The sequence below is a fragment of the Papaver somniferum genome, chromosome 7, assembly GCF_003573695.1.
Source record: "Papaver somniferum cultivar HN1 chromosome 7, ASM357369v1, whole genome shotgun sequence".
Classification (NCBI taxonomy): Eukaryota; Viridiplantae; Streptophyta; class Magnoliopsida; order Ranunculales; family Papaveraceae; genus Papaver; species Papaver somniferum.
In genome coordinates this window covers 13,510,881-13,582,969 of record NC_039364.1, presented here as the reverse complement: position 1 = coordinate 13,582,969, position 72,089 = coordinate 13,510,881, and the positions used below count along the sequence as shown (strand labels likewise).

Sequence of the window (72,089 nt, the reverse complement as noted above, 5' to 3'; positions counted from 1 at the left end):
GTCCAAGGATCCATTGACATAAGAGCATTATATAATTCTTTCTCATTTGGAATGATAATTAAGTCCTCATTGTCCTGCTGACTGATACATGAAGGAATATGCTGAAGATAATGAAAACTATCCACTGGATTGTCTGAAGAACTGATATTCTTGAAATGATTAACTAATAGTTTCTCAATAGTGACATGATCTCTAATTGGGTCCAAGATGCCAATTTTCAACACCAGCTGCAACAACATCAGGCTTAACTCTTGAGGCCCTTCCAAGATGTCGTTTGGTATCTTTTCGAATGGATTGAAAGATCTTCAGGGTGGAATGTGATAAATAGCGTCAAAGTTGAATTGGAAAAGAAGAAAAATATTAATCGAGCTTTATAACTCAATACTGGAAACATTAACCAAGTCAGGCACAATACGACTTATACAATGAGGCCTGCTCGGTTATTTCAAGAATTAGAAAAAGGCATCGAAGGACGAACAAATTTTTTAGCTCGAGTCTTGAAGTAATCTTAAGGTTAATTAGTCCCATATTGTCTCAAGGTTGCAATACTAGTCGCCAATTGGCAATGGATTGGAATACTTATTCTAATATATCCCTACATGGGATATCAGCCATTAGCGAAATCCTTATATCTCACAAGTTGCCATCAATCATTAGCGAAAGCATATTATATCTCACCATGAAAACTTGACTTACTGTGTTTGGAATTTTATGGAAGTCCAAATTCAATTCGAAAGACAAGTACCTACCATATTAAGACTTTTTTTTTCCAAACTAATACATAAAGGGAAGAAAAAGAAAAAATAAATCTACATATCCTACTCACAGGTTGACATCATCCATTAGCGAAAGCATATTATATCTCACCGGGAAAACTTGACTTACTGTGTTTGAAATTTTACGGAAGTCCAAATTCAATTCGGAAGACAAGTACCTACCATAATAAGACTTTTTTCCCCCAAATTAATACATAAAGGAAAGAATAAGAAAGGAAAAAAATGTACATATCTCACAGGTCGCCATCAGCCATTAGCGAAAGCATATTATATCTCGCCAGGAAAACTTGACTTACTGTGCTTGGAATTTTATGAAAGTCCAAATTCAATTCGAAAGACAAGTACATGTTAAGACTTTTTTTCCACCAAATTAATACATAAAGGAAAGAAAAAGAAAGAAAAAAATCTACATATTTATGCAAAAATAAAAGTAAAAAAATAAATAAAATTCACACATATTTTTAATCTTTTCTCAACCTATTTAATGCATCGATACGGGATGAAGAAACACTAATTCGAAAATGCATCACCACGGAACGGGGCACACACCAAATCAAAAATATTGTTATAATAAAATAATGCCTAATGCTACGAGTAGATAATAACTCACTGTCTCACACTACTGCCAATCGGCATGTGCATGCAGTCTGGGAACTCAGATAGTCCTACATGGGATATCAGCAACCTCAAAACTCCGTGGAAAAAAAATATATCGAGGCTCTCCAGGCATTGTTGATTGGTTTTGGTATTCATTTCATTCTCATATAAGTTACTGGAATTGATATTTTACTCGAAAAAAGGTAAAACCAAAATCCAATTATAGTCAGATCTTAATTAGTTTTAGTTTTAATAAGTGCAATTCAGACATGCTTCAAAAATTCCGACAATATGATATATCCTGAACCAAGTATACTCAGTGAGTAGCTAGCTTGTTAGTATGTTCTGTAAGACCTCTGCAAAATACTCCAGTTAGCCTGAATAACACCACCGAAATTTATCTTGTGAAATCCTGTTGGAGCTGTATTTTTAGGGAAATTCCTGTGGAAATGGCCAAATAAAATCTTTTGTTGAGTCCGATGGATGGCCAAACACGTTTTTCCACTATGGAAAAAGAAGTGAGCGATTGATCATCAAGCGATCAAGCGCAAGGACGAATAACATACCCCGCGTGTGAAGGTTACACGCGGTGTTTGATCGAGAACCGCGGGCGTGAGATGCAAAAACGCTAAAGTTTAAATACCCAACTGTTCTTCTGCCAACAACTATTACTTTTAAACCTATAAATTCCTTCATCTAAATTCATCTTCATTCACACCACTACGATCTCTCCTTCTAAAATTCTTCTAAACAAAATTTAAATGGCACTTACTTCTTCCTAAACTAAGACATGATACAAAATGACCGAGTTGATAAAAAAACCGTCAATACTTTGAGGCACAAAAAAGATCGAAGACATGAACCGCTAACGCAGCCTTCCACAAATGTAGAATATACTCAAAATCGGAAAGCAGACGTTGCTTCCCCGAGTGTCGTTGCTGCTCCATAATTAGTCCAAGGTCATGTGTCGGGGCATCAAGAGCGGTCTGAGATTTATTATTGAATGAGAGTTGGATTTCAAGACTAAAAGGTTGTTTATGAAGGTCTACTCCCTGCGGTCCGATAAAAGGTTTGACAGATATCCCTGGCGTGCGCTTTATATGGTGAATCCTAGAAAAACAACAACAAAATTGCGAGAGTATTGGTAGAAAGGTGGTGGCCGACGACACATGCCTTACATTTTATGGATTTTGAAATTGTTAATTTCTTTAACTTCACTTAAAATTTATTTTTAAAATAATTATTAAATTATCAAAAAAATTAATTATAGTTGATATTATTCTTGTAATAGAAGTTATGCCCTTTGAATTATATTTCATTTGTGGGATTCCAAATGGAGTGGGAGATCTTGTACCATTCAACCAAAACGAATGAATGTCAAATAACCTTTGGCAAACGCTTCTTCCCTCGTTTATGGAAGCACATGTACGTGAAGATCATATAGATTTTAAAGGAAATGGACTATTATGTTCAGTGTTGAAGCTTTTTCTTAACCAAAATAGAAACTCAACGAATGTAGATGACTATTCTGAACTCGAAAGGGTGTTTATCTTATGGTTACTGGGTCAGACGCTCATATTGGTTAGCTTGAAGCGTTAGAAGATCTTAACAAAGCACCACATTATGATTCGGTCTCTGCAATTTTAGCAGAAATGTATTGTAGGCCGGATCAAGCGTCTATAGGTATAACTAACTTCACTGGTCTCCGGGGCATCATAGAGGTAAGTATCCAAATTATTATTTTTAAATTTCAAGAATTTTATGAACAATTGTAGATTAAGTCAAAATACTAAATTATGGAGTAATTTGCAGTGTTGGTGGTATACCTACTTCCGTGCAGGTAAACCAATTCTTAAAAACAACAACCATAGATTTCCAATCATGGACATGTACTTCAATGCCAACTTGGTGAAGGACACTGGCAGCCATGTCTCAGTTTCCAGTTTTGTTCAGAGGTATCTACAGATGATTCAGACCCATATGAATGTTGTTCTTCACCTTTTACATTTTTTTTCTTGAGTATCGCTGTAATGATGTAGGACGTATTCTTGATTACTCACTATGTAGAGTTGTTTTTTAGACTCCATAAATGGATAGATGGGTTTGGCACTTCGGAGAAAGACCGACGTACCAGTTATGCGGGATTTATGCAATTGCAATCAACCCGCCACCATAGATGCAACCCTGTGCATCAGATTTTGATCGACTGAGAATATTTCCATGGGAGAGGTATGAAATAAACACATTGAGGGATATTGATGAAGGGAAGCATGTCAGCTGGTACAAGTCGATTGAGAAGCCTGTAATTGGTACAAACAACATGCACATCTATAGGCTTGATTTACAAGGGTTTTCACGCCTGGATCATGATGCAAATATCTTTCCTAGCCAGCCTCCTCCGGAAGATCCATGTTTTATGACTTACCTTATCATGGGTGCAAGTTCTTCATCATATTCGTCAGATTTGCCCGAAATCCATTGGGAGATGCCAAGTATTACTTCACAAGGTGAGACAACACGATCCACTTTGTTTCCCAAGCTGTGGAACGTGATTATACTTACTACAATGTGGATGCCAGTAACGAAGAGTTTAAGAGACAAGTTAACGATATATTGGCAGAATCAGCAAATGGGGACTACACACTTGAATGTGTGTCGCAAATGGCAGAAAAATACAATGTTTGGATTGAGCCCAACTGTAAATGATGATGGGGATTCACAGTCTTCCGATCCTTCCAGGAGCAACAGATCATGGCATGAGAATGATATAGTGGTGGGAAAAACACAAGTACGTTACAATACTTTACCATAAACTGTGCCTATAACTCAACCTCAAGTAATTCACCCATATGCTAGGCGCATTTCATCATCATTCTCGCCCTTCAATCCAGATAATCCCTACTACACTGTTACACCGCCACCACTAGAACAAACATCTTATATGTTTGGAGGACCGAGTGCTTTCCAATCGCCTAGTATTCTTCAACTAGTTTTTTCCCCTTATACAAATTTATCAATTATGTTGGCAAATGGAGATATCCCAGGTTTTGAAGAATGGCCGACTCCAGGCCGAGCGAGATAACAATGAACGATGTTAGAGCAATTATAATTTTTAATTCTGTTACATTTGTAATTTTAGTTTTAATCTATTAAAAGTACGACGGATTATTTAAATGAAATTACATATGTTTACCAAGCGCGTGTGTTCTACGACCGTACTCAACAAACCATCAAATTTATTGGTTTTCCCATCAATTTTTTAAGTTTGTTAAGTTTATACTGGGAGAAAAATGAACACATATTTGATCTGTACATTCCATAGGAACTCCCCTAACGTAACTTGGTCCTCGGAGCTGTATTTTTATGTAACTGGTATCTGTTGTTGCATCCTCAGCAAGGTATTAGGTTGCAGATCAAGAAAAGTCCGAGATCCAAGATTAACCACCTTGGTCACATTTAGTTTAAATTCAGCGTCTCTGCCATATACACACTACAAGAAAAGTTGGATTAAGCGACCAGGAATTTTTGGTTGGAAAAGCCCATATTGAGTCGCTTTAACCCTTAAAGCGACTTAATTTGGCTCTCGCTCTCGAGTTGCAAAAGGTGGGATTTCTACAAGTCTAGAGCATCTAGGCAATCGCTTTAGTAATCAAGCAACTATCATGTAGCGTCTTTTTTCTTAATTGCTTCATGGCTAAACCGACCTCCCTAGAGCAAGAAAAATAGTGATCGCTTTAAAGCTAGACCAACCAAAATACAGCAGGTAAAACGTTGATCACTTCATAGATAGACCAACCATAATAGAGCAAGTGAAATACCTGAAGTTGGTTGCTTACATTTTTGAGCTACCAAATGTTTTGCCCTGAAGTTGGTTGCTTGCGTTTTTGAGCTACCGAAGTTGGTTGCTTACATTTTTGAGCTACCAAACTCTTTTCCCTAAAGTTGGTTGCTTACATTTTTGAGCTATCAAACTTTTTGCCCCCTACATCTGTTGTTCTGGTGTCGAAAGTATCGGGCCTATTTCGATTTAGATAATCCTAAATTGAAATTACAATTAAAATTGATACTAAAACAAATTATGAACCAAATTAAAAACTGAATCATGTTTTATTATATCACATATATCAATTTACATCATTTCTTAAAAAAAGACAATCTTTAGAGGAACAAAAAGATCAAAAATACAAACTAATCATTTCTTTAAAAAATGCTGATTACAATTTCCTTAATTTTGAAACTAAAGATGAACACTCCTTCGACTTCGTAGCACCAAGCTCATAATAAGAGATTCATACTGCCATCATTCTTGTGTTTAAGTTCCTATCTGATCATTCATCATTCAAGTGTAAAGAAACCAGCAAATCCTGAATCTCCACAACTTGTAGTCTGCTTTTTGCCACAATGTTACTAATTCAGATTATACAAATAGGTCATGAAGTAATTTCTACTAGTCATATAGGTTATGAAGTAATTTATACTATTCATTATAGATAAATATGAAGATCAGTTTGGATTTGAACTTCAAATTTGGTATAACGGCATAGAAACTATGAACCACGAAGCTCCGGGAGGGCTCTGGCTTCAAACTTAGCATGATAAATCATATTTATCGATAAATATGAAGCTCAGTGTCGATTCGAACTTCAAATTCGTTATAACGACAACGAAACTATGAACAACGAAGCTTCATCGTTTTTGCTAACTTTCAGACTTATAGTAGTCCGCTCCTGGCCTAGTTTCCATCTCGAAGCGAGTTTCTTTCTCGAAGTTGACGATTTGGTATGTGTTTAAGGTTTATGAGAATATTCCCATGAAATCTTACCCATAAATGGTTGGATTCATCGTTTTTGCGAACTCTCAGACTTATAGTAATCCGCTCCTGGCCAGGTTTCAATCTCAGAGTCAATTTCTTTCTCGAAGTTGATGAATTTGTGTGTGTTTAAGGTTTCGGAGAATATTACAGTGGAATACTACCCGTAAATTGTTCGATTCATCGTTTTTTGGAACTGTCAGATTTATAGTAGTCCGCTCCTGGTCAGGTTTCAATCTCGGAGCGAGTTTCTCTCTCGAAGTTGACGAATATATGTGTGTTTAAGGTTACTGAGAATATTCCTGAGGAATATTACCAGTAAATGGTTGGATTCATCGATTTTGATGATGTATCCTGCTAAATTTGAAGTCAGAACCCTCCCGGAGCTTTTTGGTTCATAGTTTGTATGTCGTTATACCACTTCTGAAGTTCGAATCGACACTGAGCTTCATATTTATCGATTCCGTGATGTATCATGCTAAGTTTGATGTCAGGACCCTCCCGGAGCTTCTTGGTTCTTAATTTGTTTGTCGTTATACCACATTTGCAGTTCAAATCGACACTGAGCTTTATATTTGTCGATTTCGATGATGTATCCTCATAAGTTTGAAGTCCGAACCCTCCTAGAGCTTCTTGGTTCATAGCTTGTATGCCGTTACACCACATTTGAAGTTCATGACCAGTATGACTACTCAAAATTTCTTCATGACCTATGTGATTAGTCGAAATTCAAATCTGAAGCACAAACTCACAAAGAGAAAGCACAAAGGAAAATCACTTTCTTATTTTCCTGCTTCATTCCCATATATTTTTCGGAATTTTTTTATAACTGAATGTCGATAACAATATCCTAAATTTATTGATACATTTTTTTATTTTTTCCGTATCAAAAGTTGATAATAAAATCGAATACACGAGTTTGAACTAGCACAAAGAGAAACACACAAGCTTTCCAATTTGTATGAGCATGCTAAAAAGAATCTACACCGTCCGTTAATTTTTGTAATCCGTATGATACTAATCCGACCAATAGAAAAGTAGAATAACAATCATGATCCGTATGCCATTAATCGGACCAATAGGAAACTAGGATAACAATTATGATCCCTATGACATTAATATAACCAATAGGAAACTAAAATGTATAATCCACGGATATTAATCCAAAAGGAAACCTCATACGGATTGCCAACTTTATCCGACGACCACAAGTTCATTTTGAATTAGAAAACTTTCTGGGCAGCAAAATTTAATTGTTTTGAATTAAAGGGGACTTTCTGGCGGCAAAATTCCACCACTTTTTGTAAAGAAGTTATTCCAGCTAAGAGCCACTAGTATTTCGGTCCCAATAAAAACTTAGTAGTTGACTGTTTTTATATCCTTCACGTGTTAGCTTGAAAAAATTGTTTGCTGAACTGGGACCAAATGGTACAACGGCAAGGTAACACCTAACAGACAACAACATTTCAATGGGATGATATCCTTATTTTAGAAAATTTACCATTCATTTTCTCTGGATCGGCTTTACTACCATTCATTTTTCTTTTTTGGAACATCATCGAGAGGTACAAATCATTTTCTAGCTTGGGATGCATGTATCCTTAATTAAGATAAATCTTACTCACCAACAAACTAATTCTTTTTATTAGTTACATGAACGTATTTAGAATGGCCAAAAGAAAAAGCTTAGTAAATAAATCACCAATTGTATGATATGACTTCTCTTTGATAGAGTGGTGGCTGAGACTATTGGTAGCTGAGATAGGATTATACCAACCAAATATTTTTTGAATTGCTGCCCTATGATGGCTCAAAGAAAGTAGCGACTCAAGTATATTTGTAGTTGTTGTGGATAACTTGAAAAAGTGATGTAGCAATCATACACCTTTATTGGTCGTTTGAAAACAGTGGAAATAAATTTACAGCGAGTAAACTATCTGTTGGTTGCAAACTTGGTTGCTTAACCATTAAAGTGACCAAAACTTCGGGCTCTTGCTAAGATTTTGGTCGCTTAAGCCATGTTTTCTTGTAGTGACAGACAATTTACTAGTGTAGAGTAAAATATTTCAACTTAAAAGATGGCAGCCGATCGAGCTGCATTTATTTTATATAAACACATTCTGCATATGTATACACATCCTTTACAGGTGTGTTTAATTAAACAAAAAATAAAATAAAACAACTGGAAATAGTTCAACTACAAGAATCGCTTAATTTGATCGGCAGCAAGGTAAATCAATTCGCATTAACAGAGTTACATCTGAGTCGAATCTGTCCATCAGTACCGGTGAGTACACCTATGCCACCCAAATTTACCATGGATTTTCCAAAAAGATTAAGAAATCTAAATCCATCATTAGCCAGTGTGGCAACAGCGTCCGTTGTAGACGGATCCAGTGCTAACTTTTGATCAATTTCTAGGATACCTCTGCTTGAACGTATCGCTTGGTAAAATGAATTATCAACAATATTGGAACTTGAAGGGCTTTGGTCCAAGTTAACTGTAACACTTTCGTCATTTGTACCCTCTGGACACTGAAGTTTCAGAGTCTCGACTAGTGCAGGATCCATTGATGGATCTGCACTTCCGGTGTTATCAAAATTCCAAAGACGATCTTGGAAAAAATTACAATGTGCAATTCCAACTGTGTGACCACCTAAAACATCCAAGAAAAAGAATCAATGTATTTGATAAATGGTTTAGAAATATTTTACAAAGCATTTTACTAAGCATTGATCGAATGGTTGCATGCCTATTGCATTCATATAGTTGATAATACTATTGTCGACCCGCGATGAGTCTATTCTATTTTGTAATCAATATACCCTTAGTTCCTTACCAAGTAGTACAACCATGTCAGTGGAAGTAAGTCCCTTGTTGACAAACTGATTGATAGCACTGGAGACTGAAATACCAGGGCCTGGAAGATCGACATCAGTAGATCTAGAGATAATACCATCCCTCCTTCCTGTTTCTACTTCATATCGTGCAGCAGATCCTCCGCTCTATATAAACATATAATCTATTAATTTGTACGCATAGCTTACGGAGAAAACGGAGTTAGGAAAATTACTTACCAAGGCAACAGCATCCCTAGTCGCCATGATAATAATATCCGAACAAGAGACGATTCCTGGACAAGCTTGTTCAACTGCAGTCTTTGCTTCGTCGATTAGGTTATAACCTCTTACATTAAGGTTCGCGCCAGCCTTTTTTTCGCTTGAATCTCCATCAAGAAGCAACGATGCATCACATCCCTTAAACCAGCATAAACAAGAGGTGTTTTTTTTTTTAATTCACAACGTATAGGTAAATATGAAAAACACAAAAGTGATCATCTTGTTAGAAAGAAGATGTTACCGTGTATAAATAGAAAGCAGTACTAGCTAGGTAATCAAGATCATTGAGATAAATTAATTAAACACGTACAGTAACAAAGCAGTCATGGAATTGCATGCGAAGAAGTGCAGCCGCAATCGATCGCTCAGTAGGGAAACTTCCCGTCACAACACTGTTGACTATAGATTCAACATCTTGATTTCCACATTTTCCATCGTAAAATCCTATTTTTAGTTGAGCATAACAGGCCTCGAAGTTGAGTATTGAAACTAGCCCTACTATTACCACTAACAAAACATTATTATTCATTTCTACTCTGAATATGAACTAAACTTTAGTGCTAAATGGAAATTGAATAGAGCACAAACAAGGTAAAAAAATGAAATGAACTTTGTTTGAATGATGAAGGTTTTCAGCATCTCTTCTAATTTATAGCACTCCAGACATCGTTATACTCCTGTGAAGTGGACAAAGTAAACCTAATACGAGGTAGTAACGCGTTTGAGCGTAAAGTTGAATCTAATTGAATTTGCTATTATATTACCCATCAAAATTGATTAAAGGGTCTTTTATTTTTATTTAAATGTTTGGTGCGGAGTTGTTAGAAATCATGTTTTGAAGTTTTCCTCCCTATTAAAAATATTACTCAACTAGCAATCCATTCACTACCAAATCCGTCGCAAACTGGAGATCTTTCTGATCTTAAAATATACACCTATATATGTATCCTTGCTGTTAAGGGGAAATGGTCTTGAAAAGTCGGAATATTTTTTATGTTATACAATTATGAGTAGTGACTCAACTGAGCAGTTCATTCCCAATTTGATCTTGAGGCAAGTTAACTTGTTAGTCTGCCATAGTTTGCGTGTTAGTGTGTGCTTTAAAAGCGCTGACGAAGCTCCATCAGGCTGTTGTTTCCACCACCTTAGCAACTAAAATTGGTTTTTTGAGATTCCACTAGTAGTCTGGCCTTCTCGGATATATATATGTGTATAACTCGGCAGCTGTTCCTGTGCAATCCTAACAAAGATAAAAGTGCAACTACGAAACATCCACACCTGCCACAATCAGTAAATGTGAAAGGACAAAATTGGATGCCAATCGGAAGAATTGGGATAAAGGTAATGCTAGGTGTCCAGCACCCAATTCAAGAGTACAATATTTTGACCATAATTAGTGAGTACTATAATTCCTACTCCATGGCTGCAATAGATAGTATTAGTAGTCTATGTTATGAAACTCTTTACGGGTTCGTATGGTATGAATTGGTACCTGAACTGGGATTTGTATGATGGATTTGAATAGTAACAACTTGCAAATTTGTGTAACGTAAGAAACAAAAGATGGTTGAAAATTAACTTTTTTATCATGTCAGTTGTTAATTATCATCTACGATTTTAGGTTTTGCTACACATACATACCATCTGCTTTCAAGTACTAATTCACTGTACTGCACTTGTTACAAATTGCTAAAGCCCCTTAAAGTTTTCAGCTTCAAAAACTACATTTCTTTGTAATTTCGTTCACTCCTAAAGTAATTAGTCCCACAAAGGACGACTCAATTCGGATATTTTATGTATGGCGTATTAGGTTTGCAATCCTAATCGCCAATTGGCAATGGATTGGATGCTCATTTGAATAGTCTTACATAGGCTATCAGCAAAACCAAAACCTATTTGGAAAAAGAAAAAGAAAGAAAGAGGTGGCCGTCATAAACGGTATTATAGTCCTACAGGGGCTATCAGCACCCCCATAACTGTGGAAAAAAAAATATCCAGAGCCTTTCCATTCATTGCTGATTGGTTTTAATTTTTCTTAAGACATCTATATATTTAGCCACTCCATCCGGTGCCAGCACTATTGGTTTTCTACGCGAACAAGGGCAAGCCAAATCAAGTTGCTTGTTTGGTCAACTATAGCCAAATCTCAGTTCACTGCGTCATGTGACACAAATTAAAAACTGAAGGTTTGAGTTTTTTTTTTTTTTTTTTGCTTTGATTCTTCCTCCCAATTAACTTCTGAATGATTTCCCATCACATTTTGAGTTTCGGTTGTTTGCATTGGTAAGAAATGTGGATGTAATTTGATTTCCTGTATAAGTAGAGCTTGACTGGAAAACATACAAGGAAATCACCAAAACAGTCCTACAATTAGGATCCGGTTCGCAAAATGGTCATACAGTTACAAACCATTTGCAAATCAGTCACACTTCGTTATTTCTTTGATTAAGTCAGTATGTCCCACCGAGTCAGAGTTAAATGACCAGGTATAATTATCAGTCTGTCCTTAACCTAACTACACCGAAATCGCAAGCAGATCCTTATAAGATTGCATAGTTAGTGTGTATGGTTTGTTAATTCTCGTACGGTGATTTTGTGAAGATTTTGGAGCTAAGAATAGCATCTGATTGTTGAATACGGTGGTTTTCTTACAAGAGATTAACACAATGTTCGCAGACGAAGTTGGTAATCACATTGTCAATTTCATATTATTTTCACAAACTCTAATTTTACGATTTTGGGGATTTTTTATAAACCCTAATTAGAGAAAATTGGGATTTTCCTGTACGGTTGATGCTTGTGTTTTACTAATTGATTATCTAATTATGTTATGAATTACAGGAATTCGATGAATGGGTTGGAACTGGAAGTTGGGGTTTTGAAGCTTTATGTGGAGAAAGTGCAGAGAAACAATGGGTCTGGTGGTATCTGTGATGGAGATGGAGTTGTGCTATAATCGTGCTCACATCGGCACAGCCTCATACTTCATCTGTATGTCTGTATATAAAAAGAGATATGGCCTCCACCCATATCACCGTATTAGAGTTGCATAAAATGCCTTTTGAGACATCAAGAGATTGATTGAAAACAAAATGATCCTCATCACACCAATGTTGTTTAATTGATTAGTACGCATTATCACTCAAGATATTCCGGGAACTAAGTAAATAAAACAGAAATGCTTCAGCCTTCGTCAACTTCACACTAACAACTTGACCACATTATTTCTCTCACCTCCGGATTTTGTGGGATGATATGAATACAAATCAGTTTGTAGTCCCTGTGTATAGGCGGACATGTATTTTCAATGTGAATACTTACTTATATATCCTTATTAAAAAATATGGTATTCAAAAATTTAGTTAATGTCTTTGATAATTCCCAAGACCAATTATATTTTTTATATATTTTACTCCCTCCGTCTCCAATATAAAGGCGGAGAAGTAAAATACTTTAGTCCCTATAGATAGGCATAAAAACAATTCCAATATGATTTTTTCTATATTTACCCTTATTAAAGAGCATGATGTTAACAAAATTAGCTAATGTTTTTAGTAATTCCCAAGTACAATTCCACTTTTCAATATTTTAGTGGGATAAAAACTCTTAATAAATTAAAATTTTCCATATTTTCTAGATAGATGTATTGGAATTGATGAGGGTAAATTAGGAAACATTAGGAAAATTTATAAAAACAAAAAAATTTCTTATTTTAAGAGAATTCCACTTTTCCGCCTATATATATACAGGAGACGGAGGGAGTAGTGGATAAAAACTTTTAATAAATTAATATTTTTCATATTTCCTAGACAAATGTATTGGAATTGGTGAGGATAAATCAGGTACAATTAGGAAAATTTATGAAAACTAAAAAATTTCTTATTCTAAAAGAATTTCACTTTTCCGCCTATATATAGGGGACGGAGGGAGTAAAATCTTATGTGGACGCCACGTAACATTGGGAGCAGTGGGAGTAAAGAATTTGGGAGTCACAAATCATTTTCGATATTAAAATCATGCACAGACGGTTTACAATTCCATCTGGTTTCAGTTCCTAAATTTTAGAATTGTAATTGTAAGCGTTAATTTTTTTTATGCATGGGAAAGCCGCTGGATGTGACAGATGCATCCAAAGTAGATACAGTCTGAGGCCCTATTTTTGTCAATGAACTGAAACCACTTGAACGACGTCAGGCACAATGTATACGGACAATATACATTATAGACGTCAAACAACATAAAACACGTTAGGCACAATGTATACGGATTGAGGCCTGCTGGTTGACTTGAAGAAGTAGAACATGTCAATACGGTCTAAAAACGAACGTGATTTTCAGCTTAAGTTAAGTGTAAATATATTTAATTAGACCCACATTGGACGACCCGATTCCAAGTATCTTGCACATATTTTCTTAGGTTTGTACTATTAATCGCCAATTGGCAGTGGATTGGATGTTCCTTCTAATAATCCTACGTGGGCTATCAGCAATTTGCGAAAGCATAATATCTCACAAGGTTGTGTGAAAGATAGCTAGCTGGCTGAGCCTTTCCATCCATTGTTGATTGGTTTTATAGCTAGCTTCAAGGACAAAAGTGCATGCAACCACGACTGTGATATGGAGAAAGGTATGGGACGTGAGCCGGAAGAATTATGTCTGCGTATGGCTTGGGAAAGCTCTATTGACTTTCTTGGCTAGTAGATCATCTCATCTGTAATGAAAGTGGTGGTCCTCTTCTATTCTGATGCTGTTTAATTTGTTTTCAAATCTGGGCATATAATATTTGCAATTTGGCATATTATTTGAATTTTAGTAACCGAGTTGAAAAAACATCAACATTAATATTAACTTGATATAGGCTTCATCTTAAAGCACAAACTTATCAAATCAGCCGTGGCAAATGAGAATACCTGTGACACCACTTTTTGTGTATGGTATCCTTGTTTTTATTCTCAATAAAAAATTTACCCCGGAAAAGTTACTCATAAGGGTATCAATCTGTTTGGGAGTGTACCAGATTTGTTTGGCAGTGTACATCATATGCATGGTAGCAGCTGCAGCTCGCGGTTTTAAAGAGTGTTGTAAGTTTTAATCTTAACCCTTTTGTACTCGAACATCTCTGCACCTGCTTCCGTACATCCTACATACATTGTGCACAGGTAGTAAGCATGCATCTAAGTAGACAAAGCCAATTAGTGTTTAAACCAGTAAGACCATGAATCTTACGTATAACAAAGCACTCTTTCACTGGGACGAAAGATCCTTCTTTTTTTTTTTTACTTAAAAACCACAGGAATTTCACCCCCGAAAAAGAAGATTTACACATGGTTACCATGGAAGACTAATAATCAAAATGAGGTTGGGCTTAAATGTTAAATGGAGTACCTCTCATCTTCCACCAGATGGCTCTGTTGCATCTTGGTTATGTATTGAATCTTCTCCCCAATCAAATCTTCTTTGAAATCTATCCCACTCCTCTTGACGATTAACCTCGACTTGTTGCCATTCTTCCCACCTTTCAGCTAAGCCATCACCTTCTGGCATTCATATAGGTCGTTCCTCTCGCAATCCTTGGGTACAAAGCAATGCTACTCGAATCACATCATTTCAACCTCTTCACTGACTGAATCTCTATACAAGTTATGGTGAACAATGGCACTTGTCGTTACTCTCTTTCAAGTTACTTTTCCTATACAAGCAGAATAAATAAATGCTTCAGAATTAGAGAAGGAGAGATAACACAGTATAATCAGAAGGATTTCAAAAATTAAATGAGGAACAAGAAGTTAAAACCAAACAATTCCATAGATTAGGGAGATAAATAATCTTACCATTGGAGTGTGTATTGAGATGGATTGTGATCTATATATATCCCAAAGTGGATCGTTTATATTGAAAGTGGTGTTCCTTTCACCAATATTGCAATGCTGTTTTCGCTTTCAGCATTTAATATCGGAAAATTTGATAACATGCAGGAGTTACAAATACAAGATGTTAAGTCAGATCTCAACTTTAGTTTCTCTTTTCGACTGAATTCTAGGTATAAGATCAGTGCAACAGTGAATATCTCACTTCAATGTCTCTCCGATCCTCCTCATTATTCTCTTTTACGGGTTCTTGTGTCATGAATCAGTTGGTCTGTGAACCGGGACAAGTCTGTGTAATGTAAGAAACCATATAGTACATGGTTTGGTATTAACTTCGTCATCATGCATGTATTCATGTTAACTGTTATCATCTACGATTCTATGTAGTTCTATAAAAATATAGAATGGTCTTTTATGTTAGACATATAGCAACCGTGACTGACTAAGTCACGATGGTTTGTGTATCTTTCCTATTATACGGATATATATCCTACTAATTGAATATCTAGGAAATCTGTGTAATCTAGGAAAGATACACAAACCATTACCAAAGGTAACTTATCCATGGCCGACTACATCCAATCAGTTCGTAACAACGTTGATTCTCTTGCAGCTAGTGGTCATGAGATTTCTAGCACTGAGTTTTGCCATTATGTTCTCAAAGGACTTGATTCAACCTATGAGAGTATTGTCAGTTCTCTAATTACAACTATGAGTTTGATTACTACTGATCAGTTTGAATCCATACTTTTATCTTATGATCTTCGTGTTACTGCTCAAAACAAACTGCTTTCTGCATCACATGAGGCGAATATTGTGCGTACCCATCGTCCCAGTGATGTGCCTCTCACGAAGAACGGCACACCAGCTATTATTTGTCAGATCTGCTTACAACCCTATCATGATGGACGGAACTGTTGGAAGCATTACGATCAGAACTACTATCCTCCGCGCCGTCCACCACCAAAGCATGGCTCCGCAAGAGGTGGTAAAAGTCACTCCTCATCGTCTGGACATCGTGCTGCCTATACTGCCACTCACACTCCTATCAACATTCATGATTGGCTTCCTGACAGTGGTGCCACCAATCACATGACAAATAATCTTGGTAATCTTCAAACTCATTATGAGTATACAGGTCCTGATCAGATTAAGACTGCTAGTGGTGCAAATCTCTCTATCTCTCATACCGGTAATGCTGTTCTACAAACACATACTCGTAAGTTTGTGTTGTCTAATGTACTACATGTTCCGCATTTGTCCCACAATCTGCTCTCGGTATCTCAATTCTGTCGTGACAATGATGTAGTTTTTGAATTTTGTGATGATTTTTGCCTTGTTAAGGATCGACTTACGAGGGAGGTAGCACTTCGGGGTCAGCTTCGTGATGGGTTATACACTTTTCAGCATGTCTCTCCTAAAGCTCTCGTTGGTGAACGTGCTTCCATTCAAACCTGGCATCACCGTTTGGGCCATCCAATGCTCCATACCGTTCAATCAGTTGTTCGTCATCATCATCTTCCAGTTTCCAATTCTAAGTTTTCACTTTGTTCTTCTTGTTTAGAGAATAAGAGTCATAAATTACCTTTTAAATCCAGTACTATGGTTTATGATCATCCTTTAGATTTGATTGTGTCAGATGTTTGGGGACCTTCCCCTATTTTATCCAATGAAGGTTATCGTTATTATATATTGTTTGTTGATGCTTTTAGTCGATACACTTGGATATTCCCCATGCATGCTAAATCTGATGCGTTACAAATCTTCATTACATTCTCTAAACATGTCGAAAATATTTTTAACACTAAGATCAAAGTTTTTCAGTCTGACAATGGTGGTGAGTATCAAAAATTCACTAAAGTTTTGCAACCTAATGGCAGTCATCATCGTTTCTCTTGTCCTCACACTTCCGCGCAAAATGGCTTAGTAGAACGTCGCCATCGTCATGTTGTTGAAAGTGGTCTTACTCTCTTGTCTCTAGCGTCTGTTCCATCATCCTTCTGGTATGATGCTTTCTTTATAGCTACTTTTCTTATGAACCGAGTGTTTTCTACTCCAACTGGTTCAAAATCTCCCTATGAACTTCTGTTTAATCGTGCACCTGACTATCTCTCATTGCGCACCTTTGGCTGTCTTTGCTTTCCACATCTTCGACCTTATGGTAGAACAAAATTGGATTCTCGTTCCTCTCCTTGTGTTTTTCTTGGTTACAGCGATCATCGCAAAGGGTATAAGTGCCTTCATCTACCTACGACTCGTGTTTACTGGTCTCGTGATGTTGTCTTTGTTGAAGACAAGTTTCCCTTTGCTGCTGCCCCTGATAAGCTACCTCCGTCACCGTCGTCCTTACAGGTATTTTCTTCACCATCTTCCTCCTCTATTTTTCCTACCGTACTGTCTCAGTTGAACTCTACTGCTAATATGTGGCTTCATGGAACTGAGTTACCTAGCGGATCCACTCCAGCTGCACCTATTACGTCTGCTCAGCCACATTCCACTGTTACAGCTTCAGAACCTGCCCCTGTCGTTCCTCAACAAACGTCTCTGCAAGTTCCTGCATCCGCACCTTCGCTACAAGCTGACGCTACCGTCTCTGCACTACCACAGACATCGATCATTCCTCAGTCTATTGCTTCCATTCTACATGCTGTTGCCTCTCCTGATCAGTCCCCAGTTGTGACTGCACCCACTGTTACGCCTACAGCAACTGATTCCCATGCAGTACATATTACGCCTGTAGCTTCACCTGATGGTATTGGCACTCATCATACCTCGTCATCGTCAGCAACTGTGCCGCTTTCTCGTACTATTTCTGTCAACGATTCACTACAGCCGACTGTTACTAACTCTCACTCAATGATAACACGAGGCAAAGATGGTATTTTCAGGAAGAAAGCTCTCCTCGCTTCTGCGCACACTAAGCTCACTGATGACTTGTTTGAACCAACTTGCTATTCTCAGGCAAAAACTGACCCCAAATGGATTCCTCCGATGGACCTAGAAATTGATGCGCTTCGGAAGAATGGGACTTGGTCTCTGGTTCGGCCTCCTCTGCACCAGAACATTATTGGTTGCAAATGGGTGTATCATGTTAAGAGGAAACCTGATGGCACTATTGAACGTCGCAAAGCTCGGTTAGTTGCCAAGGGGTTTAATCAACAGGAAGGTATTGATTACGGTGAGACTTTTAGTCCAGTTATTAAACCATGCACTATTCGTATTATCTTGACGTTGGCTTTGTCTTATCATTGGCCTATTCGCCAACTTGATGTTCAAAATGCTTTTCTTAATGGCATTCTACATGAAGAGGTCTACATGAAACATCCCCCTGGCTATAAAGATCCTCAGTTTCCTGATTATGTTTGCAAGCTCCATCGATCTATCTATGGCCTCAAACAGGCTCCTCGTGCATGGTATACTCGTCTCAGCTCTTTTCTTCAAAAACTTGGTTTTGTTACTTCGGTCTCTGATACCTCTTTGTTCATTCGTCGTTCCGCTGAGAGTGTGATATTTCTTTTGGTATACGTTGATGATATCATCTTAACGGGGTCTTCTATGACGTGTATTCAATCTCTTATGACTGATCTTCATAACGAATTTGCTCTTAAGGATCTAGGCTCGCTGTCATACTTTCTTGGCATAGAAGTCACCCAACTTTCTAATGGATTGTTTCTTTCGCAACGTCGTTACATTGAGGATCTTCTTGTTCGTGCCAATATGCAAGGAGCTAAACCGGTAACCACTCCCTTCAGCACGTCCACTGACTTGCATCCGGTTGATGGTCCCTTGCTGTCTGATGTTACCATGTACAGGAGTTTGGTTGGTGGTCTTCAGTATCTCTCCATGACAAGACCGGATATTTCCTTTGCAGTTAATAAGGTATGTCAGTTTATGCATAAACCCACGGAAGCTCATTTGATTCTCGTCAAGCGTATCCTTCGCTATTTGCAACATACATCTACCTTTGGTCTTTTTCTACGTCCTGAACGAGATTTGCATCTTAGTTTCTCCGCATATACTGATGCTGATTGGGCAGGTGACCATCTTGATCGTCGTTCTACAAGTGGATATTGTGTTTATCTTGGTTCCAATTTTATTTCTTGGAGTTCTCGTAAACAGCGGACAGTTTCCAGATCCAGTACGGAATCTGAGTATCGTGGTTTAGCCATTGCAACGGCTGAATTGATGTGGGTTGAATCTCTTCTTCGTGAACTACAAGCTTCTATTCGTTTTCCTCCTACTCTTTGGTGTGACAATTTGGGAGCTACTTATCTCACAATGAATCCGATATTTCATGTTCGAACAAAACATATAGAAATTGATTATCATTTTGTCCGCGAGCGAGTTCAGGAAGGACAACTTATTGTTCGGTTTGTTTCATCTACGGGTCAAATTGCAGATATCTTTACTAAAGCTACTCCAAAGGATCATTTTTGCAGACTCCGCTCTAAGCTCAATGTCATTGACAACCCGCTCAGATCGAGGGGGAGTGTTAGACATATAGCAACCGTGACTGACTAAGTCACGATGGTTTGTGTATCTTTCCTATTATACGGATATATATCCTACTAATTGAATATCTAGGAAATCTGTGTAATCTAGGAAAGCTTTGTATATTCTATATCCTACTAATTGAATATCTAGGAAATCTGTGTAATCTAGGAAATTTTTGTATATCCTATATTCTGTGTATCCTTTGTAATCTTGATAATATAAATACACAAACCTCTTAGTGTTTCTCTATCATTGAGAACACGTTAAAAATCAGTTCCAACTTTTTACAAGTACTAATTAATTTAACTGGAATTAGTAACACTTACACAAGTCCATGACTTTTTCATGCATGTGGGAACAACTGGATCCGAAGAAAAAGAAAGTAGTCATTTCGGCCCCGTTTTGGTGTTATGCAGAGAGTCAATTTTTATCCTGAAATTTGTTTCGTGTACTTTTGTTTGAACATTAAAGTTGTACCTAGTATTAAAAATATGCTGGATAAGGAACCGAAATAACTTGGGAGTCGATGCACTAAATATCGTGATACTTGAACTGGAACTGAATGCAACGTGTATTATAGATTAGTCAGTTTTTGCCAGTATAAAACACTTCAGGCGAAGGATTCTAGAGTAGGCAAGGGAGCTAAGAATTAGTAGACCCCGCAACAAGACTAAATCCATTCTCATCTTTTGCAACTGCTGTTGGCTGTTGGGTAGGCATTTCCGAGGAATCCAAATTAATCTTCACTACCTGTTCAGCTTCTCTGCAGTAGCTATTGTAGCAGTAGAGACCTTCTCTAATGGTTCCCTGAATGTTAACTGCGGTCTTCTCGGTTATCAGCTTATTGCGTGCTTACCAGATAGCCCACCACATAAGAAACTGGCACCAGCGTCATAATTTTCCAGCCAAAAGGTGCAACAAGCAGTAACAGAGGCTTCAGTTAAGCAGCTGTTTCTGAAATTCATTGGTGAAGCGAAGAGTATATAGCTCGAGTTAACACTGGTCTTAAAAATAATTGTTCCCACATTGAACACGGCGGTTCCGGTGACCTTGTATATTTTATATTCGGGTTGTACAACTGATCGCGAATTGGCAATGGATTGATGCTCAATAATTGTCCTACATGGGGCTATCAGCAAAACCCGGCACCATAAGTACAAAATACTTAAGAGGTTTGAGGAGCCATCCATTGCTGATTGGTTTTTGCTGATCTGATATCAGGTTTTCCGTGTTCATCCTTCCTCCTCAGCTTTGTTTCTGTAGAATTGTTTGACGTCGTACTTAATATGTTTGCCAACCCTTCGAAATTTTAATACGTACTGAGATGGATTCTATGGCCTACGCAAACTCCATTGACTTTCTTAGCTAGTAGATCACCTGTATTGAAAGTGGTGGTCCTCTGCCATTAAGATGCTGTTTTTGTTTTCAAATTAACCATTTAATATTTGCAATTTGGCATACACTTTGGATTTTAATATCTGAAGTTGACAAAACATCAACATTATATTAACTTGTTTTAGGCTCCATCTTTGAGAGATGATCAATGGACCCTCTTATTTAGATACTAGTTCAGATGATTTGTACCAATTTTTCTTTGGAACTCAAATGATAACATTTTGAAGAAACATCCATCTTCTAAAACTTTTACTGTTAAAAATAAGCGCGATCCAAAATGCCAACCAGTCGCCGAAAAATCAAGTTCCACCACGTCACCAATGAGTCCCAGGTGAAACATTATCACCGCTTTTTGTTTATCTTCATCTTCGTTGTTTCTCTCGGTCAAAATAACCCGAATCGGGCAAAACATCACCATAATATTGACTTGTTTAGGCTTCGTCTTAGAGGGAGGATGGATTCATGAACACTCTTATCTGGATACTATTTTACATGGTATAAATTCTACGTTTCCAATAAAATAAGCACATCACGAGATGCCAAAACTGTCACCAAAGGCTACAAAAAGACCAACATGTCACCAATGAGTCCTGGGTAATGGGGATAGTATCACCAATTTTTGTTTATATTACTTATATCTCTGTTGTTTTTCTCAATTAAAATAAATTTACCATAATTCTTACATTTGTTGTCTTGTGCCGGCACCAAGAGGTCCGAGAATACACTTCTTTGGCCCTTACAAGTTGCCCCCTTTTGCACCATGCTCACACCCTTGGTCATACACCCACGTTGTCGCATCCACATGGAAGTTTCCTCGTATTTTTCCAAATTCGTTGATTCCAAACATCAACTCTGTCTCTCTTTTTAAAACTCACAACTCCAAGAATCTTAAAAGAAGCATTAATATTGGTAACTGTCCATGAATGTTGGAACAAGCAGGTAAAAATATTTCTTTCTTTTTTTACCAGTTTCTTTCCACATTCATTCTTCTTCCTCAGATCCATTTTTTACCAACATCATCCCCAAAATCCCAACACACACAGAACCCCACACTTCAATAGATCTCTCACTGTCTCATTGAGAATGAGGTTAGAGCTGATTCAGCTGATGCTACTTCAATTGGTTGCTTGCAATTGTCTCCTCTATACCTAAATTCCTAACTCCATCTGCTTTGTATCCAATTGTATGCCCCACATTCCATCATCTTTTCTACTGATAGAAAGCGACTTAACCCTTTCCTCTTTTAATTAGATCTTGGGTTTGATTCATAATCAATACCCATGTCATAAAAATCCAATCTTTATCACCAATTTTGCAATTTTTGGTGATTTCTGTGTCTTCTGTTCAAGAAATTGTGGTTGAAATGGGTTTAATTTCTGAATGGGGGTTGTCTAGGAGGTGAAATTTGATATCTTTTTGGAAATTTTGATCTGGGTATTCTTTATGATTTCGATCTACTCTTGAAATTGATATACCACATTTGATTGGAAATGGGGTTAGAAGAAGGTAAAGATTCATCTATTAAACTGACACAATCTAGGGTTTTGCCATTAAGATTACTGCAATTCTTTGTAGTTTTTATGATTTTAGGTGTTGGGTTTTCGATTTTAAGTATGAATATGTCAGGACAATTTGGAATTCAGAATGTAGTTTACAACAGTAGATTTCAGTGTGAGGAAGAATCACCGAATCTTGGCCGGTGGATTAAACCTCCGTCGAAGCTGATGCATAGAATGAGTGATGAACAGTTGTTCTGGAGGGCTTCATTTGTTCCTAGAGTGAAGGAATTTCCATTTAAGAGAGTTCCTAAGATTGCTTTTATGTTCTTGACAAGAGGTCCTTTGCCATTATCACCTCTGTGGGAGAAGTTTTTGAAAGGTCATGAAGGGCTTTATTCGATTTTCGTTCATTCGTTGCCGTCTTATCGGGATGATTTCAGGCTTGATTCACCATTTTATGGAAGGCAGATACCTAGCAAGGTATGCAATTTCAGTCTGTTTATTAGATCAATTTGTGTTCAATTTCATGTCCTGTTGGTTTGTTTTTGTATGTATCCATTTTAAGCATGCTTAGGCCGAAAGATTTCAATCTATTAGTATGTTGCTGGAATCACATTGTGATTAGACATGTATCTTCTCCTGTGTTGCTAAGTAGTTGTGACTTTCAATGAATGACGCGAGATTGTTATCAGTAATCAGGCGGTTAGAAGTTTGAGTTCTCGAAGAACGCCAGATTGTAGTTTAGTCCAATGCCCGAATTGAGTCCCCTATCGCAATGGTTATTATTGACTTTCATTATGCTGCCATTCATTAGCTTTTTAGTTTTACAGGTTCGTGGTTGCAGATATAGATACTTATTCAGTTATTCTTCACTCAAGTGTTCGACAATATTGTTTTACTTTGTCCTGTAACCAAAATCTGATTCTTAATCTAGTTTCAAATGTCAGTAAATAGTAATACAACTGAATTGAATCTCAAGACGTTCTCTAAGTGGTCATTTTTCTTTCATTTTTGTGCAGATTCTTCATTGTTGTTGTATCTCTAGTCGGATTCTTATATTGGCTTCTATGTACTGTTTATGTATTCCTTACCCTTTCTTTTTCCATTCAAAATTTTCTATTTGTGCCTCCCAAAATATCTTTCCTGGATAATAGGGTAATAGCAAAATGAGCTCAACTGTGTTGGCTCCTTAGGTAGAAACACAGACATTTGCAGATGTTGATATTTTTGACTTTTCTAGGTATATTAATTTGGTTTCTCAGTTGGGCTGCGTGGTATGTTTAATGACTTCTTGGTTAGGTGTCTGGGGTCGGTATTACCATATCCAAGAACTTGTGGTAACATGAATCTAACTTTTATCTTGGATCATGACATCAATGTTCTTCTAGGGATTTTTTTCTCCCCTGCAAAATTGCTCTGTTATGTTGCGAGACTCGCAACCCATGACTCGAGTTTTCATACCCGATACCTTTATGAATCACTCTCATAAATGCATAAAGAAGACTGCAAAATGTGGAGGTCGATAGCTCCCTGTTGATTTCGAGCATGAAATATGTTATGTTCCGTTGGTGTTTCACAATTTTGATGCTCTGAGGCGTTGTGTAGATTCACGCAGTTTTTCGTTGCGCTTGTGTTGTCCTCTTCTTCCAATGCTACGCTGTTTAGTCTTTCCTTATCATAGATAGTTTTAAAGTGATATTGAAACCACTTAAAAGTTTCAAGTTTAGCACATTGTTACTGCTCCATTGTCATGGTTTCTTCACTCTCTGCAGCTTACAGAATGGGGTACGATAAGCTTATGTGATGCTGAAAGACGTCTTCTCGCAAATGCATTACTTGACATGTACAACGAAAGATTTGTCCTTGTATCTGAATCGTGCATTCCTATCCACAACTTCACCGTTGTATACCAGTACTTGATGGAATCGAAATACAGCTTTATACAAATAGTTGACGATCCAGGTCAATACGGAAGAGGACGTTACAATGCGAGTATGGCACCTGATATTACTCTAGACCAGTGGCGTAAAGGATCTCAGTGGTTTGAAGTTAACCGTCAACTTGCAATCAACATAGTTGAAGACGTTACATTCTACCCTTTGTTCAATGAGTTCTGTAAACCAGACTGTTACGTGGATGAACACTATTTCCCAACTATGCTGCAAGTTCAAGTACCACATCTCCTGGCAAATAGGTCAGTTACTTGGGTTGACTGGTCTAGGGGCGGGGCTCATCCAGCTCGATTTGGACAATCTGACATTACAGAAGACTTCTTGAAGAGAATGCTAGACAGTAGCTGCTTTTACAATGACCAGCCATCAAATGTCTGTCAACTTTTTGCGAGGAAATTTGCGCCCAATGCTTTGGAACCTTTGTTAAAGCTAGCGCCGAAGATTCTTGGGTTTTGATCAAAACTATTGAACAGACAGACTACTTTTGAACTGCAGCAGTTCTCAAGACTAATACGCTGATTTACAACCGACTTTGACAGGTTTCGGATTCGACCCTTTTGATTCAAAGAACACTCTCATTTTTGATTGCCATTCTTCTTATACTTCATTGATTAGATTCATTAGTTTCTAGAATTACTGTATAAGCATTTTTGAGGGAATTATACAAAAGAACAAAGACTAGCACAGGAGCTGCTAGACCACCATTCTTGTATCAGAGTTTATGACTTCAATTACATCTGAGTTTATCAATAAATCTATACATATGTGCTTTCTGACTATCCTTGTTTATTCGGCTATTGCGTAAATCGTGGCGGCGATTAGAAGCGAATCTATGGAAATGAGGATTTAAAACTTGATTAATATGCAACAACAGACACTACTCATGGTGATACTCAATTAGTATTAAACAGTATAGTCTGTACAGAGTCTACAGACCATGATGATACAGTGAGATTTCAAGATGGATAGATGACAGAATGTAAAGTTTGCTTGTAATGAGTACCATGTGATGTTTGTTGGGTTAGGTCTAATCACTGAATAATCAAATCACATAAGGGTGCAAATTCATTAATCAATATACAACGACAAATAACCAAGAGATATATTTCAAGATTTTTGCAATTGGAAAAACTGGCCGTTAAGTGTAATTATTGGATCAACTAGAGCATAAATTTCACCGCCAATCAAAAACCACTTACGCAAAAACCTTGTAATTGTTAATATGCCAGAGCATAACTTTCACGACCAATTTAAAATCAGATATTCACAAATCTTCCAACTGTTGGATGTGCCATTTTAAAACCAATGACCCACAGACACCTAGTTGGCTGTGTTAATCTGTAAAGCTTCCATTATAGGCTGCCCAATTCGATAAACTATATTTTTGCTTGAACTTCGATTTCCTCTTTTTGTTCCAAAACAGTATAAATACTTCATATTCTCTAATTTCATTTCTCACACAAAATCAAGAATTCAGTTGAGCATAGGATTTTCTCTTCTTGTTATCTAGTAGTATCGCCTGCTTAATCAAGAAATGGAGGGTTTTAGTTACAAAGCTTCATTGGTTGTTGCAATGTCTATTCTGTTCACAATCATTGGTGAAGCTCATGCAGCTGAAGCTCCAGCTCCTGGACCTAGTTCGAATGCTGGTGCCATCTCTCCGTCGTTCTCTGCCGGTTCATTTGTTTCATTTTTCGTGTTTTGTTTTGGTCTTCTATTCGATTAATTTGTAACGCTTCACAGATGATTAACCACAGTTTGGAGACATATCCGTGGGTTATTATAATCATAAAATTGGTTAAAAAAGACCAAAATCAACAATTCCTGGGTGAAAAGGACATATAGATTTTAATACTGTTTAAATGGACAAAAATGTAAAAATAGCCGGGATGTAAACAGTATTATCCTACCCATTTTCAAATAATTTTTTCTATTTTTAATTTACATCAGGATGCATCCAGTTTCATCCTTACTATTGTTTAAGTTTAAGTCCGGATGAATCCAGTTTCATCCTTGCTATTTTTTTGGTGTCCATATCACCCATAGTAATTTTTACTCGTCCATTTGAACCATGTTTTAAAAATATTTGGACAAATAACCCATTTTCCGTATTATGATCATGGGTTCGTTGATTTTTTTCCTGTACGAATGAAGTTACGTATCTTAATTGAAGAGAAGTGATTTTAGTTTTGTTGGAGAAACAGATTGTTGGAGTTAATCAAGGATTTTTTTCGCTTTTTAGACAATTAATTTCACCCTTCTGAATAAGTTCGTGAGTACAAAGTAATGGCCCTTAAAAACATACGAATTAAACTAATTTAATCTCTTAATTCCACCAACATATACAATTGCTGATTTTTAAACTAATTTTGATGACGCCAAGGGAAAAAAATACATAAAACATTGTTATCCTATAGGAAATTAAAGCCCATTGGGAATGGCCATTGGTCTCCAATAAAAATCTTGGTTTTTATTGCGAAACAAATTTATGATCTAAGCCGCTGTAACACCATCTCCAACAGAGGGTGAAAGTTTTATTTTTTAATGACACATAGGATTTTAGATCCCTCGTTTATATTAAATTCATCTTTAACAGTGGATTAAGTAGGAAGGGTGTCAAAATAAATATGAAGGTCTTGGAGAAATTCTTATTTAGACCTTGGGAATGACCTTCAGTCCTCCACATCATCTTTTTAACCATATTTTAAATTTTTACTTTTAAATAATTTATTCTAACCAATAGGAAAAAAGGAATCAATTTTATCATTATCCAAAAAAACAAATCCTCGAAATAAGACCCACACTGTTGGAAATAGTTCATGAACAAACATTATTATTTTTACCACATACATATGACCCCATAAATAAGGATCTAAATAAAAAAAACTCCACGTAGGATTTTTAACACCCACTGTTAGAGATTTTTAACACCCACTCTAAGTATCTAATACCGATAATTAATAATCTGTTGTCCAAATAATATGATTGTAATACTGCTTCAATTTTTTTCACCAAGACTTAATAACCCAACATTACTATAATGATTGTTGAAACGTCCCTTGGTGATATTCTCACACCTACGTAACTGTCACACCTTCAAATGCTCCAAGAAATTTTTTGCCAAAGTATAACCCGGTAATATAGTGGTTCGGTGATCTTTTATCACCCACTCGTATTTCACCTTTACAAGTTTGCACCTATGCAAACAACCAACTCTATCTTAAGTATGCAACGGAAGCCAACAAACTCTCTTTTATTAGCTTAAGGGGAAGATCAAAACTTGTCCAACCAATGGACTTACAAGCTTATTCTCTAAGCATAACACAGAATTCACTCTCTACTACAATGTGGTTCCTCAACACGTGAACTCTTGAACAACTCTCATCTGCAAGAGTTCTCTGGCTATTTATAATGCCAAGAACCAGAACCAATCCGTATACAACTCTGTTGCACGCCCTATAAACAACCATTTGTCCATAGACAGTTCCCCTAACTGTTAGACTTAATTTTTATCTGCTAACCTAGTTATCTGATGCATTTTGTTTTTCAATTTCCTCGAACATCTTAATAACACATGTTTTCTTGATTGTTCCTTTTTTTTTCCTTCCAAAAACTTTATTCAAGATATTTTTACAAAGTTCCATATCTATGTATATACCGCTATCGAAGAAACAAAAAATGATACAAAATGAATCATTAGCGATTTCCTCTCATTTTTATTGTGAATGGGCAACATAATTGTTTACTTTTCGATTTTCTTTGTAAAAAATACACTCGAAAAAGAAAAACATGAGAAGTACATTTTCAATTCCTCAATCTTTAGTTCTTTGTTATAGATGTTGTTACATTTCCTTTGATGGATCACAAAAGGTGCACTTAAAGCAGGTTTCTAGTGACATTTTGCAGCTTAATGCCACAGCAGAAAGTCATGCAATTGATTTGCAATCCAATAGATACATATGACAATTTATCACATTTTTTTGTACCGTTTGTGATTAATTCTCTTTGGCGTTTTGCTAATTTCCCGGCACACCAAACCAGAACTAGAATATTTCACGCATTATGAACTCTTGCCAACAAGTTACATGAAATCTGTCTTCTTGACTTATTAACTATGGGTTTGTTTGCCAAATTTACCATTTCCAAAAATTTATAATTTCATAGGGTTATAAATTCTGGGATTCATATAAATCCCTTGTATGTTTGGTAACTCAGTTAAGATTTTTAGGATTCATAGAATTCTCTTATTTTAGAGACTATGTACTGTTTGGCATTATCCTCAGATCTTAAAATTGCATATATATGGGATTTAGAGTTAAAAGAAATGGATCTTTAAATCCCTTAATAAGTTTCCTAGCAAATCTTTGGGAGGAGGGGTCAGACTCTGTATAGAGGATTTGCTAGAAAAGTGATTCCCGAAACAAACGTGATTCTAGGAATTTTGGTAATCACGTGCCGAGAAAAACGTAATTCCACCAAATCCCCTAGACCATAAATCCCAAGATTAACAGCGTGTTCGTTTCGGGTTATCAGAATCCTGGGAATTGGATTACGAGGGAATAGGCTTAATTCCCCTAAACCGAACAGTCAAAATATTTAGAGAATCGGATTCCAAGGAAATCCATTTCCCTCCAAATCCTCTTTTTCCATTACATTGATACAGCGACGGAATAGAATCCAATTCCTGGGTAATGAAAACACAGAGTAATGGAAATGACTAATGTAGCCTCAAAACAAAATTAAATCTAGTTTCTTATATTTTCTTCGTTTTTGAGATCGGAGAAACAGAGAGAACGAGAGAAAAAAAAACTAGATTCATGGAGATCGACAAAAGTTAAGAAATGATTACGGTTAATCGATCATTCTTCTTCTACTTTAGCTTATTGTTCGACGGGAAATCATAACAGTGATTCGATAGATTTGGATATTTGAGTAATTTGATAAATTTGGATTACAATACAATCCAATTATTCCAACCAAACAGATTTTCTTTTACCAAAAAATCCATTTTTTGGAATCCAATTCTAGGAATTGGATTACCCTATAATCCAATTCATGAGGTTTCAGAATCTTGAAACGAACGGGCTGTAAGTTCATTAGCTTACGAAGCAATAACCCCTAATGAATGATGACCCACCCTGCTAGCCGGGGGTTGTTGAGATGCAAAACGTGGGTAAAGACTAAAAGACGAGAAAACATAATTCTCCGATTAGTTGACCAGACACTTGCCAAACTTAGGCCGCCGGCAGCTTAGGGCTCTTGAAAATATCCTTGAAAGGCTCCTCTATGATTACGCGTATGGATAGGGAATGTCAATGTCGCCCTTTCAATTAAAATTTAACCATAATACTTCGTTCTCTTAAAATTTATTCCTAGATAAAAAAAAACAACAAGAAAATTAGATTTATTTATTTTGATCGGTTAAGAATTTGATGCTGTCGAGTTTCGAACTTATTCCTAGATAAAAAAAAAAGACAAGAAAATTAAATTTAGATTTATTTATTTTGATCGGTAAAGAATTTGATGCTGGCGAGTTTCGAACTCAGGTTACTGATATCATCACCCAGCGGTTTTACCACTGTACCACGATGACTTTACCACTTCAAAATCTAAAATTATAACCCCAGTCGTGTCATGTTCTTCTTTCCCCGAGAACCACCTACACGTAGGTTGAAAAACATTTCCTAGCTATAAGTTTTACATTTCAGTACCTACAACCGTAACTTGGATGAAGAATTTATATGGCTAGGAATTTTCTTCACAAACATAACAGTAGCTAAGAATTTTGTTGGTTGAAAATTTAGCACAATCTTCTGGCCGTAAATATTGCTTCCCATCTATAGACCCGGCTAAATGTGATTTATCACAGAGGTCAACATCCACATTTAACCAGCGAACCTACTTAATTACTATATAAAAAAATATTTCTATTAACTAGAGCGACCCATTTTTATATATAAAAAAATTATTATAATATTAAGTGGGACCCGTTTACAATGCAGAAGTGATTTATGATACCCCTATATATTTCTTTTAACATCCCAATTAAAAACAAGTCACTGATAATTCATTTTTGTATCATCCTTCTTTACCCACTGTAGACTATTCACTATGGTGCTCCATAAATACATACACCATATATCTTTGGAAGATCAGCAAACGACAGTTATTTTGAAGAAGAAAAAATGCAAACGGGAAATTGCATATTGCACACTTTCGAATTAAATGTGTAATTAAGTGATTACGATGTTGGAGAAAACTGAAACCAGTTTATTTTATAAATCGTTGGAATGATAATGGTAGTTGATCATCGTCGCCACTTCCAAGTCGGTTTTTCATTCGTTACGATGTGATGCTTAGACGACTTAACAGGAGACTAATATCCATTCTTTCTTTTCTGCATGTGAGGAACCTTTAAATTACAATGTGAAGCTTACGGAAATGTCACAATAAAACATGCACAAACAATTATTTTTAAGAATTCCAAATTCTTATGCAGTAAGCTTCTAAATAGGACCCTAATACTTAACCCAAACAAAAATCAAGTATTTTTATTTTACAATATTTTCTTTTAAAAAATAAATAATAATAATTTTACAGATATTATAATTTGAATTTTCACAACAACTTCCTCTGTAAAAGCTATCTTCACTGTTGATGATTTTTTATTCCACATATGTACTCTAGCTAATAAGGTTATTCATCCGTTAACTTGGATAGGTGAATGATTAAAATTACAAAATGACGTTATGAGAACTATCAAGTGGCTTGATGGTTCTCAAGCTTCCTCTCATAGGGTAGGTTGGGGATCAAACCCTTGTATCGGCATAAATCCTAAGCTAACCTGCTTGGGTGTAGTTTTAGGGACAACTTTTCTAATCTATAAAAACCAAAAAAGAATCTATAAAAAGTAGAACGTAATAAAGAAAAAAAGAAAAACACGTTTATCGGTGAAGTTGTGACCCACCCCCTTCAGATGGGGTAAAAGATTGGTGATCACGGAGGATCACCCTATCACGACCATAATTCAAAGGAAAACATTTTACTTTTGAATAGCCTTTGAATACATTCATTCCTGTTTTCCAAATAAGAAACGGGCTGGGGTCTCCGACACCTAGTTGTTAACAATGACGTCTAATCTATAATGCCCCGTTATAGGCCTTTTTCGGATGATTAACTATAGTTAGCGTTGAATTTGTATGATCCCGTGTTCATTGATTTTCTCTTGTATGAGAAGAGATGTTCGTTTTGTAATAATAAGAACAGATTACTAATATTCTCTCCGTCCTTGGTTAGTCGTAGGCTTATGATTTATTTTTAGTATGGAAACAAATAATGGTTTCATAATTTTTTCCAAATGCTCCCTGATTCGTCCATACACTGAAACCAGATACTAAAAATAGTCTTTTTTGAATTTCAAATCATGTTGTATTATGAAATTTAAACTATTTTAAGAGTTAAGGTTGAAGATTAAATGTTGTTCGATTGTTGTCGATTGTAGGTGATGAGATGAAGCAGTTGTTGTTGTTATCGTAGGTGAAGAGAACTGAGGAACTAGGAACAAGAAGAACTGAGGAACTATGAAGAAGAAGAATTGAGGAGGCGCCGAACAGAGAGGAAGAGTCGAATAGACTAGTACCACTAGGGAAAGAGGGTTATCTATCTTATCTACTAGTACCACTAGGGTTTTGATAACAGACGACTAGGATTAGTTTTGTCGATGGTGTATATTTAGCGGGTTTTTTTCGGGTGGGTTTGGAAGGGTATTAGCTAAAATCAATCTCGCACCCACAAACAGTGGGTTTTTATTTTCATATCCAACTCCGCATCCATGTTGGGCGGGTTCGGAGGGTTCGGATAAGTTGGGCGGGTCTTGTGCAGTTCTAATTGTGGATTAACTTATGATGTTATATATTGTGGACTAGTTTATGATGTTTGGAAAAATACTGCATATAGTGTTTTTTTTATAAGAGAAAAAGGAAAGGAAAAGTGAGATATTGTAGAGTAGATGCGTTATTCAGATATTGGAGAAAACTAAGGCGGGATTGTTCGAAAGATCATCCAGATGTCCATAGAAGTTCAACATCATTCCCTGTTCCAAGTCATTTTCTGATAGACTATCATTACATACTCAGATGACTCGACTGCAAACCAATGGCCCTTGTCATGTTTTTCAGATATAAATTCATGTAAAAAATACCATATAATCATGGTTGATATAAACTAACTCTTTTTTTTTTATCAATAGGAAAGAAGATATATTATATCAATAATTTATAAACTAACTCTTACCACCGATTATTAAATTGCTTTTGAATAATTTGACCAACTCCATCGCTTTAGGCTGAGTGTAGTGGAGGAGGGAAGGCAGTACCGCCACGTCGTGGAGAGGTAAGGTCTTAGTGTAGTGGTGAGGGAGGTAATTAGGATATGGGCGAGAAAACAAATCTCTCCTAAAAGTGTTTTATTTATATGAGGTGGGTCCAAAATATGATATTAATATATTTTTATAGTATTTTTATTATAACAAAAGACTAAGCGAGGATTTGATCCTCGTTTTCTCCTTTTTCTGGCGAGGTTTTCATCCTCATTTATTTTGAAATCCCCTCCCACCTTACCTGCTTTCGAGCAGAGACAAAAGGGGATTAAAAAATTTTAAACTTTAGGTCACGGTTTCCCATCACTATCAACCCCATCTTTTAATCCACTACACTCAGCCTAACAAGGCAACTTGCTAAATTTTCCATTGAGTGACCCTTGACAACAAAATTTCCTTTTTTTTCTTTTGAGGTAAAAGGTTAGAGCTTAATTAAAATGAAAATGTGAATACAAGATTGACCAGCCCAATTACCATGTCCAACTAATTAGTTACACTCTAAATTGCATCCCAATTAAGTATACAATCTTCAAACAAGATATTATCAAACCATTTTGGGAGTTATCCCCATTTATTTTTTTTTATCTAAAAACTTAGGCCAAAAAGAGCCTAATACAGGTACATAAGGTTGGAAAGGATGCCGCTACTAGTCTCGCCAACATTGTTCTTACAAGAAAGTGCGATATTAAAATCATTTCACCGTAAATGATCTCTCTAGAATAGTTCTCTTCCTATATAAACTAACATTTTCACCATTTCAATTTAATTTTTTTGCTTCAGAAACACGGATAAATTTTTTGATTTCCCAGCAGATCAAGATTTCAAAGATCATAGACAGATTTATCAAGAGTTCAAATGACGATGGAGAAACCACTCTTATCAGTGACATAACCTTTTTCCATCCACCTGTTTTCAACCCGTTTCTCTTTCTCAAACTAAAATTCTCTCTATACCTCGGATCTCTTCGAATCCTAACAAGTATACTATGCATACGGTCATCAAAAATTATCCAGAATCGCCAAGCAAGAACATACTATGAGTTTTAATTTCTGAAAAGATGTTTATAAAACGATAAGAGAAAGGATTTTGTCTCTCTTAATTTATGAATTTGTTAATTTGGTGGAAGGAGGAATAAGAGTTGATAAGAGATTCAACTATTATTTTAAGAGAATAAAGATCAAGAGTTGGTATGAGTTTATAGTGACCCAAAAGGTTCAATCAGAATGGCGATGAAAGAATCGTTGATGGTGGTGCAGGCTGTAGTGTGAATTGTGAAGAAGAAGCTGTAAAGGGCTTAATCAAAATAACTTATGGTCAGTCAAAAATTAGGCTAAACATATTGGTTAAGGGCTTGGGATGAGTTTTTTCTTTCTTTCTTTTACACGAGGAAAATAATTAATGGGGTTTACATTTTTGTTTTCTTTGTGATAATCAAGCAAAATGCTTTCAGTATTACTCAAAATTGCATTATATCTGAAAATTAATGATTCTAGCACGCGCATTCTTGTTTTATTAGAAAAAGGGGATGCACAGAGGAACAAACTCTACCAGAGGTAGATAGAAAAGGAAAGAAAAAATTACATGAATAAAACATCCCAGTTGTTGAGAACTGAACTTGTAAAGTTCAGGTGTACTATCCTACCAGCAGCACTGGCCCATGTTAGAATTGCAGACTTTCACTTCAACACCTAAGTCCAGATCAGTTTTGAAGCTGTGATTTCTCTCAAAAATTCGATAGTTTCTTTTTTTTCCATAAAGTAGAAGCGCCAGCAGCCGGAATGAGACTCCAAAGGAAGTTTCCTGAATTTGAGAAAATGTTTATGATGCCAAATGTCAGGTAACATTTTCATAGTTCGCGGCACAACCCAGGACCAGTAAGTACTTGGTAAAACCATAGACCAAACCCCGTGAGCTACTTTGCAATGAAGGAATAAATGTTCCTGTGTTTCACTCCCATCATCACCACATAAGGCGCATGAATTGTAAATTGTGATACCCTTCCTATTCAAGTTATCAATGGTGTTAAGCTTATCATGTATTAAGCACCAGACTAAGAAGTTGATCTTAGGAGGGATAGCAGGTTTCCAAATGAATGTATGAGGAAAATCAGAAACACCAAAGTTTGACACCAATTTAGAGAATAAGGACTTGCCTGTAAAGGTACAAGAGTTGTGTAGAGACCATCTTCTTGTATCCGGTAAGTTATCAAGAGCTGGAGGAGTGTCACCAATGAGAAGTAATAATTCAGCAAACAAATTTGTCTCAATACCGGTAAGCGTTCTCTTGAAATTAAACTTCCAACTTCCATCTAGAGTGACCATATCTGAAAGCTTAGAATTTTTCTCTCTGGATAACTTATGAAGATCAGGAAAAGTGGAGGCGAGGGAGGCATTTCCGATCCAATTGTCATTCCAAAATGCAATTTTAGTACCAGAGTGAACAAACAGAGTCGAGTTGGTACTCACCAGATGAGCTGTATCTGAGATAGTCTTCCAACAAGACACACCATGAGAATATGTTGGCTTGCCTTGCCTGGAACCCAACAAGAAAAAGCATCAGCATGTTTATCAGTAATAATTTTGTACCATAACTAAAAAGCATCACCATCACCATGAGACCTAAAATAGCTTGAAAATGAAAAGAAACCTACTAAATTTCGAAAATGAGTAAACACTTCGTATTCTCAGTTTTATTTCTCAATTCTCACACAAAATCAAAAACTCAATCAAATTGTATAGTTTCAAACTTCTCTCCCCATAAATAGTTGAAGTTACCAAATTTATCCGCTCAACAGAACAGAAAATTATTGAAGGATTATAAGAGCTACCTAGAGGTGTAAATGGATTTACAGAAGAATACTGATAAAATATGAAGAGATATCCCGATCATAAGTACTTGAGAAACTCACATGAACTCTACTCAAGTTAGATCATAAGTGCTTAAGAAACTCATATAAACTTTACTCAAGTTAGAGTCATTGCTCATCTATCCTTCCACCATATCATACTAGAGGGTTTGGTGTTATTTGGTGCGTAGTGTACATAAATCAAAGTATGTAAGAATTTTATCATGAAAATGATTACACCGCGGCCTTGCATAATTATTTGCATAAATTCTAACACCAAACTGAAGCTTTATTCAACTACTTATCGATAAACATCATATATATATACTTTAAAATCCTCTTGCGTTTTCTTTTTGCTTAATTTTTTTTTTTTCGTAAACTAATTTCCTGAAAATTTTAGGAATATAAATCTACATCCATATAACGGTATATATATATAGACTATAGAGAGAGGAATCTAAAGATGTCATCCATGGTTTCTTATGATTTACTCCTTAATGCAGCAAGCCAGCACCACAAAGTCATGTAATATCTTTCTGCGATCTAAACTTTCCGAACACAACCCAAAACTAGGATAACTTTTGTCTATCCCGTTCTGTAAATGAACTGCTTTGAAAATGATCTTGGGCTTGGGCTTGAGGAAAAAGGTCTGGCATAAACTTCAAAGTGGTCTCCCGGCGATTGACCTTTGACAGAGGAATAGTCGGTCGCCTAAATGGGATCCTTGTTTAGTTCAGTGGAGTTGGGGGCGGGATATGTGCTTGATGTATGAGATGCTGAAGCTACAAGATACAAAACCATAGCGAAAGTATGTACTAAAAAAAATACAAAGGAGAACAGAATTTCTTTTGGATATGTTTATGAACGGGATTATCTGAGAAAAGAGGATTACAAACCAGAGATAAAAATTTGTGTATGTCATACATATAATCGAATGTGAAAAATATTAAAGTTTTAACTACACGTATTCAAGATAATTGATTGTTCAAATCAAATCAAAACTATCTTATAAATTATAAATGTTATCAGTTTGGCATTTGTTTGTTGCCCTTTAATGACTCCCACAAAGATTGATTAATTGGATTTCGTTGAAGTTAATGTTCTGATGTCTTCTGAAGTATTGTAAAACTTATACCATAAGAATACGATCTTGCAATGGCAACAATACCCGGGGTGGATAACAATTTTGCAATATTAACTTAGCCATTTCTTACTCAACTAATTATTTATCTAATGAACAATATCTTCTCAATTTCCTACAACATCTTACTTACACTAGTATTTTCTATTGTCTTTAACTCTTTCATTCATTTTCTCATCCAAAAATTCATTTGGCTAAATTTTTACAAAAATATATCTGAATTTCTTTAGTGATATCGAAGAAATAAAATAAAAATTGATACAAAATAGATAAATCATTTATGACTTGCTTTAAATAGTACCTTTTATTCATGCACTTGATATTGAAGTTAAACTTTTTACTTTAAGTAGTACTCCACCTTTTTACTTTTTACCTGCTTTAATGACTATCACTGACAATGAGTATGAGCAATTAAACAAATCAGTTCATTCATCTCATTCTCATTTGTAAGCAGAACTAGTCAAAGAAGAGTAGAATAATATAAAAATGAAATGACGGAGGAAACCCTTATGAGCAATTTTGAAACCTTAGGTTCTGGTCCATATAAACACAGTAGAAAAGATAAAGAAAATAAAATTACATGTTGTTGAAAAGGAAGATACGGCTAGGCCTGCACACGGTTCGGTTCGGTGCGGTTATAGCTAAAATCGTTCACCTAACTGTGTTCAGTGCGGTTATCAAAATTAAAACTGCAGCCGAACTGTTTAGTATTCGGTTCGGTTTTTAACCGCACCGATACTATTCGGTTACGGTTCGGTTCGGTTTTCACCTATACCCTGCACCTGTACATAAATACATTCTGAATTTCTGAATTTCTAATAAACTGATACTACATTCCATACTTAAGTCTTGACAAGATAACCATAGTCTACAGATTAAAAACAGAGTTGAAGTTCACAAACAAGTTGACCAAAGTCTCAAGTCTAAAGACCAGTAAAAGAAAAAGAGTCATCCATTTGATCTTCATTTCTCAAGTAGCAGACCAGTAAAAGATTGCAGTCCATCCATCTTTCAAGCCAATCATCCCCTTAATCTTCATCCTTTCCCAAAATGTCTGCAACAAGAATGCAAAGAAGAAATATTCAAATATATTCAATGAAGTCTAATGATAAAAGGTATAAAAACTAACAGATAAAAGAAGATAACATTCATTCAAATTTCAAGTCAAAAGAGAAGAGATTCTATTACCATCTTCAATGTTGGAATTGTCATCTGGTACATAGTCACACAGAAAATCAAGAGAGATAGGTTTCTGCAACCAGCTTTGCGTATAGAGAAGTGCTTCAACTGTCCTGGCAGATAGCGAGCTTCTCCATGGGGTAAGAATGCGCTTTCCGGTACTGAATGCAGATTCTGATGCAACAGAAGACACTGGTATTTCCAAAATATCCTTCGCCATAAGTGATAGAACCTTGTACTTGGTACTATTAGCCTGCCACCATGCCAGAATATCAAACTCCCTGGTAGACGCTTCACAGTCATCAAGCAAATACCTTTCAAGTTCTGACTTTGGATGAGTACTATGAACATTCATTCTTCGCCTTTTCTTCCTTGATTCAAGCATATCCTCAATGTTCTCTTCTTGCACAGAAACAACCATGTCATCAACACCAGCAGCAGCTGTTGACCCAGTACCTAAGACATCAAAACAATCAATAGTAAGTAATGATGATAACAATCTTTATGATAAAAAGCAGATAAGCAATATTAAGTAATGAACTAATGATGATCAATAGTAAGTAATGATTTCACCTTCCTCTGCATTGGCATTTGAATACATGCTGGTGTACTCATCATAAAGTCTTCCCATATCTTGTTTCACAGCCTTCACAACAGTTGTAACCCTGAAATCATCTTGCTCATACAAACATTCCAGATCAAATTTCAAACCAGATTCTTTCTCCCGAGGATCAAGCAACTTAGCAAAATACATAACAGAGTTCATATCTTCATAATCCCCCCAATATGCGTTATACTTACGAAACATTATTTCTGCCATCCTAGAATATGAGGATCTCGGTTTCCTATAGCTCTAAGACGAACCAACTGTTAATGGATCAATGCCAACTGCCATAGAAATTCATGTGAAGTAACCTGAACTGAAGCCGAGAACTTAACAGTAACATCAAAGAATATTTTTAAACACTTAACAAGACACCTAGCATATGACCAGTCTGCAGCATAGGGAGCATGATGACGGGGCTCGTTCTTTTTCTTAATATTCTTCTTTCTAGATACATCTCCCTCACATTCAGATTCACTAGATGAACTAAGATAATAATCTTCATTATCAATTACAAAAGTATCATCATCGGTATTAGGTAAAGCTTCACTTTCAGATTCTTTGAAAATATACTTAGAACGAAAGCTCTTGTCCTCCCTTTCTAACCTCTTAAATACCTTTTCGTATGGAATGGCAGCTTGAAGCATCAGATACGTAGTATTCCACCTGGTCTTCACATCAAGGAAAACCATCTTCTTACAATCAATCTTCTCGAGAGAAGCACATTCTTTAAATTTGGCCAACCTAGAGGGAGAACCGGTAACAAACTTGATAACTGATCTGATCCTTCCAACTGACTTGTGTTACAACAACACAACATCTTTGACAACAAGCGCAAGAACATGCGCAACACACCTTACCTGATAAGAATGGAACAAGGAAATATCATCAAAAAATCAGTAACAAGCACAAAGAAATATCATAAAGCATGTCATTTCATGTACCTTGATCAACCTACACTAAAATGTAACTTAAACAACCTACTAGAATCAGTTTTCATATTGAGTCAGTTTCAAGTTTCATATTGAATATATATGCCATCAACCTACTAGAAGTATATAATAAACATAGCAATAGAGCTAAGAAAAGTAATTATACCTGCATGTATTGAGCTCTCACTACTGCTCCTGTCCAATTGATGACACTGGTTTGAAGATACTCAATTGCGACACTATTTGCACTGACCAAAAAGATCTTCTAGACCCCAATCCAGCAAACATTTCTCAAGCATTTTCCCAATCTCCTCTCCAGTATGACCCTTGATCAAGCAAAACAGGATGATCCTCTTTTGAAGTTTCCAATGGATATCAATAAAGTGCACTGTCACACACATATAATTGAAGTTGTTTGGAGAGGTCCATGTATCAGTTGTAAGAGAGACTCTTTGTTTACTTTCCTTGAAGTATTTCTTCAGCTTCTCTTTCTCATCTTTGTACATAATTAAAAGATCTCTGTAAATGGTCATCCTGCTTGGCACCTTGAATCTAGGTTCAAGCTGTTCACTATATCTTCTAAACCCTTCTCCTTCTACAATTTTAAATGGCAGTTCATCTATGACGACAAACTCAGTCAATCTTCTTCTACACATATCCTTGTCATAACTTACAGCAACCAGCTGTGATGACTGTCCAGGCCTTGGTGGTGGAAACACCAAACTCTTTTGTCCCTTGAGCTTCTTGTTGGGATTCTCTGGACATGTGCCTAAATGTGTCTTCATGCTGGAAGTTCCATTTCCTCTACTATGTGCTTGCAATTTCTTGTGACAATGCTTACACTGTGCTTTTTCTTCGCTGATCCTTGTAAAGTCATTCCAAAATTTTGATCTAGTTTTCCCATACTTCTTCGGTACAACTTCAGGTGCAGGGTCCTGTGTAGCCTGCTGTGTAGCTTGTGTTTCTTGAGTAGCATCAACTTGAGGTGTTATAGATAATGTCAAATCAGTAGAACCAGCTGCAGTGGATGGAAAGCGAGATGCATTTGCCATCTTGCAGCTTGATAATGAAGCTGAACTTGATCCAATCATTGCCCTGCCAAAGGTAAACAAGTTAGTTCTTACTTCTTAATACAAGCACACATATTTCTTAAAACAATCAAGTTAGTTCTGATTCTGAACTTGATAATGAAACATCACTTCATGTGAGTGACATTGCCTGCCATGATGCCATCTAACTCAATTTTAATTAAAACCAAACAACAAAAGTTGGAAATGGCTAGCACCTACAAAGTTATTAATACAACAAAATTTGAAAAAATAATTTGGATATGATTTTCATCACATCAAACATGATAAATCTCCACCAAAATCCAAACTATTCATTCAATTTCAGGCACATACCATTAATATCTCAATTACACAAGCAAAATCCAAACTGCTCTTTCAATTTAAGAGTGAACCTGACTAATTCAACACCCATTAAAACCCTTTTTCACACAGTCACAGATCATAAATCACTTCATTAATCAATAAACCTTTTTCAAAACATTTTACATCAACAAACCCTAAGTTCAAAACCAGAACAAGTCAAAATGAAGATTGGACTAGTTAGTAGTTACCTGTAATCAGACTCCTTCCCTCCCTTAACTTAAACTGAATGATAATAGCTTTCAGACTCGTTCCTTGAGTTCCTCCCCTTAACTCAACCAAAACCTAAAATAAAAAACCCATGACTGTAATCAGAAAAATAAGATTTGACAAAATAAATTGATTGATAAACACAAAACAACAAGCAAACGATTTCGATAAAAGAAACCCTAAGTCCTAACAGAAGAATAATTAAAAAAAAAAACCCTAGAAATTGAAAAACAAACAAATCAATCGAAACGAGAATGAGAAATAGAACATGATATCTATTTACTTACTAGATAGATCCATAGAGGTGGTGGTGCTCTTGATGGAGGTGGTGGTGGTCTGCTGTCTACTGGTGGTGGAGGCGACTGAGGTGATTCAGGTGAAGGCTGAAGGGAAAATGAAGAGTGAGAGGAAGAGAAACGAAGAAGAGAAAATGACGAAGAGATTAGGGTTGCAAAATATATATGGTGGAGGCTTTAATCTAGACGGCTAGGATTAATCAGGATAAAAACTAATCGACGGTCCCTATTAATCGGTTGTTCGGTGCGGTTAGTGTGCGATTATGGGTAGAACCGTTCACCGAACCGTAGATCTAACAATTATTAAAATGAAAACCGTGACCGACCGTTGGATCATCGGTTCGGTGCGGTTTCGGTGCGATTAGTGCGGTCTCGGTGCGGTTAGTGTGCAGCCCTAGATACGGCTACCTGGACGCCAAATGAAAAAGGTATTTTCTCTGTGAAATATCTATATAACAAGACTAATAAATATGGAAATACAGATCAGAACTGGAATAGGATATGGAGCATGGATACAACTCCCTCTGTCAAAAAATTTATTTGGAAAGATGCTCATGCAATTCTCCCCAATAGTATGAGAGGTATAAACACAACTTGTAACCTCTGTAACGAGGGACAAGAGACTCTAATACACCTTTTCTTGGACTGCAACTATGCTACACAGGTTTGGATGCATTTTAATTTTGATAAAAAATTTGTTACAAATGGAACTACAACATTTCTTGAATGGTTAAACGACTGTTTTGAGAACCCTGATAGAGGGGACTATAGAATATATTGGCATGTAATGTGCGGTATTATCATTTGGCATATTTGGAATGAAAGGTGTAACATTACTTTCAATAATAAACCTCAAAATAGTGCAGTTACGGCGAACATCATAATCAAGTTCATTAGTTCTTATATGACAGTTCATAAACAAGGTTACAACATAATGCAGTCACTCTATTATAACCCAAACAATGATGAGGCTCTTCAGATTATTACTCAACAAAAAGAAGACCAAAATAAGAACCTGTGTATGAAAGTAAATATTGCCTTGACTATGATGGACTCCACTGCAAAAGCAGCTGTTGGACTAACTCTTTGTGACTATGCAGGTAACACCAGAGAAGCCAGAGGTTTGTACGATGATTGTTCAACCAGAGAAGAACTAGAGGAAGTGGGAGCTGAAGCAGCTTTCAGATGGGCAACAGAATGGAGTGGACATATCATTTCGTTTAGGAGCGATTCCTAACCGACTCTATTAATGCTTATTGGAAAGTATGCAAAAGGAAGACAACAACGATATAAGATCATTACAGACTTTAGAAATAATACTAACTTTGAGATAAATTTTCTAGTTCAGGACTTTAATTTAGTTACGAGAACTAGTATCATCTGGGCAGCAAAAATAGATGTATTTTGTGACAAGTATGCAATTAAACATGTATAGAATGATAGTAACTTATGGGCTATCCTAACTTATCTAAACATTCAAAACTGGAATGAAGATGTAATGATATATCGTAACTCTCCATATAGAGAGTACGGTTCTTTTCTATCAATATATCGAGCGAAATCTCCTTTTCTAAAAAAGAAAAGAAAAAAAAAAGGTTGTGGTCCATATTTCAAGAACGAATGAGAATCCAAACAAATGGAAAGATTATGAACCAGTTGACCGGATATCTATGAGAAAAGCCAAATTTGACGAGACTTTTTATGTACAATCCTGCGATCTGTTGTTTTATGATTCACAAAGCCCGCAATCTTCCATCATTTCTAGCAATACGATCAAAATTTCCCAAAATGAGTGAAGTAATTTAATTAGATTAATTCATATGGTCTTCTAATGTAGCATTTAGATTGGAAGCTAGATTAACCTCTTCAGGTCTTATGACAATTTTAATCTATCATCTAGATGCGCTTAAGCATTTTCAGCGGCCATGCTGAACAACGCAATCATCTCAGCCGTTGGATCAAAAAATAAATCAATCTGCGTTGAATTGAACAGCAAAAAGTTGATTTTCTCCGCACTCAATTATTCAGCGAAACTATCTCGCTAGTAGTTGGAATGCGAGATATCTATTCTATTATATAAAGGGAACACCCTTTGTTGAAGCTGCAAATTTATATACCCATTTTACCCCTTCTTTTAAATTCATCACACACATTTTGTATAATTTGACGGGGGCATAAAAGTAATTAAATTAGTAAGTTATTTTCATTGTTATGTTTCCCCGGTGCATACATTTACAATAGGGGCATAACAACAAGTTAAGTTATTGGATCAGGCGAGTCGTGGAAACTAGTTCTCCTCCACTCTCTTTAATTAATGGCTCTGTAGTTTAATCGGTTGATCTCCAAATATCATCTGTAAAACCAACAAAAATTAGTACTTATTCCCTTCAATTGTTTAAATCAAACTTCAATTGTTTAAATCAAACACTGTATTAAAAAAAACTCAATTTCACTACATATATGTGATTGTTGGGGGTACTTATTCGACTATGAGAAGATGATGATGATGTTGTGATTCAAGGAATCACTGTCGTTGCTGTGGAAGGAAAACTAGAAGAAGTAAATGAAGATATTGATTTTGGGGTGGGGTGGGGTGGGATGATGCAGGTGTTGTAGTTAGTGGCCTATCAATGGAGAAGAAATTGTTTTGGGTTTATACCTAGGGTGAGTTGCTAAGATCAATGGGTAAATAATTTTATAAGATGATGGCTAGGATTAAATTGAGAATACGGGTCTGTTTTGAATTAGGTCGGCATGGCCAGGAGTAACAGCACGCGCAAAAGCGCGTACCAGCCATTCTTGTATTTGGAACGAGAAGTAGTGTTAAAGAATTAGGTAATATTTTTTGTGTAATCTGCAACGCTTTTGTATAATCTGGCAGCCAAATTTAACCCATAGGTCTTAGCCTGAAAGATTATTTCACCATACGAAATTTGGGGCTGGACTTGGTTATGTGGGCTTGTCCTTGGGCTTGGGAACTATTTTTTAAGCTTATGTTTCAAAATCCAGAAGGATTTGACTAGAAACTATTTTCAATTAATAATCTTACATAATTATACGTACTTTATTTTCAATTAACACCCCTGCTGAAACACTAGACATGTACATTAATTTACTGTAGGGGCTTGTTTATTTAAATATTAGTATTAGTTTCTTATTAATTGGTGTTAATGATTTATTAATTTTTCATTTCTCTTAATCAACCTAATAAACACATAATTGCATTAATAAATAATTTTAACAAAAAATACATAAAAAGACATTATTAATGGCAGTGGATCAGGTAAAAGCGGTGCGGGTGTTAGTAAGTGGTGGATGCGGTTGAGTAGTGGAGGAGGTAATAATATTAGTGCTGGTGGAAGAAAAAATGGCGATGAGTGGGTTTTATGGTGGTGAGTATCCGTGAGTAGTTGTAGACAATATTAGTTTTGTGTCTATACAACCCGAATAACATTGTATTGTGAAAGATATAGTTTGTTGCTTTTAGCACGATTCACAAAGGTAGATATAAAATGTCTCAAGGATGATAACATATCATATAGGAAAAAGTAATGATGACCGTTGGATTACCCAAACGATACATGCATGCTATCTTCAATACACGATTATATAAATCCTGTTTTTTTACTATTAAAGTAAGGAATTTAAAAAAAAATGCCACACTTCCAATTTCTGGTTTAAGAAAGTGTCATTATTTTTTTTAGAATTTATAAAATACCACAACCGTTAAATATTCCGTCAAGACCCACCAAAACGGTCTATAATCATTGAACAAGTCAAGCAAATGTTCATCTTCTCCCATTTATCCTTCGTATCCAGTTTCTTCTTTTTTATTCACTCACTTCACTCACAGCGGCAGCCATGAATTAATCCATGATCTCATCTCCATCAGAACCACCATAATCACCACCTCTTTTTCCTTCTTCTAATCTTCTTCTTCTCCCTATAGAGATAAAGTTATGCTTTTTATTTCAGAGTTAGCACTACACCATATGGCCCGATTTGAGACATATCGACTTTTGGGTTTGAGACACATATATATGTCTTAAGTGCTTCCACTCATATAAGAGTCTCAAATCAAAAATATGAGTAACTTTAATTCTAATTTTTCAACTACTCTTACAAGTGTCTTAAAATGTGTCTCTTCAAAATTTAATAGCTTTAATATATATCTCATTTATCATTTCTTTTTCATTATAATTCCATTTTATCTCCCATTCAAAACTCCAAATTACTTCCCTCCAAAATTCCCTCCCTTTCAAATTTTCTAAATCTCTCACATTATTTTCCCTCTTAAATTTCCCCCCAACATTTTTTTCTCCTCAAATTTCCCCTCCAAATCTTTGTCTCACACCAAATTATTTGAAACATGATTTTCATTTATTCCCACCATTTATTTTTGTTCCCACCTTTATTTTGGGTTGTTTTGAAATTCAGACAATATTTAATACTCCCTCCGTCCCTATATAAAAGGCGGAGAAATGTAAATCTGTAGTACCTATATATAGGCAGAAATCTACTCCCGATGTGAATTCTTCTATGTTTACCCTTATTTATGCTTACGGGTATCAGCAAAGCTAGTTATTTCTAACGGTGATTCCCTAGAATAATCAAAACATTCCCATTCAATGCTAACAGTGATTCCCTAGGAGCATTACTGATACAAAACATTCCCATCAATATGGTTTCTTCCATGAATCTCTTCATATTTCTTTTTTCTTTTTATTATGTGGAATTTCTTAACTTCTCTTCAAACACAATGAGTGAGAAAATTGAGAAGATGGATAGTGAGATTGATGAGATGATAGATCGTGAGATTGCTGAGATGATGGATCGTGAGTTTGCTGAGATAATGGATAGTGAGTTTTCTGAGATGATGGAACTTGAGAAGATGGAACGTGAGTTTGCTGAGATGATGGATCGTGAGTTTGCTGAGATGATGGAACGTAACAAAACTGAGATGATGGAACGTCAATCGGTCATTTATGATATGGTGAAGATATATTTGCCAAAGTTTTTTGATTAAAAACCATCACCGGGTATGCTCTATGTTAAGATTTATCTAGGGTTTCATGGCTAGTTTATTTTGGTTTCATTAGTTTCTGTTCGATGGAGTCAATTAAAAAGGTTTTCTTTGGAAAACTTATCTACTGTAAGTTTAATCATCTCTATCAATGAAAAAAAATTGTCTTAACAAATTCTTTATTTTTTCTTTTTGATTACATATTCTTGTGTACTGGTATATGTGTTGTATGCCAGATGAGATTATATATTACATATTCTTTCATGTTTTATGTGTGCTTATTTGTTCTTCCATCTTTTATAAACAGTGATGATAAAATGAAAAATGATCTCATCCTTATCGATTTGTACAAGGTCAATTGTATGGATCCAAAATGTGGTCCATGGTTGATAATTCACTGTGTTTAGATAGATAGGCTATAGCTGTACGGCCGTGTAAAACATAAGTAGGCATACCAGCAGCCAAAAAAAAAACACCAACTAGGTTAATATTGTTTTTAGAAATGTAGCAGGTTCTTAGGGAAGAACTCATGCTCTATATCATGCACAACTGCAGCTATATGTTGGATTTGTAGGCAATATTACCTTCAAAAAGTTACAGTAACATGGGCTGGCATAAAACATTTTCGCGTGCTATCTTTTTTCTTTTTGATCTATAGTCTTTAAACCATTATTGTTTGCATTGGTTGTGTATATATGTCTATTGATATTTTAGGACTTGCAGAAAACTAAATCCTTCACAAGAAAGGAATAAAAAAACGAAAACTAACATACAGTAGAAACGAAAGTTAACCAAATCTAAAAACTCCAATACTGACAAACTGAAAAGAAAACTAATCCATACACTCCAATACTGAAAACTAAAAAGAAAACTAACCTAAAGACTCCAATACTGATAAACTGAAATGAAAACTAATCTAAAAACGCCAATACTGACGAACTAAAATGAAAAAAAATCTAAATAATCCAATACTATAAAGACAAATGTGAAGATCATTCATGTGGTGTTTCATTTTCTTGTTGATATAGTTGATGTTGTAGAGCCTCAAGCGCTTCTTTTGCTGCGGTTATGACTTCACTGTCACACTGAATGCAAGTTGGTAATTCACCAATTCTAATCAAATGATCTTTCTTCATATGTGGGATATAATAATCATTATCTCCTTTCTTCTTTAATATTTCATTCATGCACGTTTGTAACGTTAGAAATACTTTGTTTATCAGGTAACTTGGATACTCTCGAAAAGACTTTTCCACGCCCGCAACCAATTCAGGCACGGTATTTGGAGCCTCGGAGTGTTGATGTTCATCTATAGATCTAAAATATCCAAGCTCATTGACATTTAAATCTGGACTATTTGGAGGTTGAAAACATATGCGCGCATCCAATCCAAATTCTCGAACAGTTTCACAAAATTGTTCATCACCAATAGCAATGTGTGGCCTTGCATTATCTTGTTGAATGAAGATTGTACGACCGTCATGTGGCCATTTTTGTATGATAGCAGGGAGTAGTTTGTTGATCAAAAACTCGCGAGTAACCTTTTGTGTGATTGACTTAATCGGTTTCATCTCAAGAGTACCTGCAACTCGATTTTTTCTTTTCCTCTTTGCGGCCTCCATAAAAATGAACGCCCACATTCCAATTTTCCCGTCGAATGGAGTATTTACGTATTCATCATATCGGGGACGAGCTAATGCCGACAAAAACATAACTTTTGGAATAAAATTCTTACTGGTACATCTACGTACCGGCGGCGCTTCCATTGGATGAAGATAATACTTTTGAGTCGTCTTAGACATATAGAACCACTTTTCATCAATGTGAATACGGTCGTACATACCAGAAAATACTGCTGGGGATACACTCTCATCTAGCATCTCGAGACAATGCTTAAGTCTTGCTATTCTTGTTTTGAGTGAGAAGCCTGGTTTAATAGCATTTGAGTGTGCTTTAATACTTCCATCTTTGATTCTTCTCCAAACAGTGGTCTTTGACATCCCCAAAGCCTTTGCTGTTGATCTTATATTTGTTCTCCGACGGAAAGGAATCAAGCTCATCATCTCCAGATCAATCTGTATTTTTTTTTGCGACCAATCTTTTTGGGCATTCTTGAGGAAACATTAGCAGGACTTCCATTTTGAATACTGTTTTTTTGCAGCACGCCAAAGTCTTTCAACGGATCTTTTCCCTACAAAAAAATGATTAGCAACCTTTAACAACACACCTCTTGGTAACTTATCATGAATAGTTTCATTAAAAAGCATTTGTATGATTAGTCTATTTTATCAATAGTGAGATTTTTTCTCTTGTTACACTGTATGTTGGTAGGAAAAATCGGCTCTTCTTCTGCGGGTAGATTCAAATCAGGAGGATTAGGAGGGGGTGGGGGAGGGGGAGGTGGAGGTAAATTAAAGTTATCATTATTTTCTGGCAATTGATTCAAATCAATTTCCATCTCTCTTTGTTTGGTAACAAAAGATTTCTAACACCATATTTATAGAAACAGTACATATCTTTAGCTTTAAATTTGGAAATAATTTTGGCTCCAAAAAAGAAATTTCAAACCAATTAAGCAATTCTGAAAATTTCAAATTTTGAAATTTACTCAGAAAAATTTGATTGATTTTGAGCTCCTGTAGGTTGTGATTAACATTTGGAAACTTGAAATTTCAAAATTTTGGTTTAAAATTTTGGCTCCAATGTTTTGCCTCCAATATATCTTGGTTTATGGGTAAAATTTTGGTTTATGAAGAGAGAACAGAAGAATTGTTGATCATCAATGGGATTGAACTAAAAACTAGGGGAGGAGGTGGAAGACGAAGAGAATGGTTCGAGTTTTTTTTTCTTCACGGAGTATATAGGCTCTTTTAAGTAACAGAATATTAGAGAATATTTGATATGGGTAACCTTCCAATGAACACACAGTTTTCTTATTTGAAGAGATATTCATTAATTACCATAACAGTAAATATAGGCAAATCAGGTAGTATTAGGAAAATTTAGGAAAACTAAATTTTTTCTTATTTGACGAGATTTACACTTCTCCGCCTTTTATACAGGGACGGAGGGAGTATTAAATAAAAATCTGGTCCTTAAAAAAAACTCGTCCAACTCTGTCTCTCTCACTTGTCTCTTCTCGAACTCAACTCTTCTCCGCTCAAAAAAACCAGAGAAAAAAATGAGTGAAATTGGGTTAGACAATTCGAGAGAAACCTAAATCAAACCGAAATGAGAAATTAAACCAAAATCTTCTACTGATTTATGATTTTCTAAGCCTAAAAACTCATATGAAAAACCCTTTTAGGAATCAAAATCTTTGATTTTGTAAACTTATTTTTTCTCTTAGATTGAAACTCTCAGAAGCAGATTCAATTGAAGAAGTAGAAACCCTAGGAATCTCTATCCTCAGGTAAGAAAGATCTTTTTTACAGAAATCGAAATTTGGTTGATAAACCCTAAAATTTGATTTCTAATTTTGTTTTTGAAATTCGCAGAAGAAGATTGAAGTAAAATCCTTGAAGATTCAGGTATTACCTCTAAGCATATTTTGAAAGTTGTATGTTTGATTTATGTTTTTATGAACTGATTTCCTTTTGAGGGTTATGTACTTGATATTCAGTGTTTTTGCAGTTGTAGAAGTGTTGAGTGTTGAGTTAGAGAATAAAGTTCTGTGAGTTTTGCTTGATATTTAGTAGAAATGATTTCCATTTCACTGTGGATCTGTGAGTTTTGGTTGTTATTATAAAGTGTTTGATATTTATTTTAGAGAATAAGGTTCATGAGTATGATAGAGGTGTTTAGTCTTTAACATGTTCTTGCAGTTGGGAAGTGTTGAGTGTACTTGTTTTTCTGTCAGTATATTAAAATGAATATTAATGCAAGTCTGTGAGATGCTTCTTCTAGGCACAGCTTCATCAGGTCTTTGCCATGTTTTAGGTGGTTTTTAATTCATGTTATTAAAGCTAATGGTATATTCTTCATATGATTTTGTTTTTGAATCACATAGAAATTAAACACTTTCTTAAACTTGGGTGTTTATCGAATTTCAGTTTAAGTTGTAGAACTTTAAATTCAGATTCATCATTATTTCTCAAGGTTAATAAATTACAATCATAAATGTTGAATCTTTTTGTTTGTAGTTGATGTAGAGACCATATATCTTGGTTTGTCTTGTTTTAGTAATGTATTAAAAAAGAACCCTTCTGTTACAATTTTAGTTTCTGTTGGTGTTGATGCTTGTGTGAAGATTGTTAACTATTGTGTTTCGTCCTTGATTAACATACTATGTCATGTTGTTGTAGAATGGTGTCAGTAGGGTAGAAAGGTTGGATGAATGAAGAAGATAGGTTTAGTGATGTCTATAGAAAAGGGGTGTCTGATTTTATCGATTTTGACTGGGTGAAGGTGGAAAGAAAGAGTCTTGGGTGTAAACTCTGCCCAGATTCAAACCTGGTGGTGGTAAACTTGAATAGGTTCAAGAGCATAGACAAATACATTGATGAAACTGCTATAATGGACTTTGAGGCCAAGCAAGTTTTTTATTCGCAAGATTTGAAGAATCCTGATTGGTCCGTTGTGATTCACTCACCAATGGCATGACAACACATGTGGACGACTTAATAAAGACTAATTTCGAAGAAATTCAGTCTGTAACTGTGGATGAGCCCAACTTGGCTGTGTTATTGGTTCAACGGGTGTAATTTGCTTCTGATGGTGTTGTAGGAAAATTAGTCTTTGTGTTTTGGCTCATTTTAGAACAACCTGTTAACCAACTGAAGTTTTACTTTATGTTTCATTCTTTGAATATGGTCTGTTGGTATTGTTCTATAGCTTTAATGTAGAGCAGTTTAATATATTTTTGAATGTGGTTGTTCTGGCATGTATTGTTTATTGTGACTAATATGAGCATTTTTCTCTTTGAATGGGTTATTGTATTACTTGATTGTGTTATCATTTAACTGAAATTTCACTTTTTTTTTTGCAGTAGAATGTCTTCCAATCGAAGCAGTTCTGGTCCGTCTACATCAGCTACCACATCATCGCAGCAAAATGTATCCAGCTCGTCAGCAAAACCGAAGCTGATTGTTGAAGTCCATATTGCTGGCAAGATCGAAGGAGATGCGGCAGCGAGATTCTCTACTAGGGTAGGAGAGCTCATAAGGACTCATATTCCTAAATCATACAAGGAGTGGAGGTTGGTCCCTGTCAATTTTAAAGACGACGTGTGGAATGCTCTGATGGTATTCTTACTAACTTATATTTCTTTTCTTGTATTAATATGTTATACGTGTAAGTCAAATTAGATCCTATTATTGATTATCAATCTTAATGTGTATATTAGGGTGAATTTTCATTGACTGTTGACCCAGCAGTCTGCCGTGAAATCATTGAAGTGTCATTTCCACCGTATTATAGGCGATTCAAATACGAAGTAAGGCAGACATTAAAACGGATAGTAAAAGCTCTTAGACAAGCAGAAAAAGCATCTCTTAGAGTAGAACAAGCAATAAAGGAGGGAGTTGAAATACCTGAGGCTGAGGAGGAAGATGAAGATGAAGCACTTCCAGAACTCACTCCAGAAATCTGGGAAAGTGTAAGAGCAGATGTTCCACCTGGGATTAATGGTATTAATCCAAATATCTGGGAGGAATTTGTTGATATGGAGAAAAATCCTGAAAAGATAGCAAAGAATAAGGTGAATGCAGAGAGCAAAGCAAAGAACACTATCCACCATACACTTGGGAGGTGCACATACCACAACAAGAAGCATAAGTTAGTAAGTATTCATGTTCCTGATCTTCTTTTTGATCTTCAGATACTAGTAACAACCTATTAACCAACCATTTATGTTTGTATTTGTAGGACGAAATGAGCGAAAAAGTGGTACCCCCGTCGACTATAGAGAAGTGGTTATACGGACATTTAAGACGTGATGGGACTGTCCATCCTAGTGCACTTGAAGTGCATGTAAGTTATTTCTATTTGTAACAAGTAACTTTTATATATTGCAGCTACATTTTTTCTACCAGCACCTACTATTTTATGTCTTTCTAATCTCATTGGTAAATAGTACTTACTGCAGCTAAATTTTCTCATTCTAAATGCAGGGCAAAGTATCAGGGGCTGTAGAGAGGAACAAAGGGAAAGGAGATCAGTCAAGTTCTAGTAATGTGGTTTCAGCTGAACTAGAGGAGGTGTTTGGAAGAAAACGAAGTGGTGGGATTCGTGGCTACTCATCCCATATGTCGAAGAAGCAAGTTGGAATGGCAGCAATTGCACATTATGCCCTTCAACAAAGAGATAATGAGAATGCTCTTAAATTAAACAAAATCGAAGCCGATGTGGGGTTTATGGGCGGTAAACTGATTGGTATTGAAGGTGAATATGGGTCCCTGGGCAGCGCACTGAAGGTAAGTTTTAAGTTCTGACTTGTCGTAATGTAGGAAATATGTTCAGGTTTAATAGTTAATAGACAATGATTTTATCTATTCTTGTTCTTAGGAGATGTTGAACTGCATGAAACGCAAGACGCCTACATCACCATCTCGCGTAGGCACTCCTAGCCCAGAGAAAGGGTCCAATTCTCACTTAGGTCATCAACTTGATCAAAGCTTGGATCATGCTGACAGTGTAACCAATGAACCTCCTTCCTTGCATGTTCAACTACTAGATAATAGAAGAAGAGTTGTTGCATCAGGATGTATTATTGCTGGCGATTATGTTCATTGTAGAAAGGTTAAGCCATTAGAGAAGAAGGTCTATGTCAAGGAAGTTCATGATCAGTCTGCGTTAGTATGCGATGGTCCACAAGGAGATGACGTTAACTTTTTTAAGGATCTGGAACTATCTACTTTTTTGATCTGGTCTGAAGATAGGTTGCGGTTCGTGCCGGTAAAGGTGTAATATCTTCCTAGTTTGTGATCTTTTTGTGTTCTTTTGCGCAACGATGATAGGTTCAACACAAGCATAGCAACCAGTTAGCATTGAGCATTAGTATATTCTTGTTTTTTGGTCTTTTGTTTTGTTATTTCATCCTTAGCTGAGATCTTTTGTGCAGCAAGGACAGGTTCGACACTAGCACATGGCAAATTCAACTTGTTGCATCTAAGAATTTGCTTGTTAGTGTCCTTTTTTTGTTGTTCCAGCCTTAGTAGTGTTGTCTAGCACAGTGAGGTTAGGTTTTTTTTTTGGATCTGTAAATGCCTATATTTACCTAATATAATGATCTTATTAATTTGGTGTTCACCAAACCTTTTAAACTCCGCCAATGCTTGCGTTGCCGGTCCCAAGACCGGATAAAGGAGGAGGGAGAATGATTGATTTATCCTCTCAATATCAACTACTAATCCTGTATCCTTTCTTATCTTCAGCTGGTTGGTGTACATGAAGGAGAGCTACCCATACATGGTACTTTTCAGGTCCAATTCTATTCTATACAAGTGTACAACCAGGACATAATGATCTCCCACAAGTAAGTCAAAATTTTCACACTTACTACCCTATAAATGAATTCATGACCATATGAGAGGTAGACTATGTATGATAGAGGCGGTAAATATACATATGAGAATTGGTTTAAATAGTAGGTATAATATTTTAAGACTGAATGACTTGGGAACCACCATTATCTTGTGCATTTATGTAATTGGGTATTGCTGTAACTGCAAGAAGAAGTGTGGACATAGCTACTTTTTGTATCTTTTGAACATATTTTGCCATTTATATCCGTTTGTGCTATGTAGGGTTTCTGATATTCATTATGATGATTTTCAAACTTGTGTTTTGATTTGCTTGTTTGAACTTCAGTTGAGGCTAAAGAAAAAGAACAAGTAGATGCAATCCTGAAATGTTGGTGGGTGCAGATCCGGAGAATTTGTTTTCTAGCATCTTAATTGGTACTTTTACTTCCAAACAATTAAAATTGTGTGTTTTACTCAAGAACATCTTATTTGAAATTTGTGTAACAGGTCTGATTTTGGAATTTGTTACTGGTCTTTCCAGCCAGGTAAAATTCTTGAAATCATCTATTCATATATGATGTTCTTGATAAGGATCCTGATTAGGAAATTTCTTTGTTTGTAGGTGTAAAGGCTAAGCCTTTGAAGCAACCCAAGGCACAACAGAAAGTATATGATGAGGTATGACTATATACTTTCTTTGTCTTGAAGTTAGTACAATAATTGTTTTAAGTACAATAATTTTTTTAGAAGCTTGAGCATTCTGTTACCACTTACCATTAAACAACCCATCCACATATAACTAATCCATTCTATGCGCTTCAACCACTGAAATTCGAAATATTTGAATATGAACACAGATTTTAACATACCTATTTCACATCATTGGGTATAGCTTTCCTGTGTGTTTCCACAACTGAAAACTGTATATAGTACCAGGTACCTAACATGTTTCATTAATCCTGTTGTCTCTCTTTGCAGACTGACTTGGAAAAATCTTCAGAAGACGAAAAGGGAAGCTTTATGTTAGGTGGTGTTGGACTAAAGAAAAGTGGAAATATCGGAACAAGATGCTCCAGTAAAGGTATATGTCTGCAAATTGTTCCCATTTGATATTGTCATGTTTTAGTTCTGGTCCTTTGGTATGTAAACTAACTCTTAGAGATGTTCCATTTACATCAGGTGCCACTATAAGGAAATCAAGAAGACAGTTGGATAACTAACTCCTAGAGATGTTCCATTTATATCAGGTTCCATTTACTCCTAGAAATGTTCCATTTGAGTGAACAAGTTATAGGTAATTTCTTATTTCTCAAGTTCTTGTAGAAAATGTATCCACTGCCTATGCCCGCATGATGAGGTCCGGTTGATTGAACAAGAAACCCAAAACATGCTCAATTTTGATCCCAAATTGTAGAGACAGACTTGTTATCTATAGTTTATTTTGTTAAATTTCAGTCATCTTACATCTGTAATTGTATCGATTGATTGTATGGATGGATCCATATGTAATGCTGCAATTCCATATGTGATATAATAGAATGGATTGAATAGTGGTTTCATATATGATTTGGAATGGAGTGGCTAGATACCTGTATTCTGGTGCAGGAAACCAAATGTGCAGATGCAGGAAATTTTGAAATAATTTTTTTTTAAATCGGATTTTAATTTGAGACGTATATAAGAGTCACTCATTTTTTTTTTGCGTCTCTTAAAATGGAAATTTGGTTCACTTACCAAACCGTGGGTAAACAATTATGAGACACATACAAACGTCTCAAAGTTTAGTTAAGAGACGTTTATAAGCATCTTTAAATTCGTCTCAAAGCATTCCCTATGCCAAAATGAGACACTTGTGTGTGTCTCAAAAAATCATGCCAACATTTATATATGTCTCAAAACCGTCGATTTGGTGTAGTGTAGGGTTAGGGGATCAATTCGTGAAGAACTTTGGGGAGAAATCGAGAAAATGAAGCCGTTTTAAGGAGAAAACGAGAGTTTATGAAGAATTACTCAATGGGTTTGCTTCTGAGTTAGGTTAGGGATTGTTACTAGTGGTTGAGAGCAGATCGATAAGACGTCTAGGGTGGATTCAGTTTCGAACAAGGAAGATTGGGATTATGAAATTAGGGTTTGTGTGATATGATTGAGTTAGGGTTTGAACTGGTTTGAGGTGTAGGTGACGCAGAAGCTACTGAAGAGGTGAAAATGGATCTGAAATTCAAGGTTGAGGAAATCTGTTAAAATTAATTGATAAAAGGAAAGATACAGATGAATGGGGTTCATGTTAATGGAAAGGTGCAGATATCTAGTTCAGTGGTTGAATTGAATGGAAAATTTCAAGAATTTTGATTTAATTCTTCGGTAGTAATACCATTTGGGTCATCTATGTTCTTATTGTGAGCTTCTGCCTGCTATATTATTTTGATTTTGTTTGAAATTGATTTACAAATTGAGCTATTGGTGAGTCTAAGATCGAATTCGAGGTACAGGAACTCCTGCAGTTAGCTTGTGTTGGTGTTGTGCTTTGAACTAAAGTTGAGATGCAAGTATGATGTTGATGGTGTTGCAACTGAATGATGCTATCATTGGATGTATTGAACTGTTTCTATGAATGTCTAGGGCAGGTACAAATTACAGGTGAAGAGATTTTTAAAGGGTTATGGTTATTGCAGTGTATACTGATGCTGCTATGTGTTGTAATTATATTGCAATGAGAATTAAGTGCTGGTATCCAGGGGATAGTTGTAGATGGATGCTATTTTGAGCAGTGGGTGGTGATGGATCAAATGATTTTAGAAAGAGAATAATGGATCTTGAAGCTGAGAAGATAAAGGTATTGCAGATGAAGTCCAGGCTATGGATTGAGGTGGTGTTGAGTAGGGGTTGTGTTTTTTTGTTGCAATGAGAATGGTTGGGGTTGTGCTCTATTGTTGCGGTGACTCATGACTTAACTCGGTAATGACTCGCTATGATAACTTGATTTAACTTAGTATAGTGAGATGATTCCAAGGCATGTATGTCTTTTACTAAGCTGAATAACTTCCACCTATGCACTAACAGAAGTTAATTATTTTTCGAAAAAAGTCAAATGTGTGACATTAAATAAATTCTGAAAAGAAAAAAAATGGTGGCATTTTCTTAAACATGAAATTGGAAGTGTCGCACATTATTAAGATCCCCATTGAAGTAAAACAAAATGTAACAAGGAAAAAAACATAATTGGGAACAGCAGGATGTTTCATCTGTAATTTAGAAAATGTAGACTCGTTGCGAGGAACAACATATTAGATGACAATACACGAATCACGAATGTGTAGTTCCCATAACTTACCTTTTTCCTGCAAGCTTTTAAATTAGTGGAATCTTGTTTCTTCTTACTTGCATGTCGGTTTTTTTTTCTTTTTTGTTCTATTTTTATTAGGTCTGTTTCGGCGATAAATTTTTTTTCTAGGCGAGTTTAGCTTAGAAGCCGAACCTCGTGTTTGGTTAGTTTTTTTCCTAGCCGAGTTCTATGGGTCGTTTGTTTCTCAAAAACAACATTGAGGTTTGACTAGGATATTTTTTCATAGACGAACCTTAGGTTCAGTTATCTTTTTTTCTTTTTTCGTAGCCGAATTTCGATGGATGGATCATTTTTTAAAGCCAACATGGAGATTATGGCTAGGATTTTTCAAAATGATTTAAATAAATACTACAAACTATTAAAATCTTAAATGTTTATCATCCAAATAACTATAAACCCCGTTACATTTATAACTGATTAAAAATAATCTGATAAAAATGTCAGGTAAATTGTTTTAATAAGCCCTAAAATTTTATTGTAATAATTTATAGTTTAAAACATTTACCTCTTTTTTTTAGCATTTAATATTTTAATTAATACTTTGAGTTATGAGGTGATCAAATTAATTAAAGAACAATAAATTTAGTTTCATAATGAAAGAAGTTACAAATACCACAACCATCAAATATCTTTCGATGAGATGAGATTGGGATGGTCGGATGTAATGTTTGTCTCTTAAAATGTTATCCGACCGTCCAAGGCTCGAAAATCCCTTCTGGTTTGTATTATAGATCATAATTTAACGGAGCTAATCCCAAATGAACAGGTGTGGAAGCTATAATTGTTAACCACGATTGAATCTATGGAAGCATTGGTTTATACATTCCTCTTAGTCTCGACTCTAGGGATTATTTTTTTCACTATTTTTTCTCAAGAACCACCTAAGATTCCGACTAAGAAATAATTTTTCATTATCTCAATTGAAGTAATGTAATGAGCCTCCCTATAATGAGGCTCATCACATTACTTCAACTAGTCCCCGTGTTCCTCGAATGGATATCTTAGTTGTTTAGAGGGCTGCCCAAAAGCGGTATATAAGGCGTACCCGGTAAACTTACAAATGAACCAAATATAAAAATGGCGACTAGGGTTGATGTTTCCATTATTATATAATTTCAAGACCACAATGGATCTATGATAAGATCGTTTATTTACAACGGAATGGTGTACAAAGTCGACAGACCTCAACCAATGCAAGAGTATTATAGATCTCAATTTTTTGATGTGATAACGGAAAATGGGTCATTTGTCCAAATATTTTTAAAACATGGTTCTAATGGACGAGTAAAAATTAGTATGGGTGAAATGAACACCAAAAATATAGCAAAAATGAAACTGGATTCATCCTGGCTTAAACTTAAAAAAGAGCGAGGATGAAACTGGATGCATCCTGATGTAAATTAAAAATAAAAAAAATATTTGAAAATGGGTAGGATGAAATTGTTTACATCCTGCCTATTTTTACATTCTCGTCCATTTTAAACAGTATCAAATTTCACATGTCTTTTTCACCCAGGAATTGTTGATTTTGGTCTTTTTAATCAATTTTGTGATAATTTAATGGTTGACCAACATAAAGGTTCGGCTATGTTTTTTTTTTACTAGCCAAACCTCAATTTTGACTAGATTTGTTTTTTTCTTCTAATTGAACCCAACACAAAGAAATACAAAATAAAATGTATTTTTTGTTCAAAAAGATTTAAAAAATATTGAAAAAACGGGTAGCTAGTTTAGCCATTCATTCCCGTTTCTCAAAGATTTGATGCGCTCTACGAGGTCCCAGGTTCCAATCCCCGATGACGCAATATCCCAGAATTTAACATGAAAGATAGAGTTAGTTTGCTCCCCTTTGTGACATAACCAACTACTATCCGCTTCGTCTCCCTTGGTTGGTTCCTCATGAGCTCGCTAGTAGGCTAGCACGACAACATATTCAACTAATGTATTACGCCGTCGGAATTCAGCCTGTTGCCATGCTTCTAAATGATTTCTTATAAAAGTATTTTTATTTAATTATTTAATGAGAAAAAAACAATTTGGAAAATAAATGAATAGATAGAAAATAAATGTTTTTAATTAAAAAGGTAACTTAATCGTTTCCTAACTTTAAGACACCCTCTTATAATTGTAGCACAGATAGCCTAACCACGACATGCATGGTTCCCAGAAAAAGGAGCTGTGCCTAGAAAGTCATTCCCTAATTAGACTCATGCTTGGAATGTCCATAATATACTATCTTCTCTCACCAGTAAAATTATGAATCCTATTATTGGGGCTTAAAACAGATGGGTTTTTGGGGGTTTTTGGAGTCATGAAATAACAACCCATAAGACCCCTTATCTATATTTTTCTCTACTGTCTAATCTACCCTTCATTTGATTAGTGTTAATTAAATTGATTAAGCTAACCAATCAGTCTTAGTGAATCGATTAGACTAATCAAAACACTAATCATCAAAACTTGATTTTATTGAGTCTTGAAGAAGGATAAATGTTGATTTTGGAAAAAAAGAATTGACAAATTTTGAAGACAAATGACGAAACTCTTCATCACAAAACTTAAGATAACCTTATAATCAACTCCAGACATCAATTTTATCAGTTCAAATCCGTCGAAAATCTGAAAAAAATCTGGAATTTTCTGCAGTGACGGCTGGGTAAACTTGTCGACCCGGCCGAAACACCACATAACGGTTGGGATATTAAGAATTCCAAGCCGTAAATAACTAAAACGTCTGGGATATTAGGAACTCCCAGCAGTGATTAAAAATATCGGACGGGACATTAGGAACTTCTGGCCATAATTCTTCCATGAATTACCTGAGTCTGCAAAACGGCTGGGTATACAAACTTTCCCGGCCGTAATTAGATTTGAAAGTTGAAATATTTTTGGATTCAAAATGGATTCTTAATATGATTAAAAATTAATGATACTTTCATTAACTAAACCAAATAAAACTCATTACATGCTTAATATATCCCTATTACAAAGTTGGTTTTAGTAACATCCCTTCCGATGTATCAAGAAATCTTTGACGATGGTCATTTGAGCTTCGAAGTTGAAATTATAACCTTTCCATTTTCTCCATTCCTTGTTAGCTTGAGCTACGACTTCGTCATCAGTCTCACCTCTAAGTCGAAGTTGCTTGCACATACGAAGTAAAGCCATATACTCTTCCACTTTTTTGCGTATGTTTGAGAATCGAAGATACAATTCAATCCCATCGCGGTTGTTAGGGTTACCTGTTTCACTACAAAAAAATTTCAAAAATCGTCTTCCAATAAGATTGACTTGGTACACCACCATTCCTTCGTTATTCTCCCTTCTTTGGATAGCATAACACAAAAATTTGACAAAGAGATAAGCCTTCATCCAAATTAAAGTCAGGTTTATCCTTTGAGTACATTGCATTGAGTTATTAGGAGTTTTACTAGGTATAAACTCCATGGCATCAGTGATTTCTCTTGCATTTTCCTTTGGTGGATACTTCTTTTTTCCATCCTTCTTGTCCTCCTCAACCACTGCTTTACCTTTATCAATAGAAGAACCACTAGAAGTGCCAACTTCAGTAATAGTAAGTACACCTTGATTTCATCCACCTTCATTTCTTCCACCTTCATTTCCTCCAGTAACAACAACATCATCATTTCCTCCACCTTCATTTCCTCCAGTAACAGCAAGACCATCATTTCCTCCACCTTCATTTGTTCCAGAAACAACTTCACCTTGATTTCCTCCACCTTCATTTCTTCCACCTTCATTTCATACAGTCTCACCTCCACCTTCATTTCATCCAGTAAGAGAAACACCATCATTTCCTCCAGTAATAGCAAGTACACCTTCACTTGTATTCCTTGCGTTTGCACCCAATGGTTTTCCGTGGCGGGGTTGCGGAGTGAGCTCACTAGAAGGTGTTACTCTACTGATCTTCTCTTCCTCTTTTCTTCTTTTCTGTTCAAAGAAAAACCAGACCAAAATGCAAAACAAGATAAGTCACAACGGCTAGGATGTGTACAAATTTCCAGACGAAAACAGAATTACGGATGGGATAACTATCAAAAGTCCAAGACGTAAATAAAAAACGTCTAGGATAAATAGAAAATCCCAGCCGCAAATATAATAACGAATGGGAAGTTGATTTATCGACCAAGCCGTAAAAACCATAACGTCTGGTATTTTTTTTTCTTTTCATTGCTTTCTCATATTACGGATAGGAAGACCTAGGCGCCCAATAAAATCGGATGGGAAACTATTATTTACGGTTTGGAAAACCAATTACGGACAACAAAACCTAGACGTTACCACTACCGCTGAAACATGCATTCGAATTACAGCAGGGTATTCAACAATTTCCCATCCGTGAAAATTAAAACGGCTGGGAGTTCTTATATCTCCCAACCGTGTTACAATTAAACAGCTGGGTATTCAACATATCCCAACCGTGATACATATTTACGGCTGGGAATCAAAGAACTCCCAGCCATAATCAAATTCTGAAACTGTTTTTCAGACCTAAAATCTTCCAAACCAACTGAAAGATCGAGAAAGAGCTTAAATAAACAGTGGGTATTTCGATTCATACCTTATTGCTGTCATCTCAGGAGTCTGGGAGGCTGGTCCATCTCCTTCATTCAATTGCTCTTCATCTTCACTTACCACTTCATTAGTTGAAGTTGGTTTCTCTACTTCAATAGGATGTTGATTCAACAAAGAATGACCTAGTTTTTCCTTTGCTTTCGTGCTTTTATACAATGAATTTGATCGACGACGTATTTTTTTTGAATCGACGATTAATCGTTTCAAACGAAGAATGATAGAGGAAGAAGAATGAAAACAGAAAGGAGTGAGTAAGGGAAGAAGAAGAAGAAGGAAAAGAGAGAGGTGGTGGTGGGACGGTTTTTTTTTTTTTTAATGATTTTGATTTTCAATTTTTTTTAATTTAATGATTTTTTTTTATTAGATTAATCAGTTAATGGAAGGGTAGAAGTATCATTAGTGAAAATTATTGAGGATGTTTTTGAACTTTTATATTAATCTGATCTCCCCCTATACCACTTAGGCTCCACATAGTCTTTCAAGCCCTCAAAGTCCCACCTGCTCAAAGCCCAGATAATAGAGTTCAAAAAATATACCTTGTAATGACAAAATCGGTGTTCACAAACATCGACCATGAGAACCTGCTTATCTAAATCATCTTCTTTTCTCAATTTCCTCAAACATCTTAATCATACACGTTCTCTTGATTGATCCTAGAATTTTATCTGTTTTTTTTTTCTTTCTAAACAATCAATTCACATAAATTTTACAAAGTTATATCTATATCACATATACAGAGCTATTTATGAACACAAAAATGATACGAAACAGATCATTATTGGCTTCCTCTCATTTCTATAGTAGATTGATCAGGAAACATCATTGTTTTACCCTTCTCTTTTTTTTCTTCTGTCTAAATACCCCTGAAAAGTAGAATATGACAAGTATATTTTCATCATGTAAGCTACGTTTTCTTTGATTGATCATATAAGATATATGTGATATTTTACTGCAAAATGCAACAATACAATGCCAATAGCCCTTTCTGAACATATTTTGAGATTCTCGACTCCACCCTGCTGCGGATTCTGGAGATGCAAAAGGGATGTAAAGCCGTTTGTGGGACCACTTTAATATGTATGTGGGCAGACAATGAATCATGCCAAATTGATTCATCTCATTATCAAAGGGTTGTCCAAATTTGTGTGTGTCTCCATAAAATTGGGACCTCCAAAACCACCTTTCCTTTTCTCAGTGTAATTGAAATTACTCCGTCCGTCCCTATTATATAGGCGGAATATTGGATTTTCCTAGTCCCACTAAATAGGCGGAATTCTAATTCCAAAATATCTTTTGACCCATATAACCTTATTTATGTTGTATTGGAAATTATATTGAGAATAAGACAAAGGATAAAAACAGGAAAAAACATGAAAATCTATGAAAACCAAACAATTTCTTGTTCTATGAGATTTTAACTTCTCCGTCTATATAATAGGGACGGAGGAAGTAAATATTTTATTCTCCTAATTCGAGGAGAACACATAAAAATGCCGACGACGCCAAGAAGGAAAAACATATGATTTGATTTGGTACTTATACGTAAGTGATAGACAGCCCGTGGCGCAAGACACAAAGAAGCAAAAACCTAATAACCCAGCGGATTTGTAGAGGGTTGGTTTAGTGTGGGTCCACCTCCTTGTGAGATTGCGGAACAATCCGCTGGATGCAAATCATTTTCGATTTCCATACGGAATATCTATAGGTCTCCAATAAGAATCTTAGCTTCCATTGCAAAACAAACTTATCTTCTAAGTATTTGTAAGTATCCATGCCAACACCGCTGTTCAAATAACATGTTTGTTATTGCACTTCAGTGACTTTAACTAAGAAATAATAATTCAACATTATCGAAATGTCCTCCGTCTCCGTGATGCTTTCGGACTTCACTAGCCTATCTAAAGTTTGATCTTGCAATGCCAAAGTCATTGTTTGATTAATATTTTTCATTTGTGTACTTTTATATCTTCCTCAATAACCTAGTTGTGTAATGCATTTTATCTTTTCAGTATCCTCAAACATCTTATTATTTTTTCTATTTTTCCTTTGTAAAAACCTCTATACGCGACATTTTTACGATGTTCCATCCATATCTATATATCTCGCTATAAAGAAATCATAAATGGTAGAAAATGAATCATTAATTATTTGCTCACATTTTTATCGTGGATTATATAAGGAACATAATTGGTTTACCTTCCGTTTTTCTTTGTAAAATATACTCTCGAAGAGAAGTACACTTCAATTCTCTCAATTCTTTAGGTTTTTTTTTTTCTTTTTTTGAGAAAAAAAGGTTAAATGTATTAGAAATAAAGGATCCAATACGGAGAAAAAAGAAAAGAAAAAAGAAAAAAGGAGAATCAAAAACAGAAAAGAGGCACATTGCAGTGCTACAAAGGAAAAAAACGCTCTAAAGAGCCAACAAAGTTAAACTCTTCCCGATGGCTTACAAGCAAATCATCATTTCTTCTTTGTCGACTTCGTTGACCTCTGCCAAGCTTGTCATTGTTTGGTTCGTCCTTCCATCCTAGCTTTCCGAGTTCCCTATTTTTCCATGATTTCGTATATTTATCATTTAGTGCACTCTCTAGGTCTTTGTTATAGAAGTTACATTTCCTTTGATTGGTCATAAAAGCTTTTACAGCTAAATGAAACAACAGAAAGTCATGCAATTTTTTTTTTTTCGTTTTATTTGCAATATAATAGTAACAAATTGACAATTTCTCACACATTTCCTTTCCCTTCTCTGACTAATTCTCTTCGGTGTTTTGCTATATTTCCCACACATACCAAAACAAAACTAGAATGATCACGCGTTATAAACTCTCGCCAATTGTTAAGTTACAAGAAATTCATAAAATCTGTCTTTTGGACCCGTTAAGTTCATTAACTTGTGAAGCAATAACCCCTTATGAATGATCTTGACCCACCCTGCTAACTGGGGTTGTGGAGATGCAAAACGTGGGTAAAGACTAAACAGAAGAGAAAATATGATTGTCCGATCAGTTGACCAGGCAAATGCCGAACCTAGATTGCCGGCAGCTTAGGGCTCCCGAAAATCCTTGAAGGGCTCTTCTACGGATACAATGTCTATGTGTGGTTAAGGGTTGATTTAATGGATACGAATTGTGAAAGTTCCCTTTTAAATTAAAATTTAACCATAATACTTCATTCTCTTAAAATCTATTCCTAGATAAAAAGCAAAAAATAAAATAAAAATGAAAATCTAACCCTAGTCATGTCGTGTTTTTCTTCCCCCAAGAACCACTTACATGTAGGTTGAAAAACAATTTCCTAGCTATAAGCTTTATTTTTCAGTACTTACACCGTAATTTGGATGAAGAATTGATACCACTAGGAATTTTTTCTTCACAAACATAACAATAACTAAGAATTTTGTTAGTTGAAAATTTGGCGCAATCTTCTGGTCGTAAATGGTGCTTCTCATCCATAGACGTAAAAAGTCCAAGATGAAGTTCCAAACTGGAGTTTATATATTCTAAGAGCAAAAGAAATACTATTGCTAAATTGAAGCTCAAATCTATTGAAGCTTTGGAAGCTAGGAAGTGGCAGTTGAGAGCAAAACAAAATGGTTTTAGATGGGGTGATTCAAATACAAGATATTTACATGGTATTGTTGATGCTAGGAAGAAAAGAAATACTATTGTTAAATTGCAAATAGGAGGAGTTGATTGTTTTGATCAAAACACTATCAAAGAAGATATTAGAAGTTTCTATACTAATCTTTTTTCTCAACATAATTTCGTGGATTCAGATATGGAGGGACTTTCTTTTCCAAAAGTTTCTACTATGAAGAGTGAATGGCTTGAAAGAGATTTCTCTGAGGAAGAAGTGTGGAATGTGGTGAAGAAGATGGGAAGTAACAAATCTCCAGGTCCTGATGGATTCACAGATAAGTTATACAAGAGTTGTTGGGGCATCATTAAGGAAGATTTTATGAATCTTATGAGGGACTTTCACAGGTATATATGGGACTCTAGACTGGAGACTAAATTGTTCTTTGATTAATCTTGTTCCTAAGAAGGAGAATTATTGTACTCCCAAGGACTTTAGACCTCTAAGTCTCATAGGCAGTGTTTATAAGATTCTTTCTAAGGTTCTTACGGAAAGAGTAAAGAAGGTGTTGCCGGAATTGATTTCTGATTTTCAAGGTGCTTTTATGCATGTAAAACACTAGGTCTTATAATCTCTTCTTTAGTGAATATGGTCTTGTAATAGTGAACTACATGCTCCTGCAGTTTTTCTCTGTATGACACCAACTCACCCCCAATATAAAGTTGTCTAATTCTGTTATATCTTCTCATAAAAGAGGCACTACTGATGAGAAAAGATGTATTCCTGTCTCTTCTTGTACCCACTTAGTGTTTGATTTAAAAAAAAATTTCATGGTGAGTGTTTAGGCCTTTGTCATAGATGTTACATTTAAAGCAATTTTCTTGTGAGTCTACTCAATAATACAAAATCGTGTTATCTTCCCACGATTCTAACTGTACGATCCAAATTTTCCAAAACTAGTTAGAAACTTAGAATTCGAGCTTGAGGCATTGCCACTCCTATAAGTAGAGCAAGATGGTTCTGTTGCATAACCGTATTTGAGGCTGGAGTTGCTTGTGTGGGCTTGGTCTTGAACTTGGGCCTGGGTAAAGGAGGTTTCCAGCATGAATTACTGTTTAAGAACGGTTTAATTTCCTCCTAGGCTCCTGCTTTCGAAGTTCGTCAAGTCGGCGATTCTGAACAATATTCAGAAGCTGCACTTAGATGGTAACTTTTTGAATGTAGTCATGGCTATAAATGGCAGAGTAAAGATCTATAAAATGGACTAATAGTTCCATTGTTATGGATTAAGGGAACTTTTAAAGGGTTTTGGTAGTTGGGTTTGTACTCATGTCCCAGCCAATATGAATGAGGTAGAGGTTGGACTGGGCATTGGTTAGCTAAGGAAGCAATACATAATAGTTGTTCTTACTTTTGGGGGACTGATGCCCCTGAGTGGTTGAAAACTCTCTTTAGAGAGGAACTTGATGTCAGCTCTGCTTGAATTTAATCTAATTTCTTTTATCCTGTTTTATTTTTTTTAAAATGTTCAGCTCAGAGGAGTTGGTTACGGGTTAAGGCTAAGGCTTACGAAAAGCCTACAAAGGATCATTTCACAACCAAAAGTAAAGATCAAGTAGCAGAAGACCTAGCTCCTTGACGTCCTAGCTAGCTCTAATATTTCCTCCATTGAAAAAAGAAAATGATTTATATCGCGCAGGTTGTACTGATGTGACATAAGAGGGTTGGACCCACACTAAATTCATCCCTTACAAATTCGGGTGGGATCCACATTAAATCCACCCCCTATAAATCCCCGGGTCACTAGGTGTTTCCTTCTTTATTTTTTGCGGGACAATTTGCGGGATGTCTATCACTTCCAACCGAAAAATGTTCATAAAGAGTCCACAAAAATTGTTGTCATTTCCAATTAGTGCTATTAATTTTTATTTTTTTAAAAATTTGTTGCCCCAACATTTTTTTTTTCTTTTCTTTTTGTAAGTAAGATATTTCATTGTAAAAACTAAGGATCGGAAAGAACCTGGAGAACAGAGGAAATAGAGTTATCTAATATCCATCCACATTCGGATGTTCTGATATTAGATCAGAACATCTTCAGGAAAAAAAAGGTTGTTGTTGCCCCAACATGAAGATTATAGAAAATGAAAAAGTGCTGTCAAGCGTTGCTTGTGCCGCTTTAATGTCTTCTGAGAATATTAAGGTCAATGACTAGAGTATCAGTAACTAGAGTATGATCTTGCAAGGTCAGTGATGTTGGGATGAATAACTATTTTCTCCACTATTTTCTTTGCATTTTCTCAATCAACAACTTATTGAATAATATCTTCAAAAATTCGATAAAAATATATCTAAATTTATATGGAAACGTATCTCATGACTTACATTTCTTCATTTACTCATGGAATTTGTATCGGTGATACTAATTGATGGAGATGAAAGAAAAAGTGACCAATGTTTCAATTTAATCTTAGATATTATGGGCAACAGCATATGGTTCTCATTGTTGTGAATTATCAGTTCCAAAAAGATTCAGTAATCGGAAACTCCTGGTACTAACCAGGTTTTCAACTTCAATTTCTTACTCAACTACCAATTTGAATAATTAATAGTTTATTCTCAGTTTCCACAAACATCTTAATTCCATGCAAGGTTATGAAATAATGAATCGTGTAGCGAATCGATTTTTAGATTTGAGAATCGAATCGTATGTTAAAGTGTGAACCGAAGATTCCGGTTGATTACTATGTTCATCTAGCATCAACAAATATTAAGGCGGGACACTAGTCAGAGGCAACTCATGGTCACGGGTTCGAAACCTTATTTTCTCATTTTTTGGAAATTCCGTTTGCACGATTCAAATCGAACTTGAGTGAAATGGAGCCAAAACCATGATTCCATGTGTACTTCCAATTGCTATTTCTTTTGTTTTTATCACAAATATACGTTTTGCAAAATTTTACAAAGTTACTTTAGATATATAGTGCTAATGAACAAAAAAAATGATATAAAATGAATCATTAACGGAAAATGGGTCATTTGACCAAATATTTTTAAAACATGATTCTAATGGACGAGTGAAATGAACACAAAAAAAATAACAAGAATGAAACTGAATTCATCCTGACTTTAATATATCTCATTCCCTCCTTTACCAGACCATAACAATTTGGATCGAAAGATCATACCAAGCGTTTTTGCAACCTAGTAATCTAAGGGCAATGGAAACATCATGCTCCAAGGTAAACAGTCTTGTTTTGGTGGGAAGATGCTTGATAAAGCAACATCCTTGATTGTGCAGTTTTCCGTGGGAAGATGATTGATAAAGGATGCCATCCGATAGCAAAAACAAAAACAAAAAAAGAAATCCTAGAAACTTAATGGTTCCAGCTTCTAATTTTACTACATCAGCTGAATAATTTTACGTGCTAACTGTAACTATTGAGACATGCAACGCCACCAAAACAAAATACACCTTCCGCCTTCATTGCAATTTGCCTAATCTAGAGGACTGATGTAAGGTCAGATAATGTTGAATGTCAGAAGGTACAGACAAGCCGAGCGATTTTCGTTTCGGAAAATGGGTCATTTCTCCGAATATTTTTAAAACATGGTTCTAATGTACGAGTAAAAATTAGTATGGGTGAAATAGACACCAAAAAAATAGCAAGAATAAAACCGGATTCATCCTGGCTTAAACTTAAAAAAGAGTGAGGATGAAACTGGATGCATCCTGATATAAACTAAAAATAAGAAAAATATTGAAAAATGGGTAGGATGAAACTATTTACATCCTGACTATATTTTTACACTCTCGTCCATTCGAACAGTATCAAATTTTACATTTCTTTTTCACTCAGGAATTATCGTTATTGGGTTAATTGATCAAATTTGTGAATCATTAATGAGTACTTTTTTAATTGCTTTAAATTGTACTTCATTTAGTTAATTATCACGCAAGTTGCATCATCTTTTTTTTGACGATCATGAAAGGTACAGCAGATTTCGTGCTTACTAAATACAATGCAAAAACACAAAGTCATGCAATCCTATCTCGACCTCAAATTCTGATACATAATCCATAACAATATTTTACACTTCATGATACAATCTCTAGGTAGCTAGGCAAAGAAAATCCTCGTCCCAATGCAAATAAATTTTGAACTCTATCACTGATACCATTACCAAACGGCTTTACCACTATACTACAATGATATCTAGAATTTTCAAAGTCTGATACGATAGATAAAACACTACTTTATACCTGTTCTTGGAATTAAAGAATACTTCCATTTGTTGTCTGAGATGGTAAGCCACAAGTGACTAGCCTATACCGCTTAAAATGGTGTACGGTACACTTTATATTCATTATACTTCTTCCGCATCTACTTCAATCGCAATTTTTGGGCTTGCTGTGGATGTGTTGCCAATGGCGCTTGTCAAATACATGTTGATGTTATGCACGTTTTATAGGGATTCAAGTCATATGTATTAGCCTTGTTTCTCTATTTACAATATTAGTTATAAATGTGTTGTCATTGGATCGGCTGCATCTTATCCGTCCATCCGCACATCCAAATGGATGTAAATATGTTAGATGCTAGATTGGATGCAAATGTCAAACTTGAAATCCCTCGTGATGTCAAAACCGGTCCAATACGTTTAATGCTCAACCCTAACTTTAGTCCAAGAAACAATATACGACCCATGCATTTTAGAAATTGTCAATAATACTCGGTCATGCATCAATCAAATAGACGTATGATGTCATAATGACATCTATAATATAAAATAGAAGGGGTTTTGAGTCTTTGTTGGTTGAATAACATCTTCAGAGATAAATTTTGCGTGTTACAATCTCAGTCTCATCTGATCCATAGAATGCTACAGATGTAAGATTTGTAACCTCCTTTCATTATTTATATATGCATTGATAACCTTCACAATTAGCTCCTCACCAGTTAGTTAAAAACATTAATGTGACAAAAAAACAATAATGTAAAAAATTAACATTTTAAACTCACATTTTTACACTCATATTTTGTTATTCAAAACGAAAAAGAATTTTTTTTGACTCATATCTTTTTAAAATCGAGAAAAACCAATTTTGATCAAATTGTATAACCTTTGAGAAATACTGCAATAAAACTATGAAATTAGATTAATTTTTTTCATGCCATGCCATTTATTTTTTTCGAAGAAAAGGTTATATTAAAAAGAAAAATCATTTACAAAAAAAACAAAGGAAATCAATCACACATAAGGTCTTCCCAATTGCTTCAAATAAGACTAAGGGCAACAAATTTGAAAGTATTGGTGTCACAAGACCATAAGACTACAAGTTGTTTTATAAGATCTATAGTCTTTGTTGTGCTTTTCTTACGGCCACCAAAAACTTCCCGTTTCTCTCCTTCCACAAATACCAACATATATAGCATAACGGATAATTTTTCACACCTCTTTAACTCTTCCAAGCAGCACATTCGTCGACCACGCTTCAAACAAATGAAATAGTGTTCTCGGCATAGGCTATGAAATCCTAAAATTCTTAATAAAATAATCTCAAATCTCAAAGGAGTAAGAACAATGCATAAACATATGATCAGAAAACTTAAAGTCAATTTTAATATCCATGCCACGATGTGCTAACATGTCTCTAGTCGGAAGTGAATCATGGAAACTAGTCCAAAAAATGAAACGAACCTTGTTCGAGATATATCCTTTCCAAAGGTGTTTGTGGAAACTATAAGTATCGTAATTACCTGACAAAACTTTGTAACATTTTTGAGCACTTAAATTCTCCATAATAACCATTTTATCCTCTTCTTACACCAACACTGGTATAGTAGAGACATCACGTCTAAGCAAATCCCATTCCAGGTGCTCATTCGCATTCAAACACTCCGGAATTCACAACTCAAATTGTTGTTGATAATCATATCAGCAATAGTCGTTTTCTTCATTGTAGCTGCTTTGTAAACGACCGGAAATAAGTCTTGCAATCTCCCTCCATCTAACTATTTATCCTTCCAGAACCTGATTTCTCTACGATTACGCACCGTAAACTTGGCCATGTCTTGAACAATGAGAACCATATTCATGACATCCTTCCATAGACTTCTACACCGAGGTTTGCTATCGACATCTGATAATAACAACTCTCTGTTTCTCTTGAATTTCTGATTAACTATCCTCCTCCAAATACTGTTTTTGTTCTTCGAGTATCTCCAAATTCACTTTATTAGTAAAGATTGATTGGTAGTCCTTAGAACTTTAACTACTAACCCTTCATTGTCTTTGAGCATGTAAATTTTGGTCCAACCAATTAACCCAAACTAATTTCCTTCTCATACCGTGCCATCTACAGCTCTGATTATTTCTAGTTTCTCAACAAAACCCAAAACTAGAATAATTGATTTTGGGCATAACCAATTATTAGCGAAGTAAACTAAACTCAAAAAAAGACGACCAAAAGGAAAAGGAAAAAAACATATTTAAGGCTAGTTTGGTATTGCTGTGAGTTTTAGAAAAGTGCTTTTATGTTGTGTTGTGTTGTGTGTTGTTGTGC

The 72,089-nt window shown here is 35.6% G+C and overlaps 5 protein-coding genes across 6 annotated transcripts; 2 read left to right on the top strand and 3 right to left on the bottom strand.

Annotated features, from left to right (window-relative positions):
- Positions 1–8,371: 8,371 nt before the first annotated feature.
- Positions 8,372–9,899, bottom strand: LOC113293099 (peroxidase 60-like). The gene is made up of 4 exons (XM_026541860.1): positions 9,614–9,899; positions 9,262–9,441; positions 9,024–9,189; positions 8,372–8,840 (listed from the first exon to the last, which is right to left on the bottom strand). Exons 1-4 carry the CDS (start codon positions 9,830–9,832, stop codon positions 8,419–8,421), a joined length of 987 nt encoding a protein of 328 aa, XP_026397645.1. The 5' UTR covers positions 9,833–9,899; the 3' UTR covers positions 8,372–8,418.
- A 12,126-nt stretch (positions 9,900–22,025) lies between these two features.
- LOC113295810 lies at positions 22,026–25,265 on the top strand. Its single transcript, XM_026544137.1, has 2 exons — positions 22,026–23,037; positions 24,330–25,265. The coding sequence occupies exons 1-2, from the start codon at positions 22,549–22,551 to the stop codon at positions 24,963–24,965; spliced, it is 1,125 nt and encodes a 374-aa protein (XP_026399922.1). The 5' UTR covers positions 22,026–22,548; the 3' UTR covers positions 24,966–25,265.
- Positions 25,266–38,155: 12,890 nt separating this feature from the next.
- On the bottom strand, positions 38,156–38,871 carry LOC113294154 (zinc finger BED domain-containing protein RICESLEEPER 1-like). The gene is made up of 3 exons (XM_026542571.1): positions 38,625–38,871; positions 38,284–38,507; positions 38,156–38,212 (listed from the first exon to the last, which is right to left on the bottom strand). Exons 1-3 carry the CDS (start codon positions 38,869–38,871, stop codon positions 38,156–38,158), a joined length of 528 nt encoding a protein of 175 aa, XP_026398356.1.
- An 8,667-nt stretch (positions 38,872–47,538) lies between these two features.
- LOC113294153 lies at positions 47,539–48,609 on the bottom strand. Its single transcript, XM_026542570.1, has one exon. The coding sequence runs from the start codon at positions 48,607–48,609 to the stop codon at positions 47,539–47,541; it is 1,071 nt and encodes a 356-aa protein (XP_026398355.1).
- A 1,053-nt stretch (positions 48,610–49,662) lies between these two features.
- Positions 49,663–55,557, top strand: LOC113295804. Of its 2 annotated transcripts, XM_026544131.1 has the most exons (13): positions 49,663–49,958; positions 50,044–50,076; positions 51,534–51,789; positions 51,891–52,325; positions 52,412–52,516; positions 52,657–52,959; positions 53,051–53,446; positions 53,920–54,020; positions 54,356–54,401; positions 54,517–54,554; positions 54,632–54,687; positions 54,988–55,090; positions 55,189–55,557. In XM_026544131.1, the coding sequence occupies exons 3-9, from the start codon at positions 51,538–51,540 to the stop codon at positions 54,357–54,359; spliced, it is 1,596 nt and encodes a 531-aa protein (XP_026399916.1). In that variant the 5' UTR covers positions 49,663–49,958; positions 50,044–50,076; positions 51,534–51,537; the 3' UTR covers positions 54,360–54,401; positions 54,517–54,554; positions 54,632–54,687; positions 54,988–55,090; positions 55,189–55,557. The 2 variants fall into 2 exon arrangements, with proteins under 2 accessions (XP_026399916.1, XP_026399915.1); XM_026544130.1 differs by lacking the exon at positions 54,356–54,401 and having other exon boundaries at positions 54,551–54,554.
- Positions 55,558–72,089: the final 16,532 nt, after the last annotated feature.

What these genes read in the sequence shown, in the direction of transcription:
- LOC113293099 (XM_026541860.1), bottom strand. Translation starts at nt 9,832, where the DNA reads ATGAATAATAATGTTTTGTTAGTGGTAATAGTAGGGCTAGTTTCAATA. An exon ending in TCCATGACTGCTTTGTTACT is followed by an intron (nt 9,442 to 9,613) that starts GTACGTGTTTAA and finishes TGCTGGTTTAAG; the next exon opens with GGATGTGATGCATCGTTGCT. An exon ending in TGACATGGTTGTACTACTTG is followed by an intron (nt 8,841 to 9,023) that starts GTAAGGAACTAA and finishes TGGATGTTTTAG; the next exon opens with GTGGTCACACAGTTGGAATT.
- LOC113295810 (XM_026544137.1), top strand. Translation starts at nt 22,549, where the DNA reads ATGGGGTTAGAAGAAGGTAAAGATTCATCTATTAAACTGACACAATCT. An exon ending in GAAGGCAGATACCTAGCAAG is followed by an intron (nt 23,038 to 24,329) that starts GTATGCAATTTC and finishes CACTCTCTGCAG; the next exon opens with CTTACAGAATGGGGTACGAT.
- LOC113294154 (XM_026542571.1), bottom strand. Translation starts at nt 38,871, where the DNA reads ATGGCAGAAATAATGTTTCGTAAGTATAACGCATATTGGGGGGATTAT. An exon ending in AAATGCCAATGCAGAGGAAG is followed by an intron (nt 38,508 to 38,624) that starts GTGAAATCATTA and finishes TTGATGTCTTAG; the next exon opens with GTACTGGGTCAACAGCTGCT. An exon ending in CTAATAGTACCAAGTACAAG is followed by an intron (nt 38,213 to 38,283) that starts GTTCTATCACTT and finishes ATCTGCATTCAG; the next exon opens with TACCGGAAAGCGCATTCTTA.
- LOC113294153 (XM_026542570.1), bottom strand. Translation starts at nt 48,609, where the DNA reads ATGATGAGCTTGATTCCTTTCCGTCGGAGAACAAATATAAGATCAACA.
- LOC113295804 (XM_026544130.1), top strand. Translation starts at nt 51,538, where the DNA reads ATGTCTTCCAATCGAAGCAGTTCTGGTCCGTCTACATCAGCTACCACA. An exon ending in ACAACAAGAAGCATAAGTTA is followed by an intron (nt 52,326 to 52,411) that starts GTAAGTATTCAT and finishes TTGTATTTGTAG; the next exon opens with GACGAAATGAGCGAAAAAGT. An exon ending in TGCGGTTCGTGCCGGTAAAG is followed by an intron (nt 53,447 to 53,919) that starts GTGTAATATCTT and finishes TCTTATCTTCAG; the next exon opens with CTGGTTGGTGTACATGAAGG.